The 52,961-nt window shown below is 45.6% G+C and overlaps 2 protein-coding genes and 1 pseudogene across 3 annotated transcripts; all 3 read left to right on the forward strand.

The window, feature by feature from the left end:
• Positions 1-18,292: 18,292 nt before the first annotated feature.
• Positions 18,293-21,104, forward strand: LOC123076837 (uncharacterized; annotated as a pseudogene).
• A 2,112-nt stretch (positions 21,105-23,216) lies between these two features.
• LOC123086114 (calmodulin-binding protein 60 B) lies at positions 23,217-27,261 on the forward strand. The gene is made up of 9 exons (XM_044507829.1): positions 23,217-23,447; positions 23,760-23,988; positions 24,811-24,857; positions 24,985-25,463; positions 26,012-26,172; positions 26,265-26,460; positions 26,605-26,760; positions 26,872-27,018; positions 27,146-27,261. The coding sequence occupies exons 1-6, from the start codon at positions 23,326-23,328 to the stop codon at positions 26,457-26,459; spliced, it is 1,233 nt and encodes a 410-aa protein (XP_044363764.1). The 5' UTR covers positions 23,217-23,325; the 3' UTR covers position 26,460; positions 26,605-26,760; positions 26,872-27,018; positions 27,146-27,261.
• A 14,965-nt stretch (positions 27,262-42,226) lies between these two features.
• Positions 42,227-43,906, forward strand: LOC123086120 (uncharacterized). 2 transcript variants are annotated; one of them, XM_044507834.1, is made up of 4 exons: positions 42,227-42,525; positions 42,652-42,825; positions 42,937-43,083; positions 43,211-43,906. In XM_044507834.1, the coding sequence occupies exons 1-4, from the start codon at positions 42,501-42,503 to the stop codon at positions 43,654-43,656; spliced, it is 792 nt and encodes a 263-aa protein (XP_044363769.1). In that variant the 5' UTR covers positions 42,227-42,500; the 3' UTR covers positions 43,657-43,906. The 2 variants fall into 2 exon arrangements, with proteins under 2 accessions (XP_044363769.1, XP_044363772.1); XM_044507837.1 differs by having other exon boundaries at positions 42,229-42,525; positions 42,670-42,825.
• The last annotated feature ends 9,055 nt before the right edge of the window (positions 43,907-52,961 follow it).

Below are 52,961 nucleotides of genomic sequence, written 5' to 3' on the forward strand. Positions count from 1 at the left end.
GAAGACTGTAAGAGAACCCCCTACAGTATAATTGGTGCAACAAACCCAAATTGCAAGTACCGTGCCTTGAACCTGGGTGGATGGGAAGGCATCAGCCCCTTCCTACCACTAGGCTATGCCTTAGTCTGCATGCAAGAGATCATTAGTGGCACTCTGTGAAGAACCTGCAACTATGATGTCGTCAACATATATAAGCAAGAAAATGATAGTTTTGCCTTGTTATAAATAAAGAGAGATGTGACAACTTTAGATGCAATAAAACCAAGGTGCTTCAACTGTAAACTTAACTTGCAGTACCACACTCTATGTGCTTGTTTCATACCATAAAGAGCTTTGTCAAGCTTGCACACATAGTGATGTGTTGAGTTATTTTCATATCCTGATGGTTGCCTCATATAGACCTCCTTTTCCAAAACACCATGCAAAAACGTGTTCTATACATTTAGTTGTTTCAGACTCCATCCCCTGGACACAACAATAGCTAGCACAAGTCTAGAGCATCTCCAGCCATTCGGCCCCCCAAGACGCCGGAAAAGAGCCGCCTGGGGCCGAACCGGCGTATGTTTGGCGCGTGGGGGCGATTACGTTCCTAGTCGACGCCCCCAGGTCGCCGCCAAAACCGCACGAACTCGACGATATTTCATAGAATTTGTACGAACTCGGCGATCTGGCACAAACTCGGCGATATTTGATAGAAGTTTGTACAAAAAACAGATAAACATGCAAACTACGCCTAGCCCTGCTACGGCGCGGCCGCCGCCTGCCATCTACATGCCGAGGAGCCTGTAGAAACAGGTGTAGTCGCCGCCGCCGTCGCCGTCGTCGTTGTCACGCGCCCCGCCGGAGCCGCAGCCGTCCCTACTGCACCCCTGGCCAGGGTCGCCGATGCGCGGTGGGGGGTTGGATGGCCTGGCCTTGCCCTCCTCGTCGCTGTCGAGGACAATGATGCCACCATTCTCGCGTCCGCGGCGCCGGGCTTGAAGCTCCGCGTATGCCCGGCGCTGGCGGAGCACCTGCTCGCGGACGTAGTCTTCCCTCGCCCACTTGAGGGTGGCCTTGTCGTCGGGGGCCACCATGTCCGCGTGCTCCGGCTTCACGGAGAGCAGCCCCGGCTCGGTCTTCGGCCAAACCAGGCGGAGGGAGCGCGGGAAGGGTCAGTCGCCCTCGTTGATGACGAGGGCACCGCTGCGGGTACGACGCCGAAGCGGCGTCTCCTCTTCCGACTCCGGCTTGACGGGGCGGAGTGCGGGCGAGCCGGAGCTCGACGAGGAGGACGTTCCCGTATCCATTCGCCGCGGCGTCCAGGAGCTGCCGCAGCGATGAGAGAACGACGGGCACGGCGGGTACTCGAGGAGCGGCGTGTTGCCGGTCTCGATGTAGTCGAGGGCGGTCTTGAGGGTGTGGCCGGGCATGCCCCACCACTCGCGCCGCCCGTCGGTGTTGAGGCGGCTGCGGGGGATGGTGCCGTTGGCGGAGGCGATCTGCTATTCGCGGCGGAGCTCGAAGAACATCGTCCACAGCGTGTGGCTGTCGACAGCGTACCTTGGCTCGTTCTGCTGCGCCTCCGTCAGCGACGAGCGGATGCGGGCGATCTTGGCCCGCCGTGCCGCCCCTTCAGGCACAGGTGGCACCGGGACGCCGGCGGTACTCAACTTCCACGATCCCGACACACGCATGTCCGGGGCACCGAATAGTCGGCCTCGTAGAGGAAGCGACCTTCGTTCTCGTGAAGAAAGCGCCGGCCGAAGCCGTCCGCCGCCGCGGCGCCGCCGGGGTACCTATCAGCCATTGCTCGTTGGCGGGAAGAGGGGGGAAGTGTTGCTTTCTGTGGCGAGACGAGGCGAGGTGTGGCGACTGTGGCGTTCACCGGCGGGGAGATCGGCTTTTATAGCCGAAGCGGGCAGTGAGAGCCTGCATGCTGGGCAACGCGTGGTGGGAGCTGGCGGGACGCGCTTCGGTGGCGCCTTCACTACGCCACCCGTGAGGCATCAATGGAGGCTGACAGGCGCGGCAGCGCAACAGCCTTGGCATTGATTCCTGTGGGAACCGAGGTGATGAGGACGACAAAGCGGCGTCTCGCTGACTAGGCGGGCCCATCCCCGCTCGCGCCAAAACCGCTTTCCCCGGCGCCCCAGGCGCCCCCAACGCGCCGGGTTCGTCATGGGTCCGCCGGTGCCAGTTTCGGCCCAAACCGGCGAAAAACAGGCTTCTGGGGGCGCGACTGAGTCGTTTTTTGGGCGCGGGCGGCAAAAAACGCCTGGGGGGGCCTGTTGGGGATGCGGCTGAAGATGCTCTTATAGTTGTAACCTTTATAAAAGGACTAAAAGTATCCTCATAATCAATATCATAGCATTGAATAAAACCTTTTGCAACTAGACGTGCCTTGTATCTGTTAGTGGAGCCATACGCCTTGTTTTATTATTCTATATACGCTCTTGCAATCACTAATATTTTACCTCTCTGATCAGGTACCAGGTGCTACGTACATTTTATTCTTCATTAGTGCAACATATACTTCATCCATAGCCGTTTTCAACATGTGATCTTCAAGTCCATCATCCAATCTTGAGCAGACGCCCGCGCGAAGCACGAGCGGTGCCGCTGGTCATGCTCTTCCACGAACCACATGTCCTAGTAGGGGGGAGTCCACAGCGTACGTCGAGTCATGGACGAGATCGTCGGGTAGTAGATCCCTACATGGCAGATCTTTGCCTCACTTGCGCGCACGGAGGCCAAAACGGCCTGCACTGGAGCCCTTTCTGGGTTCAAGTGACATCTGTTTGGCAGGTGCATGATACTTGTGATAGTGTTGGGATTTTCCGAAGAAAAATGGTGATGTAGTATAGTAGCAGATAGTATTTACATTATTTAAGAGCCAAGGTTTATCGAACCAACGTGAACGGTACCTGCACACACATGAAACAATTGCTTGCACCCAATGAAGGCAAGAGGGTTGGCAATCCCCTTGTTCTCGCCAATTGCAAGGATTAATAATGATAATGATAGGTATGCAAATAAAATAAAAGCAGCCAGCAATTTTAGGATTTTAGAAATAATGGAGAATGGACCTGGGACCATAGGTTCACTAGAGGCATCTCTCTTATAAGCATATCATCAGTGGGTACACAAATTACTATTGGGCAATTGGCAGAATAGCGCATAGTTATGATTATGATTCTTCATGGCATGATTCACATGGGCATTACGTCTGTGACAAATAGACCATTAATCCAACTGCATCTACTACTATTACTCCACCCTAAGACTGGTATCCAACATCCATCTCAAAGTATGAAGTTCATGAAAAACAGAGCAACGCTTTAAGCAAGATGACATAATGTAGACAAAGTAAGACCAATCAATATGTTCAAACCCCATTGTTTTGTCCTTACTAGCAACAATACATGCCTTGCAACCCCTCCTATCACTGAGTAATGACACTTCAAGACTGAACCCATTACTACGCACCATTCCCTCTAAAGATCTACTATTAACTTGGCCAAAGAAAACTCATAGATCGGAAAGCATACATAGCTATAAAATCACACATAAATAGATCTAAAAAATATTCAAATATTTTTAATGAATAATCTGATCATAAACCCATAATTCATCGGATCCCAACAAACACAAGCGAGAATTAGATCGTATAGATCTCCGAAGAGATCATTGTATTGAGGATCAGAGAGAGAGAGAGAGAGAGAGAGAGAGAGAGAGAGAGAGAGAGAGAGAGAGAGACATCTAGCTACTGTTATGGACTCGTAGATCCTGAAGTAACTACTCACACATCATCATGAAAGCAGCAAGGTTGATGAAGATTGCCTCCTCAATGGTTACCCCCCCCCCTCCGACAGAGTACCGGTGGAGGCCTCCAGATGGGATCATGATACGTCCATTTTGCATCATGTTTTTATATCAATATTTATTGCATTATGAGCTATTATTAGACGTTGTGTCACAATACTTATGGTTATTCTCTCTTATTTTACAAGGTTTACCATGAAGAGGGAGAATGCCGACAGTTGGGATTCTGGCTGGAAAAGGAGCAAATATTGAAAACCTATTCCGCACAGCTCCAAAAATCCTGAAACTCCACGGAAGTTATTTTTGGAATTAATAAGAATTATTGAGCGAAGAAAATACCAGAGGGAGCCCACACCCTGGCCAGGAGGGTGCCCCCCCCCTACTGGGCGCGCCCCCTGTCTCCAGGGCCCCCTGGTGGCCCTCCGGTGCCCATCTTCTGCTATATGAAGGCTTTTACCCTGGAAAAAAAATCATAAGCAAGCTTACGGGACGAAACTCCGCCGCCACGAGGCGGAACCTTGGAGGAACCAATCTAGGGCTCCGACAGAGCTGTTCTGCCGGGGAAACTTCCCTCGGGGAGGGGGAAATCATCATCATCGTCATCACCAACGATCCTCTCATCGAGAGGGTGTCAATCTCCATCAACATCTTCACCAGCACCATCTCCTCTCAAACCCTAGTTCATCTCTTGTATCCAATCTTGTATCCAAAACCACAAATTGGTACCTGTGGGTTGCTAGTAGTGTTGATTACTCCTTGTGGTTGATGCTAATTGGTTTACTTGGTGAAAGATCATATGTTCAGATCCTTAATGCATATTAATACTCCTCTAATCATGAACATGAATATGCTTTGTGAGTAGTTACGTTTGTTCCTGAGGACATGGGTGAAGTCTTGCTATTAGTAGTCATGTGAATTTGGTATTCGTTCGATATTTTGATGAGATGTATGTTGTCTCTCCTCTAGTGGTGTTATGTGAACGTCGACTACATGACACTTCACCATTATTTTGGTCTAGAGAAAGGTATTGGGAAGTAATAAGTAGATGATGGGTTGCTAGAGTGACAGAAGTTTAAACCCTAGTTTATGCGTTGCTTCGTAAGGGGCTGATTTGGATCCACTAGTTTCATGCTATGGTTAGGTTTACCTTAATATTTCTTTTATAGTTGCGGATGCTTGCAATAGGGGTTAATCATAAGTGGGATGCTTGTACAAGGAAGGGCAGTACCCAAGCACCGGTCCACCCACATATCAAATCATCAAAGTACCGAACGCGAATCATATGAGCGTGATGAAAACTAGCTTGACGATAATTCACATGTGTCCTCGGGAGCGCTTTTCTCATTACGAGAAATTGTCCAGGCTTGTCCTTTGCTACAAAAAGGATTGGGCCACCTTGCTGCACCTTATTTACTTTGATTGCTTGTTACCCATTACAAATTATCTTATCACAAAACTATTTATTACCTACAATTTCAGTGCTTGCAGAGAATACCTTACTGAAAACCGCTTGTCATTTCCTTCTGCTCCTCACTGGGTTCGACACTCTTACTTATCGAAAGGACTACGATAGATCCCCTATACTTGTGGTTCATCAAGAACCTTTTCTGGCGCCGTTGCCGGGGAGTGAAGCGCCTTTGGTGAGTGAAACTTGGTAAGGAAACATTTATATAGTGTGCTAAAATTTTCTGTCACTTGTTACTATGGAAACTAATCCTTTGAGGGGCTTGTTCGGGGCATATTTGCCCCGACCAGTAGAGCAAAGAGTTGCTCCTCAACCTACTGAAAATGTTTACTTTGAGATTCCTTCGGGTATGATAGATAAACTGCTAGCTAATCCCTTTGCAGGAGATGGAACATTGCATCCCGATTTACACCTTATCTTTGTGGATGAAGTTTGTGGATTATTTAAGCTTGCAGGTATTCCCGGTGATGTTGTTAAAAGGAAGGTATTCCCTTTATCTTTGAAGGGAGATGCATTGACATGATATAGGCTATGTGATGATATTGGATCTTGGAACTATAAACGATTGAAGTTGGAATTTCACCAGAAGTTCTATCATATGCATCTTGTTCATCGTGATCGTAATTACATATATAATTTCTGGCCTCGCGAAGGAGAAAGCATCGCTCAAGCTTGGGGGAGGATTAATTCAATGTTGTATTCATGCCCCAATCATGAGCTCTCAAGAGAAATGATTATTCAAAAAAATTATGCTCGACTTTCTCCCAATGATCGCACCATGCTTGATACTTCCTGTGCTGGTTCTTATATGTTGAAGACTACTGAATTCAAGTGGGATTTATTGGAAAGAATTAAACGCAACTCTGAAGATCGGGGTTTCGACGATGGTAAGGAGTCAGGTATGACACCTAGGTTTGATTGTGTTAAATCTTTTATGAATACCGATGCTTTTCATGGATTTAGCGCTAAATATGGACTTGACTCTGAGATAGTAGCTTCTTTCTGTGAATCTTTTGCTACTCACGTTGATCTCCCTAAGGAAAAGTGGTTTAAATATAATCCTCCCACTAAAGTAGAGGTAGTTGCACCTATTACAGTTGAAGAAAAGACTATCAGTTATAATGATCCTATTGTTCCTACTACTTATGTTGAGAAACCACCTTTCCCTGTTAGGATAAAGGATCATGCTAAAGCTTCAACTGTTGTTTGTAAGAGTAATACTAGAACATATACACCTCCTGAGCAAATCAAAGTTGAACCTAGTATTGCTATGATTAAAGATCTCTTGGATGATAATTTATATGGGCATGTTATTTACCTCTGTGGTGAAACTGCTAATATTGCTAGACAAGATGCTAAGATACATAGACCTGTTGTAGGCATGCCTGTTATTTCTGTTAAAATAGAAGATCATTGTTATCATGACTTATGTGATATGGGTGCTAGTGCTAGTGCAATACCTATTTCCTTATATAAAGAAATTATGCATGATATCGCACCCGCTGAGTTGGAAGGTATTGAAGTTACTATTAATCTTGCCAATAGAGATACTATTTCACCCGTTGGGATTGTTAGAGATGTTGAAGTCTTGTGTGGAAAAGTTAAATATCCTACTGATTTTCTTGTTCTTGGTTCTCCATAAGATGACTTTTGTCCCATTATATTTGGTAGACCCTTCTTGAATACTGTTAATGCTAGGATTGATTGCAAAAAGGATATTGTTACAATTGGCTTAGGGGATATGTCTCATGAGTTTAATTTTGCTAAGTTTCGTAGACAACCCCGTGATAAAAAAATCACCTAGTAAGGATGAAATTATTGGCCTTGCTTCTATTGTCGTGCCTCCTACTGATCCGCTAGAACAATATTTACTAGACCATGAAAATTATATGTTTATGAATGAAAGAAGGGAAATAGATGAAGTATTCCTTCAATAGGGTCCTATTATGAAACACAACTTACCTGTTGAAATCCTACGGGATCCTCCTCCACCCAAGGGTGATCCCGTGTTTGAGCTCAAACCATTAGCTGATAATCTTAAATATGCTTATCTTGATGAAAAGAAAATATATCATGTTATTATTAGTGCTAACCTTTCAGAGCAAGAAGAGGAAAGATTATTGAAAACTCTGAAGAAGCACCGTGCTGCTATTGGATATACTCTGGATGATCTTAAGGGCATTAGTCCCACTCTATGCCAACACAAAATTAAATTGGAGAAAGATGCCAAACCAGTTAGAGATCCTCAACGACAGTTAAATCCTAAGATGAAAGAAGTGGTAAGAAAGGAGATACTAAAGCTCCTTGAGGCAGGTATAATTTATCCCGTTGCTGATAGTGATTGGGTAAGCCCTGTCCATTGCGTTCCTAAAAAGGGAGGTATTACTGTCGTTCCTAATGATAAAGATGATTTTATCCCGCAAAGAATTATTACAGGTTATAGGATGGTAATTGATTTCCGTAAATTAAATAAGGCTACTAAGAAAGATCATTATCATTTAACTTTTATTGATCAAATGCTAGAAAGACTATCCAAACATACACATTTCTGCTTTCTAGATGGTTATTCGGGGTTCTCTCAGATACCTGTGTCAGCGGAGGATCAATCAAAAACTACTTTTACTTACCCTTTCGGTACTTTTGCTTATAGACGTATGCCTTTTGGTTTATGTAATGCACCTGTTACCTTTCAAAGATGCATGATGGCTATATTCTTTGACTTTTGTGAAAAGATTTGTGAGGTATTCATGGATGATTTCTCCGTTTATGGATCCTCTTTTGATGATTGCTTGAGCAACCTTGATCGGGTTTTGCAGAGATGTGAAGACACTAGTCTCGTCTTGAATTGGGAAAAGTGCCACTTTATGGTTAATGAAGGCAATGTCTTGGGGCATAAGATTTCTGAGAGAGGTATTGAAGTTGATAAAGCTAAAGTTGATGCTATTGAAAAGATGCCATGTCCCAAGGACATTAAAGGTATAAGAAGTTTCCTTGGTCATGCCGGTTTTGATAGGAGGTTCATTAAGGACTTTTCAAAAATCTCTAGGCCTCTGACTAATTTATTGCAAAAAGATATCCCTTTTGTCTTTGATGATGATTGTGTAGAAGCATTTGAAATACTTAAGAAAACTTTGATCACTGCACCTATTGTTTAGCCACCTGATTGGAATTTACCCTTTGAAATTATGTGTGATGCTAGTGATTATGATGTAGGTGTTGTTCTAGGGCAAAGAGTTGATAAGAAATTGAATGTTATCCAGTATGCTAGTAAAACTCTTGATACTGCCCAGAGAAATTATGCTACTACTGAAAAAGAATTCTTAGAATTTGTGTTTGCTTGTGATAAGTTCAGACCTTATACTGTTGATTCTAAAGTTACTATTCACACTGATCATGCTGCTATTAAATATCTTATGGAAAAGAAAGATGCTAAGCCTAGACTTATTAGATGGGTTCTCTTGCTCCAAGAATTTTATTTGCATATTATTGATAGAAAGGGAGCTGAGAACCTCGTTGCAGACAACTTGTCTAGGTTAGAGAATGTTCTTGATGAGCCACTACCTGTTGATGATAGCTTTCCTGATGAACAATTAGCGGTCGTTAATACTCTCGTACTGCTCCATGGTATGTTGATTATGCTAATTACATTCTTGATAAATTTATACCACCTAGTTTCACATACCAGCAAAAGAAAAAGTTCTTTTATGATTTAAGACATTACTTATGGGATGACCCACACCTTTACAAAGAAGGAGTAGATGGTGTTATTAGACGTTGTGTACCTGAGCATGAACGGAAACAGACCCTACACAAGTGTCACTCCGAACCATATGGAGGACACCACGCTGGAGATAGAACTGCACATGAGGTATTGCAATCCAGTTTTTATTGGCCTACTCTCTTCAAAGATGCTCGTAAGGTTGTCTTGTCTTTGATGAATGTCAAAGAATTGGTAATATTAGTAGACGTCAAGAACTGCCCATGAATTATTTTCTTGTTATAGAACCATTTAATGTTTGGGGCTTTGATTATATGGGACCTTTTCCTGCCTCTAATGGTTACACACATATTTTAGTTGATGTTGATTACGTTACTAAGTGGGTAGAAGCTATTCCAACTAGTAGTGCTGATCATAACACCTCTATTAAGATGCTTAAAGAAGTTATTTTTCCGAGGTTTGGAGTCCCTAGATATCTTATGACTGATGGTGGTTCACATTTTATTCATGGTGCTTTCCGTAAGATGCTTGCTAAGTATGATGTTAATCATAGAATTGCATCTCCTTATCACCCATAGTCTAGTGGTCAAGTAGAGTTGAGAAATAGATAGCTCAAATTAATTTTGCAAAAGACTGTTAATAGATCTAGAAAGAATTGGTCCAAGAAACTTTATGATGCATTATGGGCCTATAGAACTGCATATAAAAATCCTATGGGTATGTCTCCGTATAAGATGGTTTATGGAAAAGTATGTCACTTACCTCTCGAACTTGAACATAAAGCATATTGGGCTATTAAAGAGCTCAACTATGACTTCAAACTTGCCGGTGAGAAGAGGTTATTTGATATTAGCTCACTTGATTAATGGAGAACCCAAGCCTATGAGAATGCCAAGTTGTTCAAAGAAAAAGTTAAAAGATGGCATGACAAAAGAATACAAAAGCGAGAATTTAATGTAGGTGATTATGTGTTGCTATTCAACTCTCGTTTAAGATTTTTTGCAGGAAAACTTCTCTCTAAATGGGAAGGTCCTTACGTTATTGAGGAGGTCTATCGTTCCAGTGCCATAAAAATCAACAACTTCGAAGGCACAAGTCCGAGGGTGGTGAACGGTCAAAGAATCAAACATTATATCTCAGGTAATCCTATCAATGTTGAAACCAATATTATTGAGACCGTAACCCCGGAGGAATACATAAGGGACACTTTCCAGAACGTTTCAGACTCCGAAAAGGAATAGGTATGTGGTACGGTAAGTAAACCGACTCCAAAACAGTTCTAATGGCAATTTTTCTCCGTTTTTGGAATACTTAAGAATTTTGGAAAGCAAGAAGTAATTTGGGAAGGACACGAGGCCTCCACGAGGGTGGAGGGCGCGCCCACCCCTACTAGGCGCGCCCCCATGTCTCGTGGCCACCTCGTGTGCCTCCCGGACTCCGTTTTCTTGCACGTTACTTCTTTTGGTCGGTAAAAATTTATTATATAATCTCTCGAAGGTTTTGACCACTGTATTACGCAAAAATCTTCTGTTTTCATTTCGAGCTGTTTTTCTGACAGATCTAGAGCATCCTGACGTCTCCAAGCGCTCCCAAGGACAAGTTTTTCGAGAGGGTTATCAACCCCTATCTTGCGGAGGTGCTGCAACACCCTCAAACCATTGAGATGCGTGAGGGGGTGCTGCACATCCGCGATGTGGAGGGACCAAGGCGTACCGGAAGCATGTAGACAAAGCTCGAAGCCATGGAGCAACAAGTTTTCAAGTGCCAAGGGATGGTGGAGCGTGGACTCAACGCCAACCAGATGATGATCGCGGAGTTCACCAACAACCACAAGTTGGATGCCAAGATCATTGGGGAGACCATCTTCAAGCTTCAAGAGAAAATCGAGCACCTCCAAGCCCAGATCTATGACCTACAAAACCAAAACTGTGAGTATGAATATATATTCAAGAGGATGAGTTTGGCTGTAGATTTGAGGATCCCGGAGACTCGATCATCCTTCTATGATGGTGAGCCTATGCCTTGGAAGATGGACGACAAGCCTACATTATCAACAACTCCTTCACCACCTCCTAGGACATAATTACATGGGTATGGGCACTCCCCTTGGCAACTGCCAAGCTTGGGGGAGGTGCCCCGGTATCGTATCACCATCACACTCCTATCTTTACCGTTTTTCTTAGTTCGATCCTCTTAGTAATATCTTGATCTAGTAGATTGAAGTTTTGGTATGAATTAGTTTTGAGTTTTGCTTTGTGATCCCTTCTATGTAATCGAGTCTGTGAGCTATCTATAATAAAGATTAGTGTTGAGTCAAGGGCTTTGCTATCTTTCTATGATCTTGAGAAAGTAGAAAGAATAATAAAAATATATAAAAGAGTTCATATTGATCTTATGGATAGTAATGACTTCACATATAAAGAGTATGAGGCATAAAAGTTGTTGAGAGTTGACAAACATAGTTTTGGTCATCGTTGCAATTAATAGGAAGTAATAAGGAGAGAGAGGTTTTCACATATAAATATACTATCTTGGACATCTTTTATGATTGTGAGCACTCATTAAGTATTACATGCTAAAGAGTTGATGTTGGACAAGGAAGACAACATAATGGTTTATGTTTTCTCACATCTCAGTTAAAGTATATTGTCATGGATCTTCCTAACATGTTGAGCTTGCCTTTCCCCCTCATGCTAGCCCAAAAATTCCTTGCACCAAGTAGAGATACTACTTGTGCTTCCAAACATCCTTAAACCCAGTTTTGCCATGAGAGTCCACCATACCTACCTATGGATTGAGTAAGATCCTTCAAGTAAGTTGTCATGTTGCAAGCAATAAAAATTGCTCTCTAAATATGTATGACTTATTAGTGCGTAGAAAATAAGCTTTATACGATCATGTGATATGGAAGTAATAAAAGCGACAGACTGCATAATAAAGGTTCATATCACAAGTGGCAATATAAAGTGACGTTCTTTTGCATTAAGATTTTGGGCATCCAACCCTAAAAGCACATGACAACCTCTGCTTCCCTCTGCGAAGGGCCTATCTTTTACTTTATGTCTTTACTTTATGCAAGAGTCAAAGTGATCTTCACCTTTCCCTTTTTTCATTTTATCCTTTGGCAAGCACCTCGTGTTGGAACGATCCTGATACATATATCCAATTGGATGTAAGTTAGCATGAACTATTATTGTTGACATCACCCAAAGGTGAATACATTGGGAGGCAACACAATAAGCCCCTATCTTTCTCAGTGTCCAATTAAAACTTCATAACCATAAGTATTGCGTGAGTGTTAGCAATTGTAGAAGACTATATGATAGTTGAGTATGTGGACTTGCTGAAAAGCTCTATTCTTGACTCTTTCTGATGTTATGATAAATTGCAATTGCTTCAATGACTGAGATTATAGTTTGTTAGTTCTCAATGAAGTTTATGTTCCATACTTGACATTGTGAATAGATTGTTACTTGAGCATAAGAAATCATATGACAAAATCTATATATGTTGCTGTTATAGGCATGATCATGATGCCCTCATGTCCGTATTTTATTTTTATCGACACCTCTATCTCTAAACATGTGGACATATTTTTCGATTTCGGCTTCCGCTTGAGGACAAGCGAGGTCTAAGCTTGGGGGAGTTGATACGTCCATTTTGCATCATGCTTTTATGTCGATATTTATTGCATTATGGGCTGTTATTACACGTTATGTCAAAATACTTATGGCTATTCTCTCTTATTTTACAAGGTTTACCATGAAGAGGGAGAATGCCGGCAGCTAGGATTCTGGCTGGAAAAGGAGCAAATATTGGAAACCTATTCTGCACGGCTCCAAAAATCCTGAAACTCCACGGAAGTTATTTTTGGAATTAATAAGAATTATTGAGTGAAGAAAATACCAGAGGGGGCCCACACCCTGGCCAGGAGGGTGGGCCCCCACACTGGGCGCGCCCCCTGTCTCCTAGCCCCCATGGTGACCCTCCGTGCCCATCTTCTGCTATATGAAGGCTTTTACCCTGCAAAAAATCATAAGCAAGCTTACGGGACGAAACTCCAACGCTAGTTGGCGGAACCAATCTAGGGCTCTGGCTGAGCTGTTCTGCCGGGGAAACTTCCCTCCGGGAGGGGGAAATCATCATCATCGTCATCACCAACGATCCTCTCATCGAGAGGGTGTCAATCTCCATCAACATCTTCACCAGCACCATCTCCTCTCAAATCCTAGTTCATCTCTTGTATCCAATCTTGTATCCAAAACCACAAATTCGTACCTGTGGGTTGCTAGTAGTGTTGATTACTCCTTGTAGTTGATGCTAATTGGTTTACTTGGTGGAAGATCATATGTTCAGATCCTTAATGCATATTAATACTCCTCTGATCATGAACATGAATATGCTTTGTGAGTAGTTACGTTTGTTCCTGAGGACATGGGTGAAGTCTTGCTATTAGTAGTCATGTGAATTTGGTATTCGTTCGATATTTTGATGAGATGTATGTTGTCTCTCCTCTAGTGGTGTTATGTGAACGTCGACTACATGACACTTCACCATTATTTGGGCCTAGAGGAAGGCATTGGGAAGTAATAAGTAGATGATGGGTTGCTAGAGTGACAGAAGCTTAAACCCTAGTTTATGCGTTGCTTCGTAAGGGGCTGATTTGGATCCACTAGTTTCATGCTATGGTTAGGTTTACCTTAATACTTCTTTTGTAGTTGCGGATGCTTGCAATATGGGTTAATAATAAGTGGGATGCTTGTCCAAGAAAGGGCAGTACCCAAGCACCGGTCCACCCATATATCAAATTATCAAAGTACCGAACGCGAATCATATGAGCGTGATGAAAACTAGCTTGATGATAATTGCCATGTGTCCTCGGGACCGCTTTTCTCATTATAAGAAATTGTACAAGCTTGTCCTTTACTACAAAAAGGATTGGGCCACCTGGCTGCACCTTATTTACTTTCATTGCTTGTAACCCGTTACAAATTATCTTATCACAAAAATATTTGTTAACTACAATTTCAGTGCTTGCAGAGAATACCTTACTGAAAACTGCTTGTCATTTCCTTCTGCTCCTCGTTGGGTTCGACACTCTTACTTATCAAAAGGACTACGATAGATCCCTATACTTGTGGGTCATCAGATCACTGAAAAATAGAGGCTTGCGGCAGCGAAAGAATTGTTTCGGATCTCGCTCTGGGGGGTTTCGAATATTTATGAATTTATAGGCTTGGAATTAGGGCAAACAAAGCCATGGTGGGCCCACAAGCTCACATGGCGCCCCAACCGAGGGGCACGCCACCTGAGCATGTGCCACCCTCAATCATCGCCTGGTGCCTTCCCGAAGCTTCTAGGGTCTCTCCTAGTCCAGAAAAAATCATCGTAAAGTTTCATCGTGTTTGGACTTCGTTTGGTATGGTTTTTCTGCAAAAAAAAAGAAATTGGCTAAAAACACGAACTGGAACTAGCCACTAAGATAATAGAATAGTCCCAATAAAAAATAAAAAAAGGAATATTAAGCATACAAAAATGGTAATATAATAGCATGAAACAATCAAAATTTATAGATACGTTGAAGATGTATCTGTGCATGTCCGGCCATGACATTGGGATGACTTGCTCCCAGTACCACTCGCACGTCGCATGAGTACCTACCTGCAGTCGCGCAGTGCACAAGCGGCGCAACCCTTGGCGGAGTCACGGTAAACGGGGCCTGATGACCTACAAGTATAGGGGATCAATCATAGTCCTTTCTATAAGTAAGAGTGTCGAACCCAACAAGGAGCAGAAGGAAATGAAAAGTGGTTTTCAGCAAGGTATTCTCTTCAAGTGCCGAAAGTAGCGGCAGTAGATACTTTTGTGGCAAGGTAATTCGTAACAGGTAACAATAGTAACCAAGGTGCAGCAAGGTGACCAAACCCTTTTTATAGCAAAGGACAAGCCGAAAAGTTCTCTTATAGTAAGCAAAGTGTTCTCGAGGACACATGAGAATTCTTGTCTAGTCACGTTCATTATGTTTAGTTGATTTGCATTTGCTACTTTGATAATTTGATATGTGGGTGGATCGGTGCTAGGGTGATGTTCTTACTTGAACAAGCAACCCTCTTATGATCACTCCCTCTCACAAGCATCCACAACTACAAAATAAGAATTAAGACAAATCTAACCATAGCATGAAACATATGGATCCAAATCAGCCCCTTACGGAATAACCATAAAATAGGGTTTAAACTTCTATCACTCTCACAACCCATCATCTACTTATTAATCCCCAATGTATTTCCTTAGGCGCAAGTATGGTGAAGTGGCATGTAGTCGACGTTCACATGACACTACTAAAGGAAGAACAACATACATATCACCAAAATATAGAACAAATACCAACTTCACATAATTACTTATAACATGACTTCTCCCAGGTACTCAAGAACAAAAATAAGTACTCACAAATCATATTTATGTTCAAGATCAGAGGTGTATTGAATATGCTTGAGGATCTGAACATACAATCTTCCACCAAATAAACCAACTAGCATCAACTACATGATGTAATCAATGCAACTAGCAACCAACACGTACCAATCTGAGGTTTTGGGAGAAATATTGAATACAATAGATGAACTAGGGTTTGGGAGGAGATGGTGCTGGTGAAGATGTTGATGAAGATTCCTCCTCCCACGATGAGAGGATCGGTAGTGATGTCGATGGCTTCGATTTCACCCTCCCGGAGGGAAGTTTTCCTGGCGGAATCGCTTCGCCGGAGAGCAAAAGTGCTCATGCCTAGATTCCGCCTCGAGACGGTGGCGCTTCGTCCTGAAAGTATTCTTTTGGTCTTTTTCTAGGGTGTCGGTGGTAAAACTGGCAGACCATGGGGTAGGGGGTCTCGAGCTGTGGATCTCAGATCGATGGTAATAAGAGACAAGGGACACGATGTTTACCCATGTTTGGGCCCTCTTGAATAGGTAATACCCTACGTCCTGCTTTGATAATATTGATGGTTGTGTATCAAGTACAAGCTTGATCTACCTCGAGATCGCAAGTCATGTTCTAACCCTAAGGCTAGGTGAATCGACTTCCTTCTATAGGCTAAACCCCTTGGCTTATATACATGCCAGAGGGATACCTAGGGTTACATAGTAGCTTGTAGATCTAAGGATGTGTATGGTGGCGGCCGGAGATGTCCTTCGAGTACACGTCAAGTCTTCGGCAGAAGTTGTCTTGATCACTTCGAGGTGCGAGGCTTCCGGAATCCTTCCTTATGAGAATGAGGGCCCATGATCTCGACACGAGAACTGTGGACCGACTAGGTTGGTACTAGTCCAGGAGACCGTCAGTAGCCCCTGAACTGGTCTTCTACGCCGAGGACGACACTCTTCTTCGGCAAAATGACTTTGGCTTTGGAGTCTTCGGCTTGACAGATGAGTTCCTGCTGGAAGATTTGGGATCATTCCACGCATCGTGAGCCTTTGTTGGGCCCTTCTCAAAGGAATCCACCCTGAACATGGCCTCTGCAAGCCCGATAGCATCCAAAGACGCGGGATAACTTAGCCTCAAAGGCCAACCGTATAGGTGTGAAATAGTACTTATAGCCTGACAACTTTACCGAAGCGGAACCACCTATAACCGGGTAGGCCAGTTACGGTTGCTTGAATCGTGACCCGAGGCAGTTTCCCCATTGGCACATCCCGTCGAGGCAGAGACCGTGCACGTTTTGTAAGGGATATCATCAAGATTTTGTTTCTCCTCGTATGCATAATGGCGTCAGAGGTGGCCGGGGTGGTGGCGCAACATCATTCGGGGCGGTGTCCACAGCAAGAGCGGGAGGGCAGAGGGTTTTTGGGAGGTGTTGACGTATAAATGCATAGTCCACCTTTTACCATCAGCTTGAGCTTTCAGGTGACCTGGTTCATTTGTGCAGTTCTACATGGTATCAAAGCTAAGAGTTCTTGGGTTCAAGACTTGGTAGGCGCAATTAAATTCTAGCCACCTTTCGGTCCATGTTTAGGCCTGATGGAGCCACACGTGAGAGGCGGGTCACAGACGGACAGAAAACGAACACCCGTCTGTTTGGCTCGACGCGTTGGGAAGTGATTTCTGTCCATTTCGACCCAAGCAAAAAGGGATGGACCAAATGTGGTCGCGCGTTGGAGTCAGAGCATCTACAGCCGGGTGCCTCAAATCTGCCTCAAGCGTCTGGGCGGCGGCCCGGTCACTATCCGGTCACGAAAGTTCAACCCAGACGAGCTGCTCAAACAGGCCTCAAACGCCCGGGCTGACTGACACCCCTCATATCCAGCTCAAATATGGGATGGATATGAGGGCGCCCAGGCGCGTCTGTCACGTCGAACTGATGATGGGGTCCCACACGAAAATAGTTTGAAACCTGACGGACCGAAGCTCGTCTCCTCCGTCGGACCAATGGCGTCGCGTAGTGCCTAGCCCGGCTATTTAAGTCGACCGCCGACACTGAAACCCTACCTGTCCACATTTCCCCCCTCCCTTCCGCCTTCATTGCCACTTTTCACTCCCCATCCGCCGCCACTACTAGCCATGCCTCCACGTTGTCGGTAAGGAGCTACCCATACCTAACGCCGGAGCACCGGCTGCAGCTCCTTGAGCATATCTGGGCAAGGCGCAAAGCCCGGATCGCCGCAAGGCTACCTCCAGATGCAGTGGATCTAAAGGAGGACTTGGAGGATGAGGTTGATGAGGAGGAGGAGGATGAGGATAAGGTTGAGGAGGAGGAGGAGGTTGAGGAGGAGGAGCCGAAGCCCTCCTACGCACTCGTCCACCCAGCGCCTGGCACCGACGTCGTGGACATCACCAATGATGAATCGTAGTTAGGGTGTCGTAGTATGTAGGTTTATTATGCATGATTTGTATGAATTTAAAGGATGAAATATGAGAGACTCGGATGTAGAGGAGAAAATTTGAGGTGCGTTTAAGGGGTTGGTTTTGTCAAGTCTGGTTGTAGATGCTCTTAGCATCTCCACTCGTCCCCCTAATAGGCTCCCCAGGGCCCCTTTTTTAGCACCAGCGGCAAAAAAATCGGCCCAGTCGCACCCCCAGATTGTTGTTTATCTCTAGTTTGGGCCGAAATAACAGCACGCAAACCCAAACCAAACCCAGCGCGTCGGGGGGCACCTAGGGGCACCGGCTAACGCGAAAAGGCGCGTGGACCCGCGCTGTCGGCAACACCAGCTGATTTCCCGCTGTTTTCTTCCCATTTCCCTCCATTTTCCCCTTGTCCCTCCCTTCTCCCCCGCCGCTCCCTCCATTCCACCCCAGATCCGCTCGCCATGCCACCCAAGAAATATGCGGCTCCTCGCCTAGCCACCGATGTTGTCGTCCAGCCAAAGCAGAGGAAGCCGAGGGCGCCGATGACAAGGCCCCCCGGCATGTCAAACACCGAGTGGAAGGCCGACGTTGATCGCCGGGAGGCGGTCACCACCGACCGGCGAAACATGCTCATCATGAAGAAGGCCAGGGACGCGGCGGCAACGACGAATGAGCAGGTAGAGGCATCTCGTGCGGGGATGATGAACCTTCCGCCTGGCCATTGCCCACAAGCCGCGTGGGGGAGCTAGCTGAGCATCGCTCCCGCGGCCAACTTCTCGCCGCCACTATGGGGGTATGTGCCCTCGCCTGGCTACTCCGACAGCGACGCGCATGGCGGCTTCAACCCCAACATTACCTTCCCGCATGGCGCACCGCCGCGTGCCTCCCCCTCCAGCTTCAACCCTGACCCACGCACACCCTCCCCCGCCTTCACCGCCGGCCTCAACACCCAGTACAGCTACTCGCTGCTGGCGTACTTAGGCTTTCCCGCGCCGCCTCTGTGCCGTGGTGCCCTGCCCTTCGCATGCGGCTCGGCGCCACAATTCAGCAACACCGACGCCGACATGGACAAGATCATCACGAGCGGCTCGGTTGCCGCTGCTTCGTGCCCTTGGTTTCATGCGCAAGACGAGACGATGGACACCGCTGTCAACATGCATGACGAGCTCGACGACACCTAGAAGGAGGTGGAGGAGGTAGAACAGGCGGAGGAGGAAGAATAGGCAGAGCCGAAGCTGGAACCGGTGCCGAAAGGGAGGAAGAAGAAGCCGGCGACCAATGCCAGGCCAGGAAAACCTCGCGTCAAGTGGACGTCCAAGGAAGACGAGTGCCTCGCTAAGGCGTGGAAGACCGTCAGCATCGACCCGATCACCGGCTCGAATCAGAACACTGACACGTACTAGAGAAGGATCAAGACGGCGTTTGACGCGCGCAAGTTGGTCGACCCCGACTTCGCCACCATCCACATGGATCGCAGCGAGAAGGCGATGGAGAACCATTGGGCGACCATCCAGGCGGCATGTAACAAGTGGCATGGGATCCTTGAGGAGGTCGCGGCTCGCCCAGAAAGCAACGCCAACATCGAGTGGCAGGTATGGCCAGTCGCCGGCTCATTTCTTTCGTTGTGTTCTTCGCCGACACTTGTTCTTCGGCTGTGCAGATGGTTCGGATGTTCAACATGTTTCGCCAGGACAACAACAACCTAGAGTTCAAGTTCCTTCACGTGTTCTCCAGGATCGAGTCGTGCGAGAAGCCGAGGGAGTGCTGGATCGCTCAGGCCAAGGCCAAGGAGACCTACAAGAAGGACACATCTGTCCCGACGGCGGCAAAAGAGCGCCCTGATGGCAACAAAAGAGCCAAGGCGCCGAGGGACGCGGCACCAACTGCCGAACAGCTGCAATTGTTGATCGAGTAGTGCATCACTAATGCCAAGAACAACACCGCCAAGAGAGATGGGAAATCTGACGCGAGGTGGTCGGCATTGATGATGAAGCAGGGAGTCAAGCTCGACCTTCCCAGGACCAACGTTGCCGCGAAGAAGAGGAACACCGGCCTGGCGTTCTTGATGGCGGCAGACATATCGATGATGGACGAGCAGGTGAAGGCGTGGTACCTGGCGGAGCGTGGCCTCATCTTGAACTGGATGCCCAGACCGGCGGCGACCATCGCCCCTACGCCCATGGCGACGCCGACACTGACGCCGAGCCCGAGCATTGTATCCACGCCGACGTTGAGTCCGAGCACTGAAACCACTCCCACACCGACGCCGACGCCCACCCCGGCTAGTCACATGGCAAAGGAGCCTGCCGTTTGATGTGTTCCATGTCTACTATTCCTTCCTTTTGATCACCGAGCTTTTGGTTATGTTTTGATCACTGACCTGTGGCATGATGGTCGCCAACTTGTGGCATGATCGCTGAATCTGTGGCATTTTTTTAGCAACAGGAAGGACAAATTTGAATTTTTGGGGCGTCGGGGGGCCGAAACCTGAAGGCGCGGCTAGAAACTCGATTGTCCCAGGGCGAAAAAACCGCCGGCATGCGCTAGGGGTGCAAACAGCTGGAGATGCTCTAGGGCGTGTTTGGTTGCCCGCATGCAGCCCAACCAGGCCCGCGCGGGATGTGTGCGGCCTGTTTGGTTGCCTGGGCTGCATGCGGTTTGTGGCCCGCACGGAGCTTAAAGCAGCCCGCAGCCTGGCCCGGCAGAAACTGCCGAATCGGCAGTTTGTCGTGAGCCTGGCTAGGCGCGGCCACATGTGCGAGGCAGTTGCATGCTTCGGGCAGCGCGGGAGATGGAGGGGACGTCTCATAACTTGCCCCCCACTCTCCTGTCACCACCCAGTCGCATTGCTCCCACCGCTCCCTCTCCCCCTCACCGTCCCTCCCTCCCCTCTCCTCTGATGGCTCCGCCTCACCCACCGCCGCGCCGCCCTCTAACCCCCATCGACCAGCGCATCGCCAGCATCTAGGAGCGCTGGCTGGCTGGGCTCCAGAACTCGGTGCGGGGCCTGGCGTCGGTGCTGCGAGCGCCGTCCCCCATCTGTTGTCGGCCACCACCAGCGTCGGCCAATGCGGTGCCGACCGTTCCTACACCGCTGCGGATTCCAGACCTCGTGGTCCTGGGCTCGGCGCCGGCGCCGTCGAGGGAGCCGCCGCTTGTTGTGACCCCATTGGGCAGGGGGGTTTCTTGACCCCCGTCCAAGGGTTTTCTCCTATCGACGGGCCGTCCTCCTCGACCTCCGGCATGGCGATGAGCACGGGGCCGATGCCGTAGGTCGTCGCTAGGGCCGGCTCCTCCTCTGCTCCGCCACCTCTCTCCTTCTCATCGGGGTTTTCACCTCGGCCTTGATTCGCTGCGATTGCGCGTGCTTCGGTGAGTCAAACCCCCTTAATGCTTGCTCGTAGATGTAGATTGGGGGTTTAATTCTTAGGCATGTGCTAGTAGTTAGTGGATTCGATAGGATTAGATAGGATTGGAGTAGATCTGATTGGGGATCGCATCCAATCGGACCGATCTGTTCTTTGTTTCATATAGTGTGTGTCCTAGGATAATTTTCTTCTGCTACTGCTAGTGTGTCCTAGGATCTGTGTTCATGCTAGAATACCAATGGTAGTGTGCTTTGCTAGGATCTGTGTTCATGGTAGGGTCTTGCTAGGATGTGTGTTCATGCAAATGGCATGTTCATGTTCAAGCTAGGATCATATTCATGTTGTTGTTCATGTTGCTAACATACATGTTCAAGCTAGGCTTTGTGTTGATTGTTATACGTGCATGTAGTAGGACTATTTTAGGATGCTGCCAAATGTGCATGGCTGCACATGGGTGCTATTGGCACTTGTTGTTGCTATTTTTAGATGTTTTCATGTTTAGGATAGTGCACTGATGAGTGGCAGTTGCAGACAAGCAGATGCCACTAATCATTGGCACTTGCTGTTGGGCAAGTCCACTGATCAGTGCCACTGACTAGTGGTATTTGCCCAACAACAAGTGGCATTGATAAGTGGCATTTGCCCATAGGAAAATGCCACTTATCAAGCACTTGTTGTTGAGCAAAATGCCACTTATCAATGGCACTTGCTGTTGGGCAAGTCCACTGATCAGTGGCATTTGCCTAACAGCAAGTGCCATTGATAAGTGACATTTGCTCAAAGAGTTTGTATACTGATCAGTGGCATTTGCTCTTGGGCAAATGTCTCTGATCAGTGCCATTTTGCAAAGAGCTTGTGCACTAATACTTGTCATTTTACCTGACAACATATTGAAAACTGACTGGGATGTGGCGGGTGGAGGAGCCCAGGTGGTGGCCGGAGCTGAGGGCGCCGAGGATTTCATCCCCACACATAGGTGGCTCAGGAAAGTGGACCTGCCTAGCAGGATCGCCTTCATGAGCCTGCCTCATTCAAGGGGACGATCTCCGAGGCAGGTCCACGAGGAGGGGGGGCGGGAGCCGCTGTGCTTCTACCAGCGGATCAAGGACAACGAGGACCTCGCCATGCTCATCATCCCTCGCAAGTTTGTGGAGGTGATGAACACCTGGCTGGTCATCAAGCGGCTCCCGCGTGTGGTCAGGCTGTCGGCGAACAAGCGGTGCGTGTTCTGGGTGCAGGTACAGAACTTCGAGGGGCACATGGTGCTTGGCCGGGGCTGGAACTACTTCTGCCACCGCCACCGGATCGTCCCTGGCGACCTCGTCGTTGTGCGCATCTCAGGACTTGGACTGAAGGTTCAGATCTACAACCATGACTCCTCGGTCATGTGCAGGTTTCATTGCAGCAGGCACAACTGCATTGGTGACATCGAGCATGCTATGTAGTTAAGTTAAGTAAGGTGTTAGTGTTGAACTTTTATGGTATGTGGCGAGACTTGTGCTGGAAACTTGTTCATATTTTGGCCAGGAGCAGCACCCTGGCAATGGAGCAGGGAAGAAGGATTCCCCTGCTGTTAATCTAGACTTATGCTATGTAGTTAAGTTTGCTGTCATTTCCTTACTTGCTGTGTTAAGTTTGCTGTCATTTCATTGCTTGCTTTGTTTGATCTTGTTGTTGTGTTGATCATGTGGTGGTAAAGCCACCACATTTGAATGGGATGAGCAGAACACAAACGTTGTTTGCAACCAAACAACTGAAGTTTGTATCTGCTTACACCCTAAGCACAAAAAGGCAGCCAAACAGGTTGCATCTGCTGCATATAAGGCTGCATTTTAAGAACCAGACTGGTTGGAGGTGGACATACAATGCAACTACTGTTGCAAACTGCAACCAAACACGCCCTAGTGTCTTGGGACCCTTGATGTCGAAACACGCGTTCGCGTCTTAAAACGCGTTCGCAAGGATAAACACCAAGTATTCCTGTTCTGCCGAGCGCAGCTCCCACTCTTTTCATAGATCCATCCACCTCTGTGTCGCCCTTGTAATAACGAAGCAAAAACCTGTCCACTTGTCACGCGTCCTTCTTTTCGTCCTCTGGTCTTCTGCCTAGCCCGGCGCATTCGCCGATGTCGCATTCTCGGCCTCGCCGGGACTGGGAGGAGGACCATGGCGGTGCTGGTGGTGAAGACCGGCGGGGATCACCGCAGGCGAAGCGACCGAGAGGCTGCTGCTCCTGCTCTTGCTGCCTGTGAGTTCACTCCCTTGCTCAGTTGCTCTGTTTCCATGGATGCTCTGTGAGGGATATTTTCGTGGATGCTGATTAGCTGCCATGTTTCATAACAATTCTCATCTGATTGGATTTTTCTGTCGGATGTGCATATTTTTATTTTCTTGAAATCTTCGAAGGAATAGGAAGAACAGAGCATTCCCATCTAATTGGATTTCTCTGTCTGATGTCCCTTTTTTTACATGTGGCATGGAAGATGAGAGCATTCATGCTTAAACTAGGTACATATTTTCTTTGATTCAGAATTTTTATTCTTCTTTATCTGCTTAACAGAGAGAAAAAAGATTTCTACGAGAGCCAAAATGAAATACTCAAGAAGGAAATGGAATGTATGTCAAAGGGTTTCGTGGAGGAGCGCAAAACCCTGCAGAAAGAGATGCAACAATTTTACCAAAGTTCCCAGCTGCAGCTCCATGAACTAATCACTGAGCAAGGCAGGAGGATGCAAGAATGTCACAAGAATTTCCGGCTAATATGGGAACAGTTAAACAACCAACTTTTGGTAAGCGTTTACTTTCATGTTCAGGTTAGAAGTTTGTGTGCAGATAGGATCCGGTTGGCAGAAAAACTTTTGAGTTTCAATCAATAGGTTATACTTTTATTGTGATCTTCTAGGTGTGTTCCCTTCTATCATTAGTCACTGCACACTGTTAACAGATAAAGCTTTATGAAAATGCAATTGATGCTACACCAATCATTATGAGACAGTAAAGCCAGCAATTTAGCTATTAAGTGAAGACTAGAGAAAAATAACACTTTTTATGACCGTTGGCACTAAAGATACGAGACTAAGGAGAAGCCAATATCACAAGAACTAACGTGTTCAACAGAGCAAAACGATGGGCTCAAATCAACCGGCGTTTAACATGTAGATCACCAGCTTAAGCCATTTCATTAAATAAATATGCCTCTCTATTGGAACTTATTTCTTCTGCTTTATTTCCTTTCGCATGAATGTGCGGTGCCAAATTATGTTATTGTCAGATGGTGTGATTGATCTGGCATTCGGTGTTTCTATTTGCACTTCAGTAAAACCTGGTACTCGCCCATGGTTTCGTTAATGAAATTGGGGTGAATGCTGCTCAAAGTAAACATATTATATTGTTTTGTTAAGATCTATATATCACGAATCAGAATGATTTTGATGGAATCAAGTGCATATTTAGTTTCTTTACTGGAAAACCAGGAACCTCGACTACGAAAAACAATGATATAATCAATGTCTCCAAAATACTTCTTAAATATTTTGAACAGCTAGCCATCACAAATAGCTGAATTTGTGTGTAGCACTTTCTGACTATGTTTGTAAGTCTTTTGTTTGCAGAAGATAGAAAATTCTGGAGACCATGTTCAGCAATACAGTAATCCCAGGTTCGAAATCTTTTTTGTAGAAAATACGATTGTCAAATCTTTGTGCTATTACAATGGGCTAGCGGATTTTATTTAGGCAGTTATAATTGAAAAGGTATTGTGTTAATTGATTAACATGATTTTTCAGGACTTGCTCTGATGAAGGCGAACATAGAAAATATCGAATGAAATTTGAGAACAAATGCTGCGATACCCAGTACTCGAGACAAGACATAATGGCAGATGATGATCATCCTCTAAAGGTAGCTATATATGATTGTGATAACAGGATCATTACAGAAGGACCCTTATCCTCAATTCAAGTTAAGGTTGTTGTCCTTCACGGTGAGTTTAACAATGATCATAAAGAGCATTGGAAGCGAGAATACTTCCATGAGAAAATGATATCTAGCCGGCCTGGAAAACCACCATTACTTTCTGAAGACTTGTATCCAAGGTTGGAGGGTGGTATGGCTAACATCTATGGTGTCAAATTCCAAGACAATTCAAGTTTTGTTCCAAGCAAAAGATTCAGGCTCGGAGTCATGGCTGCTGATGATAGTATGTCAGAGAAGATCCAGGAAGGAATATCTGAATCTTTTGCCGTAAGGGATCGTCGGGGATTATGTAAGTTTACACAGTTCTATTCTAGCTTCGACATTTAGATGATCATACTTGTTTCCGTTTGAATAGACAAGTGCAACTCTCATCATATATACACATATGGTTGTGATCAATAAAAAGCTACTCTTTCTTTCTCTCTCTCTCTCTCCTTAATAGTCTAAGCAGCAGCAATGTAAATTTAGAGATTAGACGCACATGAAGCAGGAATTTGGATAATCAGATTCCAGGTCCTCGTTCGTACAATATTTACCATGCTGTGATGTAAGGATCATGCTATCTCATCATCATCCAGCTATCCTAATAATACAACTGTCTTTTCACAGAAGTTAAATTTGGGTCTGTACATGCAAAAGGTAACCGTAGTTGTTTTCGTTTCTTTATGCTAGAAATTGTCTGTAATGTGTAAATACAACATTCCAATCAAAGTAACTGCATCAAATGTCTACCACTGAGACCCTCCATGCTTATTCTCTCATGGATTTCAACAACATTTAATATTTATGTCTTTCTCTACATTAAACAACATCCGATATTTATGTCTTTCTCTGCAGCAACAAAGAAAAATCCCAATCCATCATCACGTGATCCTGTATATAAACTGAGTGGAATTGCAATGAAAGGTGATCGGCACAAGTTACTAGAGCGTCATGGTATCAAGCAGGTGGCGGATCTCTTACGTTTGCACAGTAAGAATCCGGAAGGTTTACGTGAAGTATGAGCCCGACTTCTTAATATTGTTGATTTTTTTATTTGTCCTCGCATGAAATGTGACTTACAAAACCTGTTTATTTTCACTCTATACAGATTTTCGGGAAGATTTCTGACCATGACTGGGATAAGATCATTAATCATGCTCGTAAATGCAATCAAGTAGCACAAATATACTCTACTTCCATTCAGGAGAATAATGTGCCTCATGAGCATGAGCCATTTTCTAAAACCAATGACAGTAGTTACCTCAAAGGACCATGCTCAATGCAACCAAGTCCCACACCATAAAGTAGGTTTACACTTGCATCCTTCGGGTAACTTGATTGTTCCCGTTATTCCGTATGTTCTGTTGCAAAAATCAATCATAAGTTGTTCTTCATTTCCTGCCCACATTATGTGGATAACTGAATCGCAGTTTCTCAAAATCTTGCAGAACAAATTCATGCCCAAGTCCATCACCAGCAAATTGCTTCAAGTTATAATGGACCATCATCCGGTACATCATCGGAAAATGCACTGCAGGCCTCCTGCTTGGCAGCAGCACCAGGGCTCACATTCATGAGATCAGACCAGCACGTGATGCCATATGGTAATTACATTTTCCTTTGTATTATATTTTGTCGATAGTGAAAATAAGTTTTCAGCTTACTGTGAATATTCTGTTTTTTTGGCGAAACTGTGAATATTTTATTTATTGCAGGAGAACTTGGGGGCATTCAAGCTACAGGCCAGCAAGTTACATGCATAGGAAGTGAGATTCTGTCAGCTAGCACCATGGATAACAATATCTTAGATGGATCTAACTCAGAGCAAGTAGGGCCTCTGGATGGCAACATAATTCCTAATGGTACAACTTTATATCTGTACTACTCTTTCTTAATGTGTTTTTCTTTTCCTTTCGAGATGGTGCATTTCTTAGTTAACGTGTTAGAAGAGCCTGTTTTGATTTGAACACCATCTTATTTCTTCAATAGGGAACAGACTACCCACTGGCATTGATCTTTCACAGTGGCTGGATATCCTGCAGAACCAGACATTTGATGACTCTGTAGTCACAGAAACTCCTCCTTGGGGAGTTTCCAACAATGCATTTGATTCGACTGTCTGCGAAGCTGGAAATATGCTTGATTCGCCTTTCAGTGATGCTAGCATAAGCTATGTGGGACATTCACCAGTCAGTGAAACAGGCAGGGGACGTTCATCTTTACCTTTCAGGGGAGCAAGCAGTAGAAGCTACAGGGGACATTCTGCTTCGCCACTCAGGGGAGCAGGCACTAAAAGCTACCGGCGACATTCTGCTTCACCACTCAGGGTAGAAGGCTCTAGAAGCTACGAGGGACATAATCCTTCACCTGTGTCGGGAGCAGGCAGTACAAGTTATGCAAGTGCAGATTTCACAGGCGGAGACATCTTATGGTAGTTCAGTAGGAGTATGTTTGTGTGCATCTACCGATGCACAGGCCGGGGTACCTTCTCTAAAAATAAAAAACGATAATGCATGCTAGGCTGGAGGACAACACGATTGCCCTCCTGCCAGTACTTGCTATTAAACATCCTGTACGTGGTCCTTAGCGTGACAGCCTAGAGAAGATTACTTGTGCGCATTGTAATAGGTAGGTAGAGGGATATTTCATCTTGTAATCATAACCCTTATCTCTACCTTTCTTTCTTCTCAAGTTGTAATCTCTCCAACTGTACGCACTATCAGGGAGGTGCGCCCCTGTCCTATAAACACGTGCGGCGTCCCCTCACGAGGAGGTAAGACGCTTTCGCCTAACGCACATGGTAATCAGAGCCTCCTCTTCCAAACCCTAGCTTTTTTATCTCCATTTGTGCCAGCCATGCCTTCCTCTAGTGCCTTCCAATCAAACCTCAACGGTCAGGTCACGGAGAAGCTCTCCCGGATGAACTATGTCCTGTGGCGGACTCAAGTCACGCCGCAGCTGAGGGGAGGTGGGCTCTTCGGCTACGTCGATAGCATGTTGCCGGAGCCGACCCGCCTTCTCATCTCCAAGGACAAGGATGGGAAGGAAACGTCCGAGCCCAACCCTCTCCATCCCATCTGGGTCAGGGAGGACCAGCAGGTACTCGGCTATCTGCTCAATAACCTCTCCAAGGAGGTGCTCGTCACGGTGATCGTGGTCACCACCGCGCACGCCCTCTGGGTGGCGCTTGTAGGCATGTTTTCGTCGCAGTCTTTGAGCTGCGTCAACAACATCTGCACTGCCTTGATCAATGCGCAGAAGGGGAACCAATCGGTGGCGCCTACTTCGCCTCCATGTGTGGACTTGCCGATGAACTCATCGCGACCACCAAGCCCATCCAGGACGACGAGCTCATCTCCTATCTGCTACACAGGCTGGACATGGACTACCAGCCCCTCGTCTCCGCCCTTGACGCCCGCGTCACGCTGGTCTCCCTCGACGAGCTCTACGCCATGCTGAGCAACTTCGATCAGCGTGTCGCCCAGTTTCAGAGGACCGGAGGCGGCTTCAAGTCTTCTGCGAACACGGTGACTCGTGGGCACGGTGGGTTATCCTCATGTTATCACGACCCTCCTCGTTCCAAGGGCGAGCAAGGAGGCGGCACTTCAAGAAACTCTGGTTCCCGCAGCGGCGGTCGCCACATCTCCAACAACAACAGGGGCCGCCGCCGCGGCAGTGGCGGCTTGGGCAGATCACGCCCTGATGCTGTTCGCTTTCAGATCTGTGGGAAACTTGGCCACATTGCTAAGGATTGTTGGTATCATTTCGATGAAATGACGCCTCCTCCGAAGATGATGACAAGGTTGTTGCCGCCGCCGATGGATCCTATGGCGTCAACACCAACTGGTATCTAGATAGCAGCGCCATCAGTCACCTCATCGGGGAGCTCGAGAAGGTAACTCTACGTGAGAAGTACCACAGGAAAGATCAGATTCATACCGCCAGTGGTGCAGGTATGAGTATACTTCAAGTTGGTCATTCGGTTATACGTACCCCTTCTCATAAAATTCATCTTCGCAAAATCTTGCATGTCCCTAGTGTCAACAAAAATCTTCTATCCATTCATCGCATTACCATTGACAACCATGTTTTCATTGAGTTTCACCTTTTCTTCTTTTTGATTAAGGATCAGACCACGAAGAAGGTACTATATCGAGGTAGATGCGTTCGAGGGCTTTACCCGCTGATTCCAGAGCTTAGAAGATTCAATAAACAAGCCTTTGGTGTTGTCAAACTTTCATCAACACGTTGGCATGATCGTTTAGGGCATGCTTCTTTTTCTCTCGTTGAACGTTTGCTTAGGAAAAACAAGCTCCCGTTTGTTGGTGAGCGGAATGTTGAAACTATATGTTATTCTTGCCAAAGAGCAAAATGTCATCAATTACCTTACCCTATTTCTACAAGTGTTTCTACTCAACCACTACAATTAATATTTTCTAATGTCTGGGTTCCTGCCCCTAGTTCTGTTGGTAGACACACATACTACGTAAGCTTTATTGATGACTATAGCAAAAAAAAATAGATCTATCTTCTTAAGAAAAGATCAGATGTTTTCCAAGTCTTTAAGAATTTCCAAGCTCTTGTTGAGCGCAAGTTTGATAGCACGATCATTGTTGTCCAATCAGACTCGGGAGGGGAATACGAGAAATTGAATTCCTTCTTCCAAACATTTGGCATATCACATCATGTGTCTTGCACCCATGCTCACCAGTAAAACAGTTCAGCTGAAAGGAAGCATAGGCATATAGTTGAAGTTGCTCTAACTCTTCTAGCAGGTGCTTCCACGCCCCTAAAATTTTGGGACGAAGTGTTTCTTACTGTTGTTCATATCATTAACATGCTCCCTAGTCATGTCATAAACAATGAAACCCCTACCAAACGGCTTCTTCACGTCTAACCAAACTACACATCCCTCCATGTTTTTGGTTGTGCGTGCTGGCCCAATCTCCTTCCATACAACTCTCGCAAACTTATGTTCCGATCAAAACAGTGTGTTTTTCTAGGCTATAGTGCTCAACACAAGGGGGTTAAATGTCTAGATGTCTCCACCGGGCGTGTCTACATCTCACGAGATGTTTTTATGAGACCAAATTTCCTTTTGCCAACCTCCATCCTAATGTCGGTGCATTATTCGCAAAGAAATTCTTCTTCCAGCGCCATCTCTCACCGGTCTCGATGAAGGGGAACGTGACCGTACTGATCATATGTTGACTAACCCTCAAACCATTGTGTATGAGTTGTGTGGTGATGCAGGAGATTGCTTTGAAAAAACGGGAGTGAAATTGTTGAAGAAAATGGCTTCAATGGTTCATATTCCACGTGTCACGGTCTTGTTGGGGAACGTAGTAATTCAAAAAATTCCTACGATCACGCAAGATCTATCTAGGAGATGCATAGCAACGAGAGGGGAGAGTGTGTCCATGTATCCTCATAGACCAAAAGCGGAAGCGTTTAGTAACGCGGTTGATGTAGTCGAACGTCTTCACGATCCAACTAATCCAAGTACCAAACGTACGGCACCTTCGTGTTCAGCACACGTTCAGCACGATGACGTCCCTCGAACTCATGATCCAGTAGAGGGTCGAGGGAGAGTTCCATCAGCACGACGGCGTGGCGACGGTGTTGGTGATGTGATCCACGCAGGGCTTCGCCTAAGCACTACGACAATATGACCGAGGTGGTAAACTGTGGAAGGGGGCACCGCACACGGCTAAGGAACAACTGTTGTGCTTTGGGGTGCCCCCTGGCCACGTATATAAAGGAGGAGAGGGGGAGGTCGGCGGCCAAGGAGGGCGCACCATAGGGGGACTCCAACTAGGATTCCTGATCCTAGTTGGACTCTCATTCCTTTTCCAAGAGGGGGAGAGAGGGAAGGAGGAAGAGAGGGATAAGGAAAGAGGGGGGCGCCGCCCCCTCCCTAGTCCAATTCAGACTTGCCGTGGGGGGGGGCGTCCACCCCTTGCGGCCCTCCTCTCCTTTCCACTAAGGCCCATGAAGGCCCGATACTTCCCCAGAGGGTTCCGGTAACCCCTCGGTACCCCAAACAATATCCGAACCTTTCCGAAACCATCCGTAGCTCCGTTTCATGCATATAATATATCAAAATGTTCATCATGAGATGCTCTTCACTTTGTTCCATTTTACCATGCTTGTTTGAGATCATATTGATGCCTGAATCATCGTTGCAAGAGTGCTATATGATGTTAATCTGCTGAAACTGTTATAACTTGGTGATTTGTCATTTTTGTTGCATTTGACGTGTGCATCCTATGAGCATGAGCTCTATATGCATTTTGAACTACACCATGCCATCTTTACAGGGGTGCCATCCATGTATTTTTGTGAGTCCTGTACTGAGTGCATCAAGCTTGTTAAGTAGGGTACTTGCTGTTGCTGTTTTGCTAGGCCGAATCTGTTATTTTGTGATGCTATGTAAACCTGCTGCTACAAGTCATTCTATGCATAATATGGAGATGTTCACTAAGAATGTTTTGTTATACATGTCATGCTCTATCCATCCATGCCCCTGGTTGCATTTATAGTCTGATGTAGCTTGTTATAATCATGCTCCAAACTTGCTAAATAATGTTGCTGTCAGCCTGTCAACTTTAAGTTCAGTTTTGCCATGTGATTTGCTAGTGATCCACGCACTCTATGAACTATGCTATTGCCATGCTTAGCTTCATAAACATGTATTCTTACTGTTGTTTGCCTTGTCATGCCATGTATTGCTCTGTGCTGAGTGGTTCAAGCTCACCAACATGCCTACTTATTGTTGTTCCTGCCATGTTTGAATATGTCATATAACTTGCTATGCGTACATGGGTGTCATCATATTTTCTGTGCCCTTTTGGGTCATGGTCAGTAAAGGACTTTTGTTCTATGTATCTAGTAGTATCATGTCATGCCTTAAGTTTCTATGATAAGTTCATATAGCATGTTGTTTGATAGCTCTAAACATTGCAACCTGATGTTATTTCTGCAAAGTCTGAAACTGTTATTGTTTGCAATCTTGCCATGTGTTTTGGAGCATGTTTTAGTGATTTCTGGACATAGCTCAGTGTTCATGTTTTGTTATGCTTTACCTGTACATCATGTCCATGCCTTTTGTTTCGATGTTGAGATGTTGTAGCATGTTATTTTGGTGCTTACAATATGCCTAGTTGATGTTTTGGACAGATTGTTGCCATATCTTGCATAGTGTGTGTGTTGAATCGTTGCTCCGTTTTGAATGTGCTCTATATGAAACTTGCTTAATTTTGCATGTAGTTTCATATTATCATGTTGCATCCTTATTTTGAGGTGTTTGATTGATGTTTGTATGCATTTTGCGTCAATGCCATGTTTAACTTGTTTTGCTCATATCTTCTAGGCCGTAGCTCCAAATCTAATGAACTTTATATGTAACTTGACTAGAATCTCGTGTAGATCATCTTGGTGCATCTTAACTTGCTGTTTAACAATTTGAACATAAGGTTTATTCAGATCTGGACCAATTTCGAAATTTGCATATGAGGACTTACCGGAATTGTTATATGTTGTTCTCGGCCTCATTTAAACTTGCCTTGATGTGTTGTCCTTGTTTGCATCATCTCTTGCCATGAGTAGCTTCATGTAGTCTTGTCTTACATCATGCTTGTTATGCATCATGTCTTGTCTATGTGTGGTGTGTTTACTATGTTGTGTGCTTCTTCTCGATAGTTCACGTTTCGTTGCGATCGTGAGGATTCGTTCTTCTATGCTTGGTTCGTCTTCGTGGCTTCATCTTCTTCATGGACTCGTTCTTCTTCCTTGCGGGATTTCAGGCAAGATGACCGTCACCTTGGATCTCATTACTATCATTGCTATGCTAGTTGCTTCGTTCTATCGCTATGCTGCGCTACCTATCAACTGTTTATCAAGCCTCCCAAATTGCCATGTCAGCCTCTAACCTTTTTCACCCTTCCTAGCAAATCGTTGCTTGGCTATGTTACCGCTTTTGCTCAGCCCTCTTATAGCGTTGTTAGTTGCAGGTGAAGTTGAAGATTGCTCCATGATGGACAGGATTATGTTGGGATATCACAATATCTCTTATTTAATTAATGCATCTATATACTTGGTAAAGGGTGGAAGACTTGGCCTTATGCCTGGTGTTTTGTTCCACTCTTGCCGCCCTAGTTTCCGTCATACCGGTGTTATGTTCCCGGATTTTGTGTTCCTTACGCGGTTGGGTGATTTATGGGACCCCCTTGACAGTTCGCTTTGAATAAAACTCCTCCAGCAAGGCCCAACCTTGGTTTTACCATTTGCCTCACCACCACCTATACCCTTCCCTTGGGTCGGCCAACCCGAGGGTCATCTTTATTTTAGCCCCCCCCCCCCCGGGGCCAATGCTTGTCTAAGTTTTGGTCCGAACCGAGTAGACTGCGGGGCCCCCTCGGGGAAACTCGAGGTCTGGTTTTACTCGTAGGATGTCTCATCCGGTGTTGCCCTGAGAACGAGATATGTGCAGCTCCTATCGGGATTGTCGGCACATCGGGAAGCTTTGCTGGTCTTGTTTTACCATTGTCGAAATGTCTTGTAAACCGGGATTTCGAGTCTGATCGGGCCTTCCTGGGAGAAGGTATATCCTTCGTTGATCACGAGAGCTTATCATGGGCTAAGTTGGGACACCCCTGCAGGGTATAAACTTTCGAAAGCCGTGCCCGCGGTTATGTGGCAGATGAGAATTTGTTAATGTCCGGTTGTAGATAACTTGACACCAGATCCGAATTAAAACACATCAACCGCGTGTGTAGCCGTGATGGTCTCTTTTTGGCGGAGTCCGGGAAGTGAACACGGTTTTTGGGTTATGATTGACGTAAGTAGGAGTGCAGGATCACTTCTTGATCATTGCTAGCTTCACGACCGTTCCATTTGCTCTCTTCTCGCTCTTATTTGCGTACGTTAGCCACCATATATGCTTAGTCGCTGTTGCAACCTCACCACTTTACCCCTTCCTTTCCCTTTAAGCTTTGCTAGTCTTGATACCCATGGTAATGGGATTGCTGAGTCCTCGTGGCTCACAGATTACTACAACACAGTTGTAGGTACAGGTTATGCGATGATCATGACGCGAGCGCGATGTTTGCTTGTTTTGGAGTTCTTCTTCTGCTTCTTCTTTGATCAGGGGATAGGTTCCAGGTCGGCAGCCTGGGCTAGCAGGGTGGATGTCGTTTGAGTTTTTGTTTGTGTTCCATCCGTAGTCGGATGATGCTCTTATGTATTGTGATGTTGTATTCGTGTGGCATTGTATGCCTTTTGTATGTATCCCCATCTATTATGTAATGTTGATGTAATGATATCCACCTTGCAAAAGCGTTTCAATATGCGGTTCTATCCTTGGTGGGACCTTCGAGTCTCTTTATGATAGTATCACATATTGGGCGTGACATGGAACCGGCGCCGAAAGGGAGGAAGAAGAAGCCGGTGACCAACTCTAGGCCAGGAAAACCTCGCGTCAAGTGGATGTCCAAGGAAGACGAGTGCCTCGCCGAGGCGTGGAAGACCGTCGGCATTGACCCGATCACCGGCTCGAATCAGAACGCCGACACGTACTGGAGAAGGATCAAGATGGCGTTTGACGCGCGTAAGTTGGTCGACCCTGACTTCGCCACCATCCACATGGATCGCGGCGAGAAGGCCATGGAGAACCATTGGGCGACCATCCAGGCGGCATGCAACAAGTGGCATGGGATCCTTGAGGAGGTCGCGGCTCGCCCAGAAAGCAACGCCAACGTCGAGGGGCAGGTATGGCCAGTCGCCGGCTCATTTCTTTCATTGTGTTCTTCGCCGACACTTGTTCTTCGGCTGTGCAGATGGTTCAGATGTTCAACATGTTTCGCCAGGACAACAACAACCAAGAGTTCAAGTTCCTTCACGTATTCTCCAGGATCGAGTCGTGCGAGAAGCCGAGGGAGTCCTGGATCGCTCAGGCCAAGGCCAAGGAGACCTACAAGAAGGACGCGCCTATCCCGACGGCGGCAGAAGAGCGCCCTGATGGCAACAAAAGAGCCAAGGCGCCAAGGGACGCGGCACCAGCTGCCGAACGGCTGCAATCGTTGATCGAGTAGTGCATCGCCGATGCCAAGAACAGCACCGTCAAGAGAGAGGGGAAATCCAACGCGAGGTGGTCGGCATTGATGATGAAGCAGGGAGTTAAGCTCGACCTTCCCAGGACCAATGTTGCCGTGAAGAAGAGGAACACCGGCCTGGCGTTCTTGATGGTGGCAGACATATCGGCGATGGACGAGCAGGTGAAGGCGTGGTACCTGGCAGTGCGTGGCCTCATCTTGAACCGGATGCCCAGACCGGCAGCGACCACCACCCCTACGCCCATGGCGACGCCGACACTGACGCCGAGCCCGAGCGCTTTAGCCACGCCGATGCTGAGTCCGAGCACTGAAACCACTCCCACACCGACGCCGACTCCCACCCCGGCTAGTCCCATGGAGAGGAGCCTACCATTTGATGCGTTCCATGTCTACGAGTCCTTCCTTTTGATCGCCGAACTTTTGGTTATGTTTTGATCACTGACTTGTGGCATGATGCTCGCCGACTTGTGGCATGATTGCCGAATCTGTGGCGTTTTTTTAGCAACAGGAAGGACAAATTCAAATTTTTGAGGCATCGGGGGGCCGAAACCTGAAGGCGCGGCTGGAAACTCGATTGCCCCAGGGCGAAAAAACCGTCGGCACACGCTAGGGGGGCAAACAGCTAGAGATGATCTAGGGCGTGTTTGGTTGCCCACATGCAGCCCAACCAGGCCCGCGCGGGATGTGCGCGGCCTGTTTGGTTGCCTGGGCTGCATGTGGTTTGTGGCCCGCACGGACCTTAAAGAAGCCTGCAGCCTGGCCTGGCGGAAACTGCCGAGTCGGCAGTTTCTCATGAGCCTGGCTAGGCGCGGCCATGTGTGCGAGGCAGTTGCACGCCTCGGGTAGCGCTGGAGATGGAGGGGATGTCTCATAACTCGCCCCCCACTCTCCTGTCACCGCACAGTCGCACTGTTCCCACCGCTCCCTCTCCCCCTCACCGTCCCTCCCTCTTCTCTCCTCTAATGGCTCCGCCTCGCCCACCGCCGCGCCGCCCTCTAACCCCCGTCGACCAGCGCATCGCCAGCATGTAGGAGCGCGGGCTGGCTGGGCTTCAGAACTCAGGATGGGACCTGGCGTCGGTGCTGCGAGCGCCGTCCCCCATCTACTGTCGGCCACCACCAGTGCCGGCCAATGCGGTGCCGGCCGTTCCTGCTCCGCCGCGGATTCCGGACCTCGTGGTCCTAGGCTCGACGCCCGTGCCATCGAGGGAGCCGCCGCTTGTTGGGACCCCATTGGGCCGGGGGGTTTTCTTGAACCCCCGTCCAAGGGTTTTCTCCTATCGATGGGCCGTCCTCCTCGACCTCCGGCGTGGCGATGAGCACGGGGCCGATGTCGCAGGTCGTCGCCAGGGCCGGCTCCTCCTCTACTCCGCCACCTCTCTCCTTCCCACCGGGGTTTTCACCCCGGCCTTGGTTCGTTGCGACTGCACATGCTCCGGTGAGTCAAACCCCCTCAATGCTTGCTCGTAGATGTAGATTAGGGGTTTAATTCTTGGGCATGTGCTAGTAGTTAGTGGATTCGATAGGATTAGATAGGATTGGAGTAGATCCGATTGGGGATCGCATCCAATCGGACCGATCTGTTCTTTGTTTCGTATAGTGTGTGTCCTAGGATAATTTTCTTCTGCTACTGCTAGTGTGTCCTAGGATCTGTGTTCATGCTAGAATACCAATGGTAGTGTGCTTTGCTAGGATCTGTGTTCATGGTAGGGTCTTGCTAGGATGTGTGTTCATGCAAATGGCATATTCATGTTCAAGCTAGGATCATGTTCATGTTGTTGTTCATGTTGCTAACATACATGTTCAAGCTAGGCTTTGTGTTGATTGTTATACGTGCATGTAGTAGGACTATTTTAGGATGTTGTCAAATGTGCATGGCTGCACATGAGTGCTATTGGCACTTGTTGTTGCTATTTTTAGATGTTTCCATGTTTAGGATAGTGCACTGATGAGTGGTAGTTGCAGACAAGCAGATGCCACTAATCATTGGCACTTGCTGTTGGGCAAGTCCACTGATCAGTGGCACTGATCAGTGGCATTTGCCCAAGAACAAGTGGCATTGATAAGTGGCATTTTCCCATAGGCAAATGCCACTTATCAAGCACTTGTCGTTGAGCAAAATGCCACTTATCAATGGCACTTGCTGTTGGGCAAGTCCACTGATCAGTGGCATTTGCCTAACAGCAAGTGCCATTGATAAGTGGCATTTGCTCAAAGAGTTTGTGCACTGATTAGTGGCATTTTCTCTTGGGTAAATGTCTCTGATCAGTGCCATTTTGCAAAGAGCTTGTGCACTAATACTTGTCATCTTACCTGACAAGATATTGAAAACTGACTGGGATGTGGCGGGTGGAGGAGCTTAGGTGGTGGCCGGAGCTGAGGGCGCTGAGGATTTCATCCCCACAAACAGGTGGCTCAGGACGGTAGACCTGCCTGGCAGGATCGCCTTCATGAGCTTGCCTCATTCAAGGGGACGATCTCTGAGGCAGGTCCAGGAGGAGGGGGCCCAGGAGCCGATGCGCTTCTACCAGCGGATCAAGGACAACGAGGACCTCGCCATGCTCGTCATCCCTCGCAAGTTCGTGAAGGTGATGAACACCTGGCTGGTCATCAAGCGGCTCCCGCGCGTGGTCAGGTTGTCGGCGAACAAGCGGTGCGTGTTCTGGGTGCAGGTCCAGAACTTCTAGGGGCACATGGTGCTTGGCCGGGGCTGGAACTACTTCTGCCGCCGCCACCGGATCGTCCCCGGCAACCTCATCCTTGTGCGCATCTCAAGACTTGGACTGAAGGTTTAGTTCTACAAACATGACTCCTCGGTCATGTGCAGGTTTCATTGCAGCATGCACAACTGCGTTGGTGACATCGAGCATGCTATGTAGTTAAGTTAAGTAAGGTGTTAGTGTTGAACTTTTATGGTATGTGGCGAGACTTGTGCTGGAAACTTGTTCATATTTTGGCCAGGAGCAGCACCCTGGCAATGGAGCAGGGGAGAAGGATGCTCCTGCTGTTAATTTAGACTTATGCTATGTAGTTAAGTTTGCTGGGAAAATTCGAATCTGAGCCCGAGCTCATCTGCACCTGCGCTCACGAAAAAAATCAAAATAAATATTAAAAAAATTCAAAAAATTCCAAAAAAAATTTGGGTGGTGGACAATTTGATGCGTGAGGTACGCTCCAATTTTCAAAACATTTGGACTTCTGTGCAGCTCTCAGCAAAAAAGACAAATCGGAGGTCTGTAAAAATATGTACTGTTCATATACTGTTTTGGTCTGATTTGTCTTTTTTGCTGAGAGCTGCACAGAAGTTCAAATGTTTTGAAAATTGGAGCGTACCTCACGCATCAAATTGTCTACCACCCAATTTTTTTTTTGAAATTTTTTGAGATTTTCTGAATTTTTTATGAATTTTTTTTGACCGCGTGCAGATGCACCCGGGCACCGAAACACCGTTCTCAGTTTGCTGTCATTTTCTTACTTGCTGTGTTAAGTTTGCTGTCATTTCATTACTTGCTTTGTTTGATCTTGCTGTTGTGTTGATCATGTGGTGGTGAGGCCACCACATTTGAATGGATGAGCAGAACACAAACGTTATTTGCAACCAAACAGCTGAAGTTTGCATCTGCTTACACCCTGAATACAAAAACGGCAACCAAGCAGGTTGCATCTGCTGCATATGAGGCTGTATTTTAAGAATCAGACTGACTGAAGATACAATGTAACTACTGTTGCAAACTTCAACCAAACACGCCCCTAATGTCTTGGGACCTTGATGTCGAAACACGCGTTCGCGTCTTAAAACGCATTCGCAAGGATAAACACTGAGTATTCCTGTTCTGCCGAGCGCAGCTCCCACTCTTTTCATAGATCCATCCACCTCTGTGTCGCCCTTGTAATAACCAAGCAAAACCTGTCCACTTGTCACGCGTCCTTCTTTTCCTCCTCTGGTCTTCTGCCTAGCCCGGCGCATTCGCCGATGTCGCATTCTCGGCCACGCCGGGACTGGGAGGAGGACCATGGCGGTGCTGGTGGCGAAGACCGGCGGGGATCACCGCAGGCGAAGCGACCGAGACGCTGCTGCTCCTGCTCTTGCTGCCAGTGAGTTCACTCCCTTGCTCAGTTGCTCTGTTTCCTTCTTTTTCTTTTTCTTTTTTGCGGGTGAGTTGCTCTGTTTCTTTAGCTTTGCTTGTTACTGTACTTCCCTTTCTACACAGTTGGTAGCCCTTCAGATCCGGTCAATCGGACATGTAAAATCTGCACATCCGGTGCAGGGGAACTCCTCAAGTTGCCGTTTGGGGATATTTTCGTGGATGCTGATTAGCTGCCATGTTTCATAACAATTCTCATCTGATTGGATTCTTCTGTTGGATGTGCATATTTTTATTTTCTTGAAATCTTCGAAGGAATAGGAAGAGCAGAGCATTCCCATCTAATTGGATTTCTCTGTCTGATGTCCCTTTTTTTACATGTGGTATGGAAGATGAGAGCATTCATGCTTAAACTAGGTACAGATTTTCTTTGATTCAGAATTTTTATTCTTCTGTATCTGCTTAACAGAGAGAAAAAAGATTTCTACGGGAGCCAAAATGAAATACTCAAGAAGGAAATGGAATGTATGTCAAAGGGTTTAAAGGGTTTCGTGGAGGAGCGCAAAACCCTGCAGAAAGAGATGCAACAGTTTTACCAAAGTTCCCAGCTGCAACTCCATGAACTGATCACTGAGCAAGGCAGGAGGATGCAAGAATGTCACAAGAATTTCCGGCTAATATGGGAACAGTTAAACAACCAACTTTCGGTAAGCGTTTACTTTCATGTTCAGGTTAGAAGTTTGTGTGCAGATAGGATCCGGTTGGCAGAAAAACTTTCGAGTTTCAATCAATAGATTATACTTTTATTGTGATCTTCTAGGTGTGTTCCCTTCTATCATTAGTCACTGCACACTGTTAACAGATAAAGCTTTATGAAAATGCAATTGATGCTACTCCAATCATTATGAGACAGTAAAGCCAGCAATTTAGCTATTAAGTGAAGACTAGAGAAAAATAACACTTTTTATGACCGTTGGCACTAAAGATACGAGACTAAGGAGAAGCCAATATCACAAGAACTAACGTGTTCAACAGAGCAAAACGATGGGCTCAAATCAACCGGCGTTTAACATGTAGATCACCAGCTTAAGCCATTTCATTAAATAAATATGCCGCTCTATTGGAACTTATTTCTTCTGCTTTATTTCCTTTCGCATGAATGTGTGGTGCCAAATTATGTTATGGTCAGATGGTGTGATTGATCTGGCATTCGGTGTTTCTATTTGCACTTCAGTAAAACCTGGTACGCCCATGGTTTCGTTAATGAAATTGGGGTGAATGCTCCTCAAACTAAACATATTATATTGTTTTGTTAAGATTTATATATCACAAATCAGAATGATTTTGACGGAATCAAGTGCATATTTAGTTTCTTTACTGGAAAAACAGGAACCTCGACTACGGAAAAACAATGATATAATTAATGTCTCCAAAATACTTCTTAAACATTTTGAACAGCTAGCCATCACAAATAGCTGAATTTGTGTGTAGCACTTTCTAACTATGTTTGTAAGACTTTTGTTTGCAGAAGATAGAAAATTCCAGGTTCAGCAATACAGTAACCCCAGGTTCAAAATCTTTTTTGTAGAAAATACGATTGTCAAATCTTTGTGCTATTACAATGGTCTATCGGATTTTATTTAGGCAATTATAATTGAAAAGGTACTGTGTTAATTGATTAACATGATTTTTCAGGACTTGCTCTGATGAAGGCGAACATAGAAAATATCGAATGAAGTTTGAGAACAAATGCTGCGATACCCAATACTCGAGACAAGACATAATGGCAGATGATGATCATCCTCTAAAGGTAGCTATATATGATTGTGATAACAGGATCATTACAGAAGGACCCTTATCCTCAATTCAAGTTAAGGTTGCTGTCCTTCACGGTGAGTTTAACAATGATCATAAAGAGCATTGGAAGCGAGAATACTTCCATGAGAAAATGATATCTAGCCGGCCTGGAAAACCACCATTACTTTCTGAAAACTTGTATCCAAGGTTGGAGGGTGGTATGGCTAACATCTATGGTGTCAAATTCCAAGAAAATTCAAGTTTTGTTCCAAGCAAAAGATTCAGGCTCGGAGTCATGGCTGCTGATGATAGTATGTCAGAGAAGATCCAGGAAGGAATATCTGAATCTTTTGCCGTAAGGGATCGTCGGGGATTATGTAAGTTTACACAGTTCTATTCTAGCTTCGACATTTAGATGATCATACTTGTTTCCGTTTGAATAGACAAGTGCAACTCTCATCATATATACACATATGGTTGTGATCAATAAAAAGCTACTCTTTCTTTCTCTCTCTCTCTCTCTCCTTAATAGTCTAAGCAGCAGCAATGTAAATTTAGAGATTAGACGCACATGAAGCAGGAATTTGGATAATCAGATTCCAGGTCCTCGTTCGTACAATATTTACCATGCTGTGATGTAAGGATCATGCTATCTCATCATCATCCAGCTATCCTAATAATACAACTGTCTTTTCACAGAAGTTAAATTTGGGTCTGTACATGCAAAAGGTAACCGTAGTTGTTTTCGTTTCTTTATGCTAGAAATTGTCTGTAATGTGTAAATACAACATTCCAATCAAAGTAACTGCATCAAATGTCTACCACTGAGACCCTCCATGCTTATTCTCTCATGGATTTCAACAACATTTAATATTTATGTCTTTCTCTACATTAAACAACATCCGATATTTATGTCTTTCTCTGCAGCAACAAAGAAAAATCCCAATCCATCATCACGTGATCCTGTATATAAACTGAGTGGAATTGCAATGAAAGGTGATCGGCACAAGTTACTAGAGCGTCATGGTATCAAGCAGGTGGTGGATCTCTTACATTTGCACAGTAAGAATCCGGAAGGTTTACGTGAAGTATGAGCCCGACTTCTTAATATTGTTGATTTTTTTATTTGTCCTCGCATGAAATGTGACTTACAAAATCTGTTTATTTTCACTCTATACAGATTTTCGGGAAGATTTCTGACCATGACTGGGATAAGATCATTAATCATGCTCGTAAATGCAATCAAGTAGCACAAATATACTCTACTTCCATTCAGGAGAATAATGTGCCTCATGAGCATGAGCCATTTTCTAAAACCAATGACAGTAGTTACCTCAAAGGACCATGCTCAATGCAACCAAGTCCCACACCACAAAGTAGGTTTACACTTGCATCCTTCGGGTAACTTGATTGTTCCCGTTATTCCGTATGTTCTGTTGCAAAAATCAATCATAAGTTGTTCTTCATTTCCTGCCCACATTATGTGGATAACTGAATCGCAGTTTCTCAAAATCTTGCAGAACAAATTGATGCCCAAGTCCATCACCAGCAAATTGCTTCAAGTTATAATGGACCATCATCCGGTACATCATCGGAAAATGCACTGCAGGCCTCCTGCTTGGCAGCAGCACCAGGGCTCACATTCATGAGATCAGACCAGCACGTGATGCCATATGGTAATTACATTTTCCTTTGTATTATATTTTGCCGATAGTGAAAATAAGTTTTCAGCTTACTGTGAATATTCTGTTTTTTTGGCGAAACTGTGAATATTTTATTTATTGCAGGAGAACTTGGGGGCATTCAAGCTACAGGCCAGCAAGTTACATGCATAGGAAGTGAGATTCTGTCAGCTAGCACCATGAATAACAATATCTTAGATGGATCTAACTCAGAGCAAGTAGGGCCTCTGGATGGCAACATAATTCCTAATGGTACAACTTTATATCTGTACTACTCTTTCTTAATGTGTTTTTCTTTTCCTTTCGAGATGCTGCATTTCTTATTTAACGTGTTAGAAGAGCCTGTTCTGATTTGAACACCATCTTATTTCTTCAATAGGGAACAGACTACCCACTGGCATTGATCTTTCACAGTGGCTGGATATCCTGCAGAACCAGACATTTGATGACTCTGTAGTCACAGAAACTCCTCCTTGGGGAGTTTCCAACAATGCACTTGATTCGACTGTCTGCGAAGCTGGAAATATGCTTGATTCGCCTTTCAGTGATGCTAGTATAAGCTATGTGGGACATTCACCTGTCAGTGAAACAGGCAGGGGACGTTCATCTTTACCTTTCAGGGGAGCAAGCAGTAGAAGCTACAGGGGACATTCTGCTTCGCCACTCAGGGGAGCAGGCACTAAAAGCTACCGGCGACATTCTGCTTCACCACTCAGGGTAGAAGGCCCTAGAAGCTACGAGGGACATAATCCTTCACCTGTGTCGGGAGCAGGCAGTACAAGTTATGCAAGTGCAGATTTCACAGGCGGAGACATCTTATGGTAGTTCAGTAGGAGTATGTTTGTGTGCATCTACCGATGCACAGGCCGGGGTACCTTCTCTAAAAATAAAAAACGATAATGCAGGCTAGACTGGAGGACAACACGATTGCCCTCCTGCCAGTACTTGTTGTTAAACATCCTGTACGTGGTCCTTAGAGTGACAGCCTAGAGAAGATTACTTGTGCGCATTGTAATAGGTAGGTAGAGGGATATTTCATCTTGTAATCATAACCCTTATCTCTACCTTTCTTTCTTCTCAAGTTATAATCTCTCAACTGTGTGCGCTATCAGGGAGGTGCGCCCCTGTCCTATAAACACGTACGGCGTCCCCTCACGAGGAGGTAAGATGCTTTCGCCTAACGCACATGGTAATCAGAGCCTCCTCTTTCAAACCCTAGCTTTTTTATCTCCATTTGTGCCAGCCATGCCTTTCTCTAGTGCCTTCCAATCAAACCTCAGCGGTCAGGTCACGGAGAAGCTCTCCCGGACGAACTACGTCATGTGGCGGACTCAAGTCATGCCGCAGCTGAGGGGAGCCGGGCTCTTCGGCTACGTCGACGGCACGTTGCCGGAGCCGACCCGCCTTCTCATCTCCAAGGAGAAGGATGGGAAGGAAACATCCGAGCCCAACCCTCTCCATCCCATCTGGGTCAGGGAGGACCAGCAGGTACTCGGCTATCTGCTCAATAACCTCTCCAAGGAGGTGCTCGTCACGGTGACCGTGGTCACCACCCCGCATGCCCTCTGGATGGCGCTTGCAGGCATGTTTTCGCCGCAGTCTTTGAGCCGCGTCAATAACATCTGCACTGCCTTGATCAATCCGCAGAAAGGGAACCAATCGGTGCTGCCTACTTCGCCTCCATGTGTGGATTTGCCGATGAACTCGCCGCGACCACCAAGCCCATCCAGGACGACGAGCTCATCTCCTATCTGTTGCACGGGCTGGACATGGACTACCAGCCCCTCGTCTCCGCCCTCGATGCTCGCATCATGCCGGTCTCCCTCGACGAGCTCTACGGCATGCTGAGCAACTTCAATCAGCGTGTCGCCCAGTTTCACAACACCGGAGGCGGCTTCAAGTCTTCTGCGAACGCGGCGACTCGTGGGCGCGGTGGGTTATCCTCCCGTTATCGCGACCCTCCTCGTTCCAAGGGCAAGCAAGGAGGCGGCACTTCAGGAAACTCTGGTTCCCGCAGCGGCGGTCGCCACATCTCCAACAACAACAGGGGCCGCCGCCGCGGTAGTGGCGGCTTGGGCAGATCACGCCCTGATGCTGTCCGATGTCAGATCTGCGGGAAACTTGGCCACACGGCTAAGGATTGTTGGTATCGTTTCGATGAATATGACGCCTCCTACGAAGATGATGACAAGGTTGCTGCCGCCGCCGATGGATCCTATGGCGTCAACACCAACTGGTATCTAGATAGCAGCGCCATCAATCACCTCATCGGGGAGCTCGAGAAGGTAACTCTACGTGAGAAGTGCCACGGGAAGGATCAGACTCATACCGCCAGTGGTGCAGGTATGAGTATACTTCAAGTTGGTTATTCGGTTATACGTACCCCTTCTCGTAAAATTCATCTTCGCAAAATCTTGCATGTCCCTAGTGCCAACAAAAATCTTCTATCCGTTCATCGCATTACCATTGACAACCATGTTTTCATTGAGTTTCACCTTTTCTTCTTTTTGATTAAGGATCAGGCCACGAAGAAGGTACTATATCGAGGTAGATGCGTTTGAGGTCTTTACCCGCTGATTCCAGAGCTTAGAAGATTCAATAAACAAGCATTTGGTGTTGTCAAACTTTCATCAACACGTTGGCATGATCGTTTAGGGCATGTTTCTTTTTCTCTCGTTGAACATTTTCTTAGGAAAAATAAGCTCCTGTTTGTTGGTGAGCGGAATGTTGAAACTATTTGTGATTCTTGCCAAAGAGCAAAATGTCATCAATTACCTTACCCTATTTCTACAAGTGTTTCTACTCAACCACTACAATTAATATTTTCTGATGTCTGGGTTCCTGCCCCTAGTTCTGTTGGTAGACACACATACTATGTAAGCATTATTGATGACTATAGCAAAAAAAATTGGATCTATCTTCTTAAGAAAAGATCTGATGTTTTCCAAGTCTTTAAGAATTTCCAAGATCATGTTGAGTGCAAGTTTGATAGCACGATCATTGTTGTCCAATCAGACTGGAGAGGGGAATACGAGAAATTGAATTCCTTCTTCCAAACATTTGGCATATCACATCATGTGTCTTGCCCCCATGCTCACCAGCAAAGCAGTTCAGCTGAACTCAAGCATAGGCATATAGTTGAAGTTGCTCTAGCTCTTCTAGCAGGTGCTTCCATGCCTCTAAAATTTTGGGAAGAAGTGTTTCTTACTGCTATTTATATCATTAATATGCTCCCTAGTCATGTCATAAACAATGAAACCCCTACCGAACGGCTTCTTCACGTCTAACCAAACTACACATCCCTTCATGTTTTTGGTTGTGTGTGTTGGCCCAATCTCCCTCCATACAACTCTCGCAAACTTATGTTCCGATCAAAACAGTGTGTTTTTCTAGGCTATAGTGCTCAACACAAGGGGGTTAAATGTCTAGGTGTCTCCACCGGGCGTGTCTACATCTCATGAGATGTTGTTTTTGACGAGACCAAATTTCCTTTTGCCAACCTCCATCCTAATGTTGGTGCATTATTTCGCAAATAAATTCTTCTTCCAGCGCCATCTCTCACCGGTCTCGATGAAGGGGAACGTGACCGTACTGATCATATGTTGACTAACCCTCAAACCATTGTGTATGAGTTGTGTGGTGATGCAGGAGATTGCTCTGAAAAAACAGGAGATAAAATTGTTGAAGAAAATGGCTTCAATGGTTCATATTCCATGTATCACGATCTTGTTAGGGAACGTAGTAATTCAAAAAAATTCCTACAATCACGCAAGATCTATCTAGGAGATGCATAGAAACGAGAGGGGAGAGTGTGTCCACGTACCCTCGTAGACCGAAAGTGGAAGCATTTAGTAACGCGGTTGATGTAGTCGAACGTCTCCACGATCCAACCAATCCAAGTACTGAACGTACGTCACCTCCGTGTTCAGCACACGTTCAGCACGATGACGTCCCTCGAGCTCCTGATCCAGTAGAGGGTCGAGGGAGAGTTCCGTCGACACGACGGCGTGGCGACGGTGTTGGTGATGTCATCCGCGCAGGGCTTTGTCTAAGCACTACGACAATATGACCGAGGTGGTAAACTATGGAAGGGGGAACCGCACATGGCTAAGGAATTGTGCTTTGGGGTGCCCCCTGGCCACGTATATAAAGGATGAGAGGGAGGAGGCCAGCGGCCAAGGAGGGCGCACCATAGGGGGAGTCCAACTAGGATTCCCAATCCTAGTTGGACTCTCCTTCCTTTTCCAAGAGGGGGAGAGAGGGAAGGAGGAAGAGAGGGAGAAGGAAAGAGGGGGCGCCACCCCCTCCCTAGTCCGATTCGGACTTGCCATGGGGGGGGCACGGCCAACCCTTGCGGCCCTCCTCTCCTTTCCACTAAGGCCCATGAAGACCCAATACTTCCCCGGGGGGTTCCGGTAACCCCTCGGTACCCCGAAAAATATCCGGACCTTTCTGAAACCATTACGGTGTCCGAACACCTTCGTCCAATATATCAATATTTACCTCTCAACCATTTCGAGACTCCTCGTCATGTCTGTGATCTCATCCGGGACTCCGAACAAACTTCGGTCACCAAAACACATAACTCATAATACAAATCGTCATCGACGTTAAGCGTGCGGACCCTACGGGTTCGAGAACTATGTAGACATGACTGAGACACATCTCCGGTCAATAACCAATAGCGGAACATGGATGCTCATATTGGCTCCTACGTATTCTACGGAGATCTTTATCGGTCAAACCGCATAACAACATACGTTGTTCCCTTTGTCATCGGTATGTTACTTGCTCGAGATTTGATCGTCGGTATCATCATACCTAGTTCAATCTCGTTACCGGCAAGTCTCTTTACTTGTTCCATAATGCATCATCCCGCAACTAACTCATTAGTCACATTGCTTGCAAGGCATATAGTGATGTGCATTACCGAGAGGGCCTAGAGATACCTCTCCGATACTCGGAGTGACAAATCCTAATCTTGATCTATGCCAACTCAACAAACACCTTCGGAGACACCTGTAGAGCATCTTTATAATCACCCAGTTACGTTGTGACGTTTGATAGCACACAAGGTGTTCCTCCGGTATTCGGGAGTTGTATAATCTCATAGTCAGAGGAACATGTATAAGTCATGAAGAAAGCAATAGCAATAAAACTAAACGGGTCATAGTGCTAAGCTAATGGATGGGTCTTGTCCATCACAATATTCTATAATGCATGTCTATGGTTAGGAAACATAACCATCTTTGATCAACGAGCTAGTCAAGTAGAGGCATACTAGGGACACCCTGTTTTGTCTATGTATTCACACATGTACTAAGTTTCCGGTTAATACAATTCTAGCATGAATATAAACATTTATCATGATATAAGGAAATATAAATAACAACTTTATTATTGCCTCTAGGGCATATTTCCTTCAGTATCCCACTTGCACTAGAGTCAATAATCTAGATTACATAGTCTTGGTGTTGATCATGTTTTGCTCATGGAAGAGGCTTAGTCAACGGGCCTGCAACATTCAGATCTGTATGTATTTTGCAAATCTCTATGTCTCCCTCCTTGACTAGATCGCGGATGGAATTGAAGTGTCTCTTGATGTGTTTGGTTCTCTTGTGAAATCTGATTCCTTCGCCAAAGCTATTGCTCCAGTATTGTCACAAAAGATTTTCATTGGACCCGATGCGCTAGGTATTACACCTAGATCGAATATGAACTCCTTCATCCAGACTCCTTCATTTTCTGCTTCTGAAGCAGCTATGTACTCCGCTTCACACATAGATCCCGCCATGACGCTCTGCTTGGAACTGCACCAACTAACAGCTCCACCATTCAATATAAACACGTATCCGATTGTGACTTAGAATCATCTGGATCAGTGTCAAAGCTTGCATCAACGTAACCATTTACGATGAGCTCTTTGTGACCTCCATAAACGAGAAACATATCCTTAGTCCTTTTCAAGTATTTCAGGATGTTCTTAACCGTTGTCCAGTGATCCACTCCTGGATTACTTTGGTACCTCCCTGTTATACTTATAGCAAGGCACACATCAGGTCTAGTACACAGCATTGCATACATGATAGATCCTATGGCTGAGGCATAATGAATGACTTTCATTTTCTCTCTATCTTCTGTAGTGGTCGGGCATTGAGTCTGACTCAACTTCACCACCTTGTAACACAGGCAAGAACCCTTTCTTTGACTGATCCATTTTGAACTTCTTCAAAACTTTATCAAGGTATGTGCTTTGCGAAAGTCCAATTAAGCGTCTTGATCTATCTCTATAGATCTTGATGCCTAATATATAAGCAGCTTCACCGAGGTCTTTCATTGAAAAATTCTTATTCAACTATCCTTTTATGCTATCCAGAAATTATGTATTATTTCCAATCAACAATATGTCATCCACATATAATATTAGAAATGCTAAAGAGCTCCCACTCACTTTCTTGTAAATATAGGATTCTCCAAAAGTCTGTATAAAACCATATGCTTTGATCACATTATCAAAACGTATATTCCAACTCTAAGAGGCCTTGCACCACTCCATAAATGGATTGTTGGAGCTTGCACAGTTTGTTAGCACCTTTAGGATCGACAAAACCTTCTGGTTGCATCATATACAACTCTTCTTTAAGATATCCATTAAGGAATGCAGCTTTGACATCCATTTGCCAGATTTTGTAATCATAAAATGTGGCAATTGCTAACATGATTCGACAGACTTAAGCATCGCTACGAGTGAGAAGGTCTTATCGTAGTCAACTCCTTGAACTTGTCAAAAACCTTTCGCAACAAGTCGAGCTTTGTAGACAGTAACATTACCGTCAGCATCAGTCTTCTTCTTGAAGATCCATTTATTCTCGATGGATTGCCGATCATCGAGAAAGTCAACCAAAGTCCACACTTTGTTCTCATACATGGATCCCATCTCAGATTTCATGGCCTCAAGCTATTTCATGGAATATGGGCTCATCATCGCTTCCTCATAGTTCGTAGGTTCATCATGGTCTAGTAACATGACTTCCAGAACAGGATTACCATACCACTCTGGTGCGGATCGTACTCTGATTGACCTACGAGGTTGGGTAGTAACTTGATCCGAAGTTTCATGATCATCATCATTAGCTTCCTCACTAATTGGTGTAGGAATAACTGGAACTGATTTCTATGGTGAACTACTTTCCAATTCGGGAGAAGGTACAATTACCTCATCAAGTTCTACTTTCCTCCCACTCACTTCTTTCGAGAGAAACTCCTTCTCTAGAAAGGATCCATTCTTAGCAACGAATATCTTGCCTTTGGATCTGTGATAGAAGGTGTACCCAACAGTCTCCTTTGGGTATCCTATGAAGACACATTTCTCTGATTTGGGTTCGAGCTTATCAAGTTGAAACTTTTTCACATAAGCATCGCAGCCCCAAACTTTAAGAAATGACAACTTGGGTTTCTTGTCAAACCACAGTTCATATGGTGTCGTCTCAACAGATTTCGATGGTGCCCTATTTAACGTGAATGCAGCCGTCTCTAAAGCATATACCTAAAACGATAGCGGTAAATCAGTAAGAGACATCATAGATCGTACCATATCTAATAAAGTACGGTTACGACGTTCAGACACACCATTACGTTGTGGTGTTCCAGGTGGCGTGAGTTGCGAAACTATTCCACATTGTTTGAAATGAAGACCAAAGTCATAACTCAAATATTCACCTCCACGATCAGATTGTAGAAACTTTATTTTCTTGTTACGATGATTTTCCACTTCACTCTGAAATTCTTTGAACTTTTCAAATGTTTCAGACTTATGTTTCATCAAGTAGATATACCCATATCTGCTTAAATCATCTGTGAAGGTTCGAAAATAACGATACCCACCACGAGCCTCAGCACTCATCGGATCGCCTACATCAGTATGTATTATTTCCAATAAGTCAGTTGATCTCTCCATTGTTCCAGAGAACGAAGTCTTAGTCATATTGCCCATGAGGCATGGTTCGCAAGTATCAAGTGATTCCAAAAGCCCATCAGCATAGAGTTTCTTCATGCGCTTTACACCAATATGACCTAAACGGCAGTGCCACAAATAAGTTGCACTATCATTATTAACTTTGCATCTTTTGGCTTCAATACTATGAATATATGTATCACTACTATCGAGATTCAATAAAAATAGACCACTCATCAAGGGTGCATGACCATAAAAGATATTGCTCATATAAATAGAACAACCATTATTCTCTTATTTAAATGAATAACCGTCTCGCATCAAACAAGATCCAGATATAATGTTCATGCTCAACGCTGGAACCAAATAACAATTATTCAGGTCTAAAACTAATCCCGACGGTAGATATAGAGGTAGCGTGCTGACGGCGATCACATCGACTTTGGAACCATTTCCCATGCGCATCATCACCTTATCTTTAGCCAATCTTCGTTTAATCCGTAGCCCCTGTTTCGAGTTGCAAATATGAGCAACCGAACCAGTATCAAATACACAGGCACTACTAAGAGCATTAGTAAGGTACACATCAATAACATGTATATCAAATATACCTTTCACTTTGCCATCCTTCTTATCCGCCAAATACTTGGGTTAGTTCCGCTTCCAGTGATCAGTCCCTTTGTAGTAGAAGCACTCGGTTTCAGGGTTAGGTCCAGACTTGGGCTTCTTCCCGGGAGCGGCAACTTGCTTGCTATTCTTTTTGAAGTTCCCCTTCTTCTCTTTGCCCTTTTTCTTGAAACTAGTGGTCTTGTTAACCATCAACACTTGATGCTCCTTCTTGATTTCTACCTCCGCAGCCTTTAGCATCGCGAAGAGCTCGGGAATTGTCTTTTCCATCCCTTGCGTATTATAGTTCATCACGAAGCCTTTATAGCTTGGTGGCAGTGATTGAAGAACACTGTCAATGACACTATCATTAGGAAGATTAACTCCCAGCTGAGTCAAGTGGTTATGGTACCGAGACATTCTGAGTATGTGTTCACTGACATAACTATTCTCCTCCATCTTGCAGCTAAAGAACTTGTTGGAGACTTCATATCTCTCAACTCGGGCATTTGCTTGAAATATTAACTTCAGCTCCTGTAACATCTCATATGCTCCATGACGTTAAAAATGTCTTTGAAGTCCCAACTCTAAATCGTAAAGCATGGCACACTGAACTATCGAGTAGTCATCAGCTTTGCTCTGCCAGACGTTCATAACGTCCAGAGTTGCTCCTGCAGCGGGTCTTGCACCTAGCGGTGCTTCCATGACATAATTCTTCTGTGCAGCAATGAGGATAATCCTCAAGTTACGGACCCAGTCCGTGTAATTGCTGCCATCATCTTTCAACTTAGCTTTCTCTAGGAATGCATTAAAATTTAAGAGAACAGTAGCACGGGCCATTGATCTACAACAACATAGACATGCAAAAACTATCAGGTACTAGGTTTCATTCCGTTTGGACTCTATTTGATATTCCTTTTCTGCGAAGCACTGAAATAGGCAAAAAAAACAGCAATTTGGACTGGGCCTCCGGTTAATAGGTTAGTCCTAAAAATAGTATAAAAGTGTATAATAAAGCCCATTAAACATCCAAAACAGATAATATAATAGAATGGAACAATCAAAAATTATAGATATGTTGGAGACGTATCAAGCATCCCCAAGCTTAATTCTTGCTCGTCCTCGAGTAGGTAAATAAAAATAGAATTTTTGATGTGGAATGCTACCTAGCATAATTCTTCAGATCCGAAACATTCAAGACAAAAGTTTAATATTGACATAAGAGTAATAATACTTCAAGCATACTAACAAAGTAATTATGTCTTCTCAAAATAACAAGGCCAAAGAAAGTTATCCCTATAAAATCATATAGTGTGGCTATACTCTATCTTCGTCACACAAAATATTTAAATCATGCACAACCCCGATTTCAGCCAAGCAATTGTTTCATACTTTAGTATTCTCAAACTTTTTCAATCTTCACACAATACATGAGCGTGAGCCATGGACATAGCACTATAGGTGGAATAGGATGGTGGTTGTGGAGAAGACAAAAAAGGAGAAGATAGTCTCACATCAACTAGGCATATCAACGGGCTATGGATATGCCCATTAATAGATATCAATGTGA

The sequence above is a fragment of the Triticum aestivum genome, chromosome 1B, assembly GCF_018294505.1.
Source record: "Triticum aestivum cultivar Chinese Spring chromosome 1B, IWGSC CS RefSeq v2.1, whole genome shotgun sequence".
Lineage (NCBI taxonomy): Eukaryota > Viridiplantae > Streptophyta > Magnoliopsida > Poales > Poaceae > Triticum > Triticum aestivum.

Excerpts from the sequence above, each read along its gene's own strand:
- LOC123086114 (XM_044507829.1), top strand. The coding sequence starts at position 23,326 with ATGTCGCATTCTCGGCCTCGCCGGGACTGGGAGGAGGACCATGGCGGT. Across the intron at positions 23,448-23,759 it reads TGCTCCTGCTCTTGCTGCCT|AGAGAAAAAAGATTTCTACG; the intron begins GTGAGTTCACTC and ends TCTGCTTAACAG. Across the intron at positions 26,173-26,264 it reads ATCCGGAAGGTTTACGTGAA|ATTTTCGGGAAGATTTCTGA; the intron begins GTATGAGCCCGA and ends CACTCTATACAG.
- LOC123086120 (XM_044507834.1), top strand. The coding sequence starts at position 42,501 with ATGCAACCAAGTCCCACACCACAAA. Across the intron at positions 42,526-42,651 it reads ACCAAGTCCCACACCACAAA|TTTCTCAAAATCTTGCAGAA; the intron begins GTAGGTTTACAC and ends ACTGAATCGCAG. Across the intron at positions 42,826-42,936 it reads CCAGCACGTGATGCCATATG|GAGAACTTGGGGGCATTCAA; the intron begins GTAATTACATTT and ends TATTTATTGCAG.